This window comes from Schistosoma haematobium, chromosome ZW (assembly GCF_000699445.3).
Source record: "Schistosoma haematobium chromosome ZW, whole genome shotgun sequence".
NCBI classification, from domain to species: domain Eukaryota; kingdom Metazoa; phylum Platyhelminthes; class Trematoda; order Strigeidida; family Schistosomatidae; genus Schistosoma; species Schistosoma haematobium.
The window spans coordinates 77,233,040-77,293,987 of record NC_067195.1 but is presented as its reverse complement, the minus strand read 5'-3'; the positions used below and the strand labels follow the sequence as shown (position 1 = coordinate 77,293,987).

General features: G+C 36.6%; 1 protein-coding gene across 2 annotated transcripts; it reads left to right on the top strand.

The window, feature by feature from the left end:
• The first annotated feature begins 890 nt into the window (after positions 1-890).
• Positions 891-11,477, top strand: EIF4G3_1 (Eukaryotic translation initiation factor 4 gamma). Of its 2 annotated transcripts, XM_051212358.1 has the most exons (16): positions 891-1,023; positions 1,066-1,096; positions 1,135-1,149; positions 1,313-1,334; positions 1,367-2,091; positions 2,132-2,164; positions 2,198-2,476; positions 3,899-3,958; positions 3,991-4,068; positions 4,101-4,602; positions 4,636-4,777; positions 5,533-5,731; positions 6,773-6,936; positions 7,484-7,974; positions 8,400-8,516; positions 9,827-11,477. In XM_051212358.1, exons 5-16 carry the CDS (start codon positions 1,447-1,449, stop codon positions 9,964-9,966), a joined length of 2,850 nt encoding a protein of 949 aa, XP_051072536.1. In that variant the 5' UTR covers positions 891-1,023; positions 1,066-1,096; positions 1,135-1,149; positions 1,313-1,334; positions 1,367-1,446; the 3' UTR covers positions 9,967-11,477. The 2 variants fall into 2 exon arrangements, with proteins under 2 accessions (XP_051072536.1, XP_051072537.1); XM_051212359.1 differs by having other exon boundaries at positions 1,135-2,476; positions 3,899-4,068; positions 9,827-10,991.
• Positions 11,478-60,948: the final 49,471 nt, after the last annotated feature.

Here is a 60,948-nt window from a genome sequence, read left to right as displayed (position 1 = left end):
TCTGAATGGTCTCAAACATGGCAGTTGCCGATAAATACTTCCAAGTGTGTTGTGATGCATATCGGTCATCAAGGCACAGATACATACACGATGAATAACACTGAGCTACCTGTCGTCCAGACATATAATGACTTATATGTTATCGTTAGTCAAAACTTAAAGACCACTGCACACTGTCATGCAATAGCCTCCAAAGGTTTTAGAACCTTATGGTCAATACGTAGAGCTTTTAGTCATGTCGACGCTGAAACGTTTTTGACTTTGTATACAGTGTTCGTTCGCCCTAAACTTGAGTACTGCATACAAGCGGCTAGCTCCTGCTTAAAAAAAGACAGTGAGCTTCTGGAAAAGGTTCAGAGAACGGCGACTAAGCTGATTCCCGGAATAGCGAAGCTTCCGTGTGAAGTTCGACTGGCCAAGTTGAACCTTTTCCCGTTGTCATATCGCAGAACTAGATACGACTTGATTACAGTTTTCAAATTACTTAGTGCCAAATTTGCACCTGATATTCCCTCATTTTCCTTGTCTTCCAAAACAGAGAATTTACGAGGACACTCCAAAAAAGTTCATAAGCCGAGAACAAATTACTTGTCAGCTGACTATTGACTTTCCCATCGAATCACCAACGAGTGGAATTCACTACCTCAGCACGTGTTTGAGGTTCCATCCGTCGACTCTTTCAAAAGAAAGTTGGATCAACTGAGAGACCACCATTGCCAGGACTAACATAGGCCATCGAGCCTCCTGTCCTTCCCAAACTGAAACTGAAACTGGAGTTGGTCCTCGAAATTATGCAAAATATCAACCTTTAGGCTTATTCTTAGCGGTATTATGTATATTTACAAGTGCGAAATCCACTAGATTTTAAGGTGTTGTTTTTGTTTTACCGTACTTATGTCCACGTCTGTGGAGTTCAGTGGTAAGGGTTGGCACACTTATTGACATAATTGCGCATGTTGGCAAGTGTGGTCTCATGAGTGATCAGACATCTCTGCCGTATCCAGGTATATTTAACTTGAATATGTATGTTCATATTACTGCTTATAATTAATTTCACATTCCTAGTAATAACAGGTCAACCGACGCTCAGCACATGGTAAGTCGACATACACTTCTTAACACTCATGCTTTTAGGCAATGTCTTACTATGTAAGTCAATGGGGTGGTTTTATACTTGAATGTATTCGCCATATTCATGTCATAAGACACTTCTAAGTCTGCTCTCTCAGTTCTATGATTGTAGAGAGGTGGTTATGTAGTAGTTTGTTTCTTTCAATTTTTCGTCTAATTTAAATGCCTCTTGTTTTTACAGCCTCAAACAGGTGCACGCTTAGGTAAGCCCACTGACTTAATAACTTTCCTCTAGAAAGTGTAGGCGTACCTGCCCCTAACCCGTTCTATCCTCTCCGCCATCCGGATCAGCTCCCTCGGTTTTTTTGCGGTGGTATGACACAAGCTCCATTTCTTTGCATGTCTGTCTCCGACGTTCAGCCGCACGATCACATGGGTGTCGCTGCGCACACTGACTGTGCTCAGTACCAGCATACTTTTTACAACCCTATTATTCCCGCCATCCAAACAAATCCAAACCAGGCAAGCGGAAACCAACCGCTTAATACTGCGCTACCAAAGCCAGTCCGTGAAAAGAAACCATTAAGTGTGTTTGATCCTGTAACAAAGTCAGAACTCAATCTAGAAGAAGCATCAAGAATCCCTTCTGAATCACGCAAGAAAGAACCATTAATTATACAACCTAAGGCGGATGAATCGCCTCCCATATCTCAAACAAAAGACGAAAGCGAAAAACCTGTCTGCACTGAGTACAAGGATGAGGGTATATCAAGCGTAGAGACAGCGTCACAAGAAGATGCCCCACCTAAAGAAAGTGTGGGTTCAGACGACTTGTGTAATGAGGTCCTTGAGCATGTCAGATCACTAGATGAACGTTTGTCACAAGAAGACGAAACAGAGTGGGAAGGTGCAAAAGAAGAGGAGGCAAAAGAGGAGACGATGGACAGACAAAGATATCCACGTGACTTCATTCTTTCTTGTAAAGCTTCAGGCGTTGTATTGTCGTTAGATAACTATAGGGTAAGAAACCACTTTTCTAATTTTGATGTAATAAATCTAGGATATCATGAATAGCTTTGCAAATATAAAAAGGGTAAGTGCTCTTTAAGTTAATTCTATCTGTTAGACTCGTAATCAATCTAATTATATACACAAAGGCAGAGTTATTCAAATACCCACAACTATTACTATCAAACGTGTTGAAGGTGCTTTCGTCCCGTCAAAACTTGTTAATCACGGAGCCAATAATGTGACAGATAGCTCAAAGGATGTCGCTCGAGAGCTAAATATGATTTTGAACCGTGTTTCGGCCAGCAATTTAGAAGTGACTATCAGTGATATTGAGAAGCTTAACATCGCAACACCCGAAGATCTCAGTCTTTTGGCAAGAACGATTTTCCAAAAAGTAAGTCCAAGTGCTCGTACTAGATGATTAGTTTATTAGTGTAGTTAATTACATGGGAGAGGAGCAGAAGTACTATTGTTTATGTACAAGACTCAGTATTTCCCTATCATGCACCGGATGGCTCTGTGTTGTATTTAGAAACTAACAATACAGATTTCAATACAATGTCTATAGTTTCAACAAGCGTGAAATAATGTGATAGGTGGTGGTTTCCACATAACCTATGCTTAGAACTAAGCACACCACATACGAAAAGTTTTGAATGCCATTCCTGTCCGTAAGTCCTAGTGACTAATCCAAAAGGGTTCCTTGTGCACTTAATTTCCGCTTCATAAAGGTGTGCTCCGTCTATCTGCACCAGCTTGTGTGCCTAGAGTATTTTGGTATATGTACTGACTAAGGATAACTGTAAGGGCACTTACAAATGGGCCGAATAAGTTAGGTAAAAGTACTACAGCATTTGTCAGCGGCTATCAGCAACTATATTTTTGATTTTTCAGCTTATCAGACCAGAAAGTGAATTTGTCCACTCACAGGGTGCTAGTGCATTCCTTGTTAAGTATTTCTTCACTACTTGTGGGGTGTCCCCAAATATTTGAGGAAATGAAAATTGGTTAAGATGGATTTTCGTCACGTGAATTTACAGTATAAATCCTGTTCATATGCGTTAAATGGGTTTTACACTGGGACTCATGTTGATTGACGATTACTCTTAAGCTATGACCAATGATATTTATATATAGCTAGTTATCATGAATGTATCTTGAGTTCTGATGGATCTCGAGCAACACAGCTAACAAGTGAACTCACTATTGTTAGTAATACAGGGAAGAAAAATAGCAGTAGTCTTGTTCGCAGTATGGGTTACAAAATTGTGGTTTAGCCCTTTAACATGCCAGTATTGTATAGTAAACATTGCCAAAGTTTGTCTATTACATTAAAAAAAATACTGAATGTCTTTATGTTCCAAAACTAAAACTGTCTTCAATGCACCAGAAACCAAGTCCCAATCTGGTTTTTTATATGTTTGCTGATGCGAATATGCTTACCTAGATTCAAGTTTTAGTCAAAGTAGGTGCTACAGCAATTTGTCCGTAAAATGATTATCTGTGTTGATACGAGTCAGACGGAAGTTTAACTTAGTGCTCCAGATGGTCCCGCTACAATCCTTGGACCACAATTCTCTAAAATCCCTAAAATCAACTCAGTCTACTGATCGCTTTCAATTTGATTACCTAGTTAATTTCGAAGCTCTAAACCCACTATTACCCTTACTGTTAGTAGATGATAAGCATTGATCTGGTTAGTCTTTCCTACCCATAATTCCAGGGATGAATTTTTGTAAAAACAATACAGTGGTATGTTTTGATCCTCTCACTTTCCTCCTAAATTTTCACGCTGCATACATTTATTGCTTTCCAGGTTATCAGGCAATCAAAATACTGTAAAGTTTTCGCGAATTTATGTAAAAACCTAAAAGGGGTATGTTTAAAAAGTTGCGTAATACCTTTTAGTTGGAAGTACAAGGTTCGGAACGCTTTCCAGTGTTAATTCTACAACAAACACAAGAGCTGTTCAACAAACCATTAGATGTATGTTTAAATAATGTTTGATCATCTTTCAGGTTCTGATAACTGAATTAAATGCCACCATTGATGCTAAAATTGCAGCAGCCAAGGATGAATCAATAAAACGGATGCTTGAAGATGATCGAGAAACAAACATTCAGAAGACAACTGATTCTTACTATGGAAATATAACGTTCATTGCTGAACTCTATCTTGTTGGATGTATTCCAATAAAAACTATGACTGAATGTCTGAAAAAATTGAAAGATTCTTCAGCTCCCGAAGCTTTAACCTCTCTCATAATTCTTCTAAATATATGTGGCAGTAATCTTGAAAAAAATTCTAAGTCTGTTTTGGATCAGTGCTTCAAGCGACTCGAACAGTTAAAAGATTCGAAAAACATTGAGACGCATCAAATTTTCAAAGTACACGAGTTAGTGGAATTACGTTCGCGTGATTGGAAATCTGCTAATATTACCCAACCTCAACCACAAATAGATACTTCCAGACGAAATATAGATGATAAACTAAAGCGGAACTTCATTCAGTTAGATACAAGTAAGCTTCCTTTAAACTAAGTCAAATTTTTAGAACGTAAATCTGTTCAGTCAGTGAATCCCTTAACGCCTTCCAGTTTAGCTGTTACTCCACAATCCTACGATTCTCGAAAACTTGGTCCAACTGTGGCTAATTGGAGTCAAGGTAGTGGTTTACTACGGCCTTCTGAAGATAAGTAAGTTCTTAAAGTAAATTCGGCATATTACAAGAAACAACTCGGTTTCCGTTCATGTGATTATTTATGTTTTACATAAGCAACAAGAGGCTTCATGTAATTTAATTGCATTTATCGTGCTTACTCCTAATGAAATTATACACTTCAATGCACACTATTGTCATGTGTGGTGCATATATATTTGGTGCCCCCTTGTACCAACATTTATGTGTTCAAATAAATAAATAATAAATAAGTACAATATTGTCATATGAAAAGGGTTATTAATGGTATAGTTTAACGTCATCTAGTCTCTCAAAACTATCCAAATTTCAGGCAAATTTCATCATAATAAGCCTCCTAGTATGTATGACTGGATTTTTGATTTGCAGTCAAATTAATTGGAAAAGATTATATTAGCACGTAAATGGCTTTCAAGAGAATGAAACTAAACTTTAGTTGTTTTTAAGTAGGATAAGCGTCTACGATGTAGTAGAAAGTATACTGCTATTCGTCTTATAATTCATAGTCGTACAAAGATTTTAGTTAGTATTTATGGTCCAAACTCAGAGTATCGCCACTAACTTTTCGAGTAACAATTGATAGTAATTTAACGAGGATGCATTTTTGTAAACGTTAAGCTGATATAGTTAATACATTCTCATAGCTTCTCGAGTTCCCATAATGAAAAGTCGGCTATTAGCTTGTACATTAATTTTCTAGATACTTATTATTCACCATTATCAACATTTATCCTTTCTCTGACTTCTGTCAAGCCATTCAAAGCGCATTCAACAGTCAGTACATTCTCGTGAATCATCCCCACGTGTCCCTGTGGGACCCCAGGGTGCGTGGGCTCGTCCTCTGCCGTTAGGAGAAAAGGTAAAAGAAAATGACTATGAATCAATGCTTGAGGAAACGAAGGGTCCTGCTCGTTCAATAGTGGATACGGTTTCAATGCCGGGTGATGATTGTGTACGTCTAAATCTAACTATTATATGTTTTGTGTTAATTTTTCCCTATTTGACACTAGCGCTCAACCGTTCGGTTGCATTTCAAAAACTTAAATCAACCTAAGGATGAAAAGCGAGTGTCTGACGCTTTAACTAGGTTGATTGATACGGGGGATCTGCCTAAGAGGGTTGGAAAATACTGATTACAAACCAATGGTGCGTATGGGCTCCAGTATGCTGAAGGAACAAATTGCATATGAACCAATCGTTGGTCACTGGCTACCATGGGACTGCATCTCCTAACGTTGCTCCACTGCCTTGTGTACTAGACCTTTAAGTCTAAGACTCCGGGTGTTTTACGCCGAGAAAACTACCTACTTTGATCTAGGCACCCGAGCAGTATCACAGCCCACCACAAATCAAGTAAATTGTGTGGCCCAGATGTATTCGGTGCCCCTTTGTACCAATCCTTATGTGTTCAAATAATGTAAATAATGGTGCAAGTTAGCAAAGGTCATTCGAACTTTCTAGATCCATGCTGGGATTCCGTAAAACATCAGCCCATCTGGTTTAAATAGATTCCCAGGATAATTTAAGCGGCGGATGCGCTCAGTCACTTCGTCATTAATCCAGGCACTGATTCAGGTCAATCATGAACCAACATTTTGCATTTGAAAGAAGGGTATCGTAATTATACTGTCTAAGCATTCGAAATATATTTTTTGCACATATTTTCTATAAGGCATTGCATAATTTCCCTTACATTTTACGGCATAAAATCTAAATCGTATTAGTCCATATGCTCGTCTGTATCGTAAGTATACAAGAATTGATTCAGAGTACAAAACCTACGACAGTTCTGCTTGTGTATATTTAATTTGTAGCACTTGATACCAAACTATTCCGCATGCGTGGCTGTACCGATTCAACGAGTAATCGTTTCTCATGTCAACTGATAAAAATCCAAAGAGCACCTTTTTCATCTAGTTTCATTAAACCTAAACTTCTTCCTTTAGCCAAACTTTCTAAACACTTCAAATTGTTTGATTTTTTCCTCTTTAAGCATTGTACTATTGTCAAGTGTGAGCCTGAAAAACGTTCAGCTTTACTCCACAATGTTTTTGAGATTCTAATGGACTGCAACTCAAAAAAGCGAAATGAAGTTGGTCGCTTTTGTGTGGATATGCTTCATAAAGGAATCCTTACAGAAAATAATATTATTACATCGTAAGTTTGTATATTGCTATTGAAATCGAACTCATCTTCGTGAGCGTGTGTCACACGAAGGGCTACTTTTATAACAGCTGTTCTGTGCTTTTAAATGTAACGTTCATATTAAATTGAGTAAGGAAACTTTCGAAATATGTGATTAAACACGTGCAAAGTACGTAGTAGAAGTTTTCTGTGGAAACGCTTCAATTTTATATGCGAATATCATGTATACACATCCCATAACAACATCTGCGTAAATGCACGTTCATTTGTCAAAGCTGCATCATACAACCAACTTTTTATTTTGTTTCTTTAAAGTACCACTGATTTTCTCTCTCGAACTGTTACAACTGAAGCTACTTATTACCTATTAATAGTTTTAATTGTCTTAAGAAACGTCTTTTAAAACAAATTCCTATCATGACTAACCAATAATATGCAGTTCTGTAGTGTCAGCCTATTATGAGCAGTTAATTTAGGGCGAACATCACATCCATCCTGCTTTATGTAAGTTATGCAATTTATTATCATTTATAATCTCATTTAAATGTAAATTTTTCAGATGTGAAAACTTCTTCAAATTATGCGATAGTGATTGGCTTTCGGATTATCCACAGGGTTGGCTCTACGTTGCAGAAATCCTTCATCATCTTGTACGTGGCGAATCCGATTATATGACTACTCTTCTGCGGTCAGTTGAGTCTATCCGGTCTGATGACAGGGCTGCTGAATTGGTGGCAGACTGTATTAAACTAAGCAAAGCATCTACAAGTGTTGAGCAACTTGTAAAAAAAATTCAGGCCTGTGGCTTTATGTGGGACAAACTTGGTGTTACGGGAAGCAAAACATGGGACTTTGCTTATCAGCGGTCCATAGAGTTCACCATAATTGGAGTTCATAGTTTCGAATCTGGAAAACTCAATGAACTTAATGAACTAACTACGAAACCTTCGTCCCCTGATAAAATTTCCAGTTATTTTAATACACTATCTCAACGTAACCTGTCTAAATGGTTTATGCAATCGATCATGCCAATTTTGCTAAAATCTCCAGGTTTGTCAGTTTTCAGTGTCATCGGTTGATTTTCAAACATTATACTGAATTTTCCTGTTGCGGTTTAGACGTGGGTTTATGGCATCATATTGAAAAAAATAAGCTCTGTATGTTAGATTAAGCTTGTTGAATCTAAATGTACTATAGTTAACCTCAGAATTGTCCATGTAAATACTTCGTCAAAATAGATTCATATTTGAATATTTCAGAGTGTTTGCAATTCTAGGGAATTTAGAAATTAGCTCTCTGCAAACAATCTTCATTTCTTAAAAAAGATAACTCATTCTTGTCTGTATTTGTATGTGATTTCAGATGGTGCACACAACATACTTAGATTGTAATCAGCTTTTAAGATAGTCTTTTTATGTCTTTATGTGTTGGTTTATTTTATGTGTATTGATGGTCATTATTTTTTACTTGTACAGATCAATCAAAAACGAAAATAGATTCGTTTGTGATGTCCCTCGGTATTTTGGTTGACCACAAGCCTGATAGAGAGCTTCACATTTTAAGTGGTTTTCAAGATCCGTCATCAAATCAAGGTAAATTAAATTTTATTCTCTTAGTGTTGCATCATTACTTACTTGCTTACGCCTGTTACTCCCAATGGAGCATAGGCCGCTGACCAGCATTCTCCAACCCACTCTTTCCTGGGCCTTCTTTTCTAGTTCCATCCAATTCTTGTTCATTTTTCTCATGTCTATCTCCATTTCCTGGCGTAATGTGTTCTCTCCCTCTTTTCCTTTGACCTTGAGGATTCCATGTGAGAGCTTGTCTTGTGACGCAGTTGGGTGCTTTCCTCAATGTGTGTCCTATCCACTTCCAGCGCTTCTTCCTGATTTCTTCCTCCACTAGGATCTGGTTTGTTCTCTCCCACAGTACGTTGTTGCTAATAGTGTCCGGCGTAGACAATTGTTAATAAACACCTGTATTTTCTGGATGATGGTTTTCGTAGTTCTCCAGGTTTCTGCCCCATATAGTAGAACTGTCTTGACATTTGTATTGAAAATCCTGACCTTGGTGTTGGTTGACAGACAGTTGTTTTGAGTTCCAGATGTTCCTCAGTTGTAAATATGCTGCTCTTGCTTTGCCGATCCGCGCCTTCACATCTGCATCAGATCCACCCTGTTCATCAATGATGCTGCCCAAATACGTAAAGGTTTTTACATCTTCCAAATCTTCTCCGTCAATTGTGATTGGATTGTTTCATGCTGTGTTGTATCGGAGAATCCTGCTTTTCCCTTTGTGTATATTGAGACCTACTGCTGCTGAGGCTGCTGCCACACTGTTCGTCTTCTCCTGCATCTGTTGTTGCGTTTGGGATAGAAGGGCCAGATCATCTGCGAAGTCTAGATCATCCAACTGCATCTTAGATGTCCATTGTATCCCGCGCTTCCCTTCAGACGTTGACGTCTTCATGATCCAGTCGATCACCAGGAGAAAGAGAAAGGGTGGGAGTAAGCGACCTTGCCTAACACCGGTCTTCACTTCGAACGACTTTGTCAACTGTCCTCCATGCACGATTTTGCAGTGTAATCCATCATATGAGTTCTGTATGATATTGACTATCTTCTGAGGCACGCCGTAGTGTCGAAGAAGTTTCCATAGTGTTGTTCTGTCCACGCTGTGTTGCATCATTACTGCACCACTAAATTTTTGGAATATATTAGTCACTAATATTCACCTCTAGAATTAGAATTACAGGTCAGTAGTATAATTGCATATTGTCTAATGATTTTTATATACATCCCGAGATTGCATTCCAAAATATTGCTTTCACAGAAGTTGACGTTCAGTCTTGGCGTACATATGTGCATCGTGAATTTAATTTTGTTTTTATTGTATTTTGTAGTTTTTGTCGGGTCATGGCTTACTTCGCTCGTTGAGAAGAAAGTGATATCGGCAGACGCTTTATCACAATGGAAAAAAAGTGATAATGATGGTTCTGTAGCCAAAATTCTCTCTGGTATACCTGAATTACGGAACTTATAGTGTTTATTTTATCTTTTGATAATTTTTTTATAAGAGCAGATTTTTATCTAAATTGCTCACATAGGACGATGCCTAGTTATTGTTGAAGTGATTAAAATAATTCAAAGCAATTATAAGTTATCTTATCAGTTGAACTGAATATAAACATAATCACTGACTCGATTCACACCGTAATTAACGTAATGCTGTACAATATTAGATATTAACTGAGACATGCAACGTAAGCGTGTTGTTGTTATAGAAACCAAATAAAAATTTATGAATAGCTTTTGTTTCCAGCCTTATCATAAACATGTCAATTTTAATCTTCTTATACTTCCCTTGTTCTCTTTGTACACAACTATTTTTAACACTAATACTGCCGCAGTGGAATTCATAATTATAGTACATTCTATTAGTTTTGTTGATTTTTTCTTGAAATGCACATGTATTTCTATCGGTTATTGATAATTTGTGATTGCCTTGATCAATTTTAATAACTTCGTCCTTGATTACTGTGAACAAGATAAATCCTTGAGCACGTTTTAACTATGCTTTCACCTGTATTGTCTATCTTATTTGCTGTGCGATTTAATGACAGCCACTTCTACTAATGTATAAAATGCCAGTAGAAGATACACACATATATATAAACCCTTTATTTTTTTGTATTTAAATTGTCCTGTTTCACTTGTTTATATCCCTCTTCTGATAGTTATCATTCTTTGCACAATATTAAATCCGGGCTTCTGAATAGCGTGATTTACTGTGAATATTCTTTCCTAATTGTAAACTTTGGCCATAAGACTTTGTGTGCTGTAATTTAGTATTGGGTTTTCGGTTCTTCCAATTATTCTATTGCGTGGTTGTTTTCCATGTGTTTTGCCTACTTGTAAGGTGTTTTCTTGTGTGTAGATTTTTCAATCTCTTTCAAACATCCAATTCATACCATTAATTAAAAACATATTGACTACCGTACTAACTCAAACGCACTTTGTATAAAAAAATGTACCTTTAAATTATGAAATGTGTTTACCTTGGTTTTACATCTTGTTACCGATGTCCAACAGTGTGAATTTCTGGCTTTGCGTAATTGAGTACAAAGAAAATAGGTAAAGGTCGTACTTTTACTTTATTTTCCCTCTCTTTAAACTTTAATGCTTAGAGATCCCAATTTAGATGTGTGAATGTAGGTACCAACATGTCTGTTATAAAGTCACAGATCTCATTTGATATGTGTGAGGGCTGTGATACTGCTCGGGTGTTCAAACTGAAGCAGGTGATTGTTTTAGGGGGACACACCTGGAGCCTTCGACCTGAAGGTCTGATCCACAAGGCAGTGGAGCAACGTAAGGAGATGCACTCCCATGGTAGCCGGTGACCAACGATTGGTTCACACGCGATTTGCTTTTTCAGGATACTGGAGCCCATGTGCACCAATAGTTTGGAATCAGGGTTATTTCCCAACTCCTCTAGGTGGACTCACCATGTCCACCAACCCGGTTGAAGCGCCGGACATTCGCTTTTCGTCCTCTCAATTTCGTAAACAACACTCCCGCCACGAGAAGGCAGTAAGTAGGACTTCCCTGGCAGAGGCTATGTGAGAGCATTTGGAGAGGGAGAGCGGACTCCCCACTCTCGGTCGTACCAGGGCGTTTGGAAGCAAAGTCATTGTCTACGCTTGCTGAATGCTATTGTTCCAAAAAATCAGTATGTGTCCGACATTAGTTGTGACAAGGTCTTATTTATTGAAAAACGCTTGATCATGTTTGATCTCCATGGATATTTCAATCCAGAGGAATCATTGAATATTGCATTCCAAATAACATTGTTAGGTTAAAATTTCACTGCACAAATGTCTTGTTTTATGTGTGAACTCCAAACAATTTTTAGATATGATTAGCAAACGTGACAGTTTTCGCTAATCGTCTATTAATTCTAAGCATCCATTGCTAGCTTACGTGGCATAGGCATGGATTTATCACCTAATCACATTTCGTTGCGGATAAAGTGACTAATCACTGAACATCCTTTTTGATAGGCGGTTCGATGCTTTGCATTTTCTACTCGTACCGGATATTTCGATTGTCTCAGGAGTGATGAGGTTTAAATTATAACGAATGCTGTTATATAAGTAGTTGCAAACCTGTTGTCAAGAGCTCGGTGGTACCTAATCAAATATACTAGACAGTACATTTTGATGTTGGTGAGGAGAGTTTGCTTATAAATCGAATATCAGAGTTGTACTCATATGTTTGAAACTGATTGTTAAGATTATTTGCATTAAGATCAGTACTCACGTATTTCTCCTGATGATCTTATAAACGATGCTATTATCATCAATATTACTAGATGGTAAGCTTAGAAGCAGTTAAACACTGAAGGACTAAATCAAATGACCAACTGTTCACCAGAAATTCCTCAAACTTACGTTACCTTGATATATGTAAAAGTTCTCGTTAGTTAGTTAGTTGGTATTCTGTGAAATCTGTCAAGGTGGATGTAGTACATGATTCATTTGTTCGTCTCTATATATTGTCGTTCTTCGCTATATTTAAGCAGTCTATTCCTAGTCAAACAAATTATTTGCATCCTTTCGACCAGAATTTCTGCGTTGCTAAACCGTCTTGTCGTGTCCGGTATTTCAACACATTGGTAAAATGCACCAAAATAAGTATAAGATAAACAAAAAGAAAACGAGGTTATAGATAGCAAGGAAAAGATGGTGTGTATAATTAAAGACAGTTGGACGATAGTATTATTTTATTGAGAAAATAGTTCAATTTCGGAAAATATGTTTGAAAATATTGCATTTAAATATCTTCATCTCCCTTTTCGTTATGTAAAACATCGCAATAGGACCGCTTCTGGCTGGTATTCTTGGTCGTATCTGATAACGTTCAAAGTCAATGCGCTGCATTATCCCTAATAATCCAATCGGGAGTCCAACCTTCGTACTTCACGTCCGCGACGCAGAGTAGCCGGGTGTAATCTGCCTAGGTCAGGTTCCATAAGCAAAGCGCGATCGCCCCTTACCGACGCGTTGTATACCTGATCTTGTGCAGCTAGACTAACGACAACAATGTCGAAGAAAGTCCATGCTGGCATAGGCTGTTCTAGCGTTCATTAATCATAAGTTAATTCTATCGGTTACATCAACACCAGCTCTTACACAGTTGCCCAATACACAAAATTTCTATCTGCTCATTCAGCAAATTTCTGGCAGTCCTTGTAAGTGGTATGCACTTGGTAGGTGCATAGCACATATCAGTCAGCTACAATGTAGGGCCAGGCACATATATGCATCGGTCCAAGTTGCCACACCTCGTTAGCTCAACATGATGAACACCGAATTCATAGAAGTAGTTACTTCAATGGCAATAAAAAAACATTTCATATGATACAGGGAATTAATTCATAGAAAGAAAGGCATAAAGTAAATTTGATCTCGCTGTTTAAGGGAGGATAAATAGTGCATACATCTATGCCATTGTGATCGATTCTGAGCCATGTCACCAAGAGTCTCCAACGATTGGTTACGTCAGTCACGCTGACGCCAACCAAGTAGTCTGCACCTACCAACTGGGTTCAGACCAGAATTTAATGTCTTCAAGCACTGGTGCCACGTTATTCCCAGTAGTGGGTCTAGAATCAAACAACGAAAATGAAGATAGTGGTCATCCTTGTCGGACATCACTTAAGGTTGCAAAATCAGATGACAGTTCGTCGTAAGCTCTGACTCGACTGGTAGTGTTCGAGTGAAGGGCCTTCACAAGGTTTATGCACTTATGAGGTACACAGACACTGCCACAGAACCTCTCGGTCTAATACTGCTTTTAAGTCGAGAAAATATCACCGTCGGACGCCGATAAGTATGCCTGTGTTCTAAGATCTGACGAATCGTGTATATGTGGTCGGTGTAACCGTGACCAGGTCTGAAGTCAGTCTGATTTTCTCGTGTTTGCAATTCATAAGTCTTTGTTAGGCGTCAAATAATTATTGAGGCTAGTATTTTAGATGCTATATTATTTAGACTAATCCCTCTATGGTTATCACAGGATGATTTTGATCCTTCTATATTGGGACAACCAATAATTGAGAGCAGTCAGATGGGTCACATCTAGTTCCCCGATTTCAGCTAAAGTATTAGTCAACCCAATCTCTAAAACTGGACCACCATCCTTAAAGACATTTGGATCAGCTGCTCTTCCTCGTTTCAGATTAGCTATAGCTTTGTGAACATCAATTAGAGTCGTTGGAACTTCTTCAATGTTCCATTCAGGCTTTTTGGGAATGGTGGGTAGTCAGAGTAGATAAATGCTAGCCGAACTGCTCCTTAAAGTGTTCCGCCCATCAGGTTGAGAGCAGATAAGTGTCGTCTTTTTCCGAGATAGTCTCACACTTGAGTTTTTAGTTCTAGTTTCTTTTATTAGTCTGAAGCTCTGTCTTTTGTTGCCTTCAGCTGCCGCCTTTTCTATCTCTTTTGCTTTAGATGCCCATCACTGCTCACGGTCGTTCCTAAGACCTTGGTTAACTTATATCTGATTCGATTTCGCTCTTCATTGCATTCAGAGCCTGATGAGATGAGTTTACGAGAATCCATCAGTACCACATACTTAGAAGAGATCCGTTGGTTTAAACCACTAATAGGTGTCACTGCTGTTTCCACAGCTGTTTGTATGTCTTACCAAGCAACATCTGGGTCAGCCTCGTTTTCAGAACTATCTAAGTGTGACCTCAGTTGTTACTGGAACCTACTTTTGGTTTTCTCATTACTCAATTCAATTCTGATGAGTCTTTTTGGTGTCGCTTTCCTGCGCCCAGTGAGGCTCAAGCAGATGTGTGTCCGTATTAGTGCATGGTCGGAGTTCGCGCAAAATGAGCAACAATCTCCTATCGACCCTCTCCAACGATGACTGATGATAATATGGTATATTTGAGTCGATCGTTGGTTTAGTGCAGAAGGTCGCCATGTTAGACGACGTTTCTCCCTATGCTTAAAATTAATGTTCGCTAAAAATAAACTGTTGCTTAAGTACAGTTACAGCAGTCGATCACCATTATCTGTTCACTGAACCGGAATACCAAAATACCCACCTAAATGTTTTTCTGTTTGGCTTAAGCTACCTACCTAGGCATTAAAGTCACCTGCTACTTGTGCTATGTCTGAACGTTCAGCTTTCTGAACTTCTTCAGAAAGCTTTCTGCAAAAGTCGTATTTAACTTCATCCGAGCTGCAGTCAGTGGAAGCGTAGTCAGAAACGATGAAAAGGCAACGACATGTGTCCCTGTTCTTTCGAGTTCTTATGGAGCCGTCAAGCCGAATAGCACATAAACGACTGTTAACGGGGATCCACTCTAACAGTGCTTGTCATGCCCTTGTACTTAATGCTATGCCTACACCTGCCAGTCCACGAGAACTAGCCATTATGTCACCAGATACACGGAGGGTGTATTCCGTCGGCTCTCCGTTTTGGTGAGATGAGGTCAAGTGAATGAGCACACTAGGATCCTGTGTGCGTGTTGCGAAGACACAGCATACATCAATGGCACAAAATTCTAGGGTTTTAGCCAAGGGGGCCTGCCGACCGATTTGACATAGGGTGCGTACGTTGAACGCTCCAATGTATAGTTTGGAGCGAGGTTTCATTAGACCTGGGACTGTGTTTTGCTCACTAGAATTGTTGGTTTTGGCGATACTTGAGGAGGAAACCAAATGAGGAATCTTAGTGTTGAAAGTCGATGTAGAGGGAATAATAGGAATTGAAGAGGGAGGTTGATTATGAAAACGGTGATCTTAAGTGCTTTCCGAGGTATGAGGGTGGTTATCACTTCTCGGTTGCACACATAGTGGGATGGTTCTAGATGTACTTGGGAAGGAAACTTAGTAGATGGTCAGTTACACGACGTTTTTGTGAGTAATTTTCGTGTTAGCTTCGTACTTGTTGAGACCTTACCGCCGGGGACGGATATCTTCTAATCTCACCACTCCTCGTAAATCTTAAAGCTTGGCTATCCTCGTACAATAAGACCCTGCCATCTACGTATTCAAGATCAAAAAGTACAGGTAACAGAAACTAATCCTCATTATCCGCTCTCGTCAGAGCTGTTTCCAGGATACCAACGACAGTAAAAGTCGAAGAAGTATGGTGAGATTGTGTAACTCCGTCCAGCTACTTTACTGAAGTGGAACATCAGAGACAAGATTGTATATGTCCTCACTCTCTCTGAGGTGTATGTCTACATAGCATTCGGGATGTTAATTAACCTCAGGTACACCATCAACACAACCCCAAGTGACGCTCCTGTCCAATGGAAACAAAGGCGGCTCAGTTATAAGGAAAACAATTTTTGGCCTACAATATGTATGGTGATGCTCTATAGTTTTAATAAGTGTAGATATGGTCGGTGCATCCGAGACCGGTAAAACTCATCTGCTATCCTTGAATCTGTTCTTCACTGGTTTCGGACGATGTGAGTGGAATGACGATAGCCAATAGTATGGATGCGATATGAAGTATATCTGTCCCCTGTAGTTGCTAGATATGTGATGTAGCCTCTTTTTAAAGATAGAAACTGGTTTGACACCATCCTAGAAATGCATAAGGTAATTCGTCAGAAACTGATAATTATTCTTCTACAGTCTAGTTCCTTGAAGCTCCTCGTAGGTGGATCAGTCATCACAGGCCATGGCGAACAAACAGTCTGGTCTATGTCATCAGTACAGCAGACCAGCTGTTTTCCTCAATGAACTCTGCCCATCATGCAGGACGTCAAAGTGTACTGCTAATTGACGTTCTTTTACACATTGCTCCACTCAAACTAGACTTGCTGCTGGAGGCTCGGATGAGTTGGAAGAGCTTATGGCAGTTGTCAGATTCAACTACTGCTTCCAAATCTTTTGGAACCTCCGACCAACAGGCTTCCAGGTCCGTAATTAGGGATCTAATTTCATCGTTGAACATTTTTCCAACTTGCTATGCTAGTCGTTAGGTAACGTCGTGTTAAATAATGGTTTAACATGAGTAATATTTGTCTTAACTGTATTCAACAAAGCTTCTCAGTCGACTTATCTGCGTGGTACCCTGAGTTTTATAATAATGCTCGGTGTTATCACTGTACACCAATAATGCTCTCGTGATCAATTTCTAGGCTTTTGTCTATGAAGTGAAATCAAAATATCGAAGGGATTTCGCTGACTTCCTGATTGAAGTAGGTTTGTAGCTTATTGATTCTCACAACTTATCTACATCAAATCTGAAATTGAATGATAGATTAACTTCATCATTTATGATTTCTTCATTCTGTTGTAATTTTCACCGGTTTAAACTCATTTGTTATTGCTTCTTAAAACATTAAGGAATGGCTGTTACCAAGCTTACATTTTTTCTGTTTACGTAGTTTGAGTCTTACAGAGTTTGAGTAGAACTATACCTTCAGATTTAAATTTAATGATCACGAAAATCATATTTTTTGACGTTATCAATAAGTGAGTGTTATAATACCCCATGGTTACATCATTTGTATGTGTATTATGATTGACTTACATGTTAGTATATTTTCAATGACGACATGTTAACGTTTCAAGAGTATGCTTTGGTATAAACGTACGAAAGGGAAGTGGAAGTCATTAAATTTGCCTTAAAATAATATTGGTGTTTGTATTTGATTATCCACCTGAAGCACACAGCAAGACAGCTCGAGATGTCAGCAAATCTCAAATAAATTATTTTATATCATAGTTGTGTCCATTAAATACATAACTGTCGTCTACTTGTACGTTTACTTAAGATATTAATATTCTTTTAACACAGTTGTTTGAATTGATGCAATGCTCATTCATATTGTTCAGAGTAACAGGTTATCTTAAATGTCTAACATTTATGAACCATTCGTATTAGGAAACCCCATGGCCAATTAAACAATGTAAACGGGTGTATGTAAAAAACTTTAAGTTATTCTTAATGCCACGCTTGAATTTGAACGATAATCTTCGAAATATATTACTGGTAAACAGTAAAAGGGATTGCAATCATTGAGCTAAACTCTTCTACCACCCGATATGTATCAATATGCAAACACTGAAGCCGGTTACTCTTAATGTATGATTTTACGTGAAGTTGGCTGAGTCAAACTTACTACTATATTTATCGCGAGTATTATTTGTCTACACAAAAAATTAAGATATTTAACGTTAATGAGTTGCTGAAAATTATCATAAAATAAGAATCTGTTATAACAGGTATAAATAAAGGATCTTGAGATGGTGGAGAAGATTTGTAGCTCAGGTTGATGATTTTGGTGGAGTTTTGTTCTCTGAGCTGGATGGTTTGGTCGTGGAGCTTTCATCGTTCTTCTGAACGACATCATCAGCACAAACTTCAGATAGAAGTGAAGTGTTTGAATTTCTCCATATGTGTCTCAAAGCTTGTTCTGTGCACTTCGACGTTGATTGGTTCTTATTGACCTTAAACCAAAACAAAGAAGTAAACAACGACAAATTTAAGGTCAATAAGAACCAATTAACGTCGAGGTGCACAGAACAAGCTTTGAGACACATATGGAGAAATTCAAACACTTCACTTCTATCTGAAGTTTGTGCTGATGATGTCGTTCAGAAGAACGATGAAAGCTCCACGACCAAACCATCCAGCTCAGAGAACAAAACTCCACCAAAGTAAAGGATCGTTGGTTATTCGATGGATCTAATTTTGGTCGTTGACGACTTATTGATTAACTGACAAGTTGTCGTTTGGATATTTTAGATGATTGTTAAAATCTTTTAATTCTGTAAGCAAATAATTAGTTCGAATACTGTAACGAATATAAGTTCCTTCAAGACTGGTATATATACCATGTTGAAAAATTCAGAAAAAAAACAAGTCCATAAGTTTCTCTCGAATGCTTCAGGTCATAAATTGGGATTTAATTTTTGTGTTTTTTCAATGAATACGGTTCTCAAACCAAGAGCTGTTTTTCTTGGACTTTGGATATCTTATATATTCCCAAATTATTACAACAAAACCGAAAATGAACTTATTTTATGTACATTTAGTTATGCTACATGACGTGATTTTTCTAATTCCCAATCATCTTATTGTTATAGCACTTTTCTACAGATCTTCAAAATTCATCTCAGTCAGATGTAGATGTGAAGCGTTATGAGTCGTTAAGAATGATGAATATTCCATGTTACATGACTGGGATTTATCATGAAACTTATCGACACTTTCGTCTAGTTAACTTGTAAAACACTCATTACAAGGATTGTTTGAAATAATACACACTACATCTTGGTGAGGTGATAAGACCATATAATTTGTGTATACCCTATTTTTACATTGTATTATAGATAATTCAATACAATATTATATGAAAATGAGTGATAAAACAACGCCAATTGTTTAATGTAAACTGTAAAAAACTTTGATGAAATCCATGAAATATTGAGGTCTGTATACGGAAATATTTCAGTGAAGAAACAACTATTTTCACGTGGATCAAGAGTTTCAATGAGGGTTATGAAAAGTACAGGTGATCCAAAGCTAAAATAACTATCGGTATAGGGTTGTGGAGATTATTAAGTTTTTGATTGAGATTATGAACTGATTAATGTTAAGCTACCATTGAAAACCTAGAAACATTGGACGGCCATTTTATCCTATTGTGGGACTCCTCAACTCCGTCTGTAGCTCTTCTAGAGTTACTGCCGGTCCCAAGCCCGGGTAAAGGAGGAGGGTTGGGCATGGGGTTAGCGTCCCCATCCCGTAGAAAACTAACTCGCTAAAAAAACGCTTACCAGAAAAAATAATTCAAACCATTTTAACTCTGCCCTGAGAGTTAGAAGGTCTTCACTTAGAAGAATTATGACGCTTCATGGTGAAAGCCGAGTTCGTTCGGAAGCCACGAGGCCGATGCCCCTTCTAACAACCAGAGCAAAAATTTTTATAGGTACATGGAACGTTAGAACAATGTGGGAAACCGGGAAGACCAGTCAACTTGCAACGGAAATGAGGAGATACAACTTAGCAGTACTGGGAATCAGCGAAACCCACTGGACCCAAGCTGGACAGAAAAGGCTAGCTACGGGAGAGATGCTGCTATACTCCGGTCACGAAGAGGAAAATGCTCCACACACTCAGGGAGTTGCTCTAATGCTGTCCAAAGTAGCACGAAATGCACTTGTAGGATGGGAATCCCACGGATCCAGAATCATCAAAGCATCATTCAAAACAAAGAAGGAGGGGATCTTAATGAATATTATCCAATGTTATGCACCCACCAATGGTAGCAACGACGACATTAAAGATCAATTCTACGAGCGGCTGCAGTCAATCATAGAGAAATGCTCAAGAAAGGACCTCACCATTCTGATGGGAGATCTAAATGCCAAGGTCGGAATAGACAACACTGGATATGAAGATATTATGGGACGACATGGACTGGGAGAGAGGAACGAAAATGGAGAAAGATTTGCAAATTTGTGTGCATTCAACAAATTAGTCATAGGAGGCACAATATTTCCACACAAACGTATACACAAGGCTACATGGATCTCACCGGACCACACTACAGAGAACCAGATAGACCATATTTGCATCAAAAAAATTCCGAAGGACAATGGAAGATGTGAGAACCAGGAGAGGTGCTGACGTAGCTTCAGATCACCACCTAGTTGTAGCCAATTTAAAACTGAAGCTAAAAAAGAACTGGACAAGTAGACAAACAGCAATACAAAGGTTCAATACAGCCTTCCTTCGAGATACTGACAAACTCAATGAATTCAAGATAGCTCTCAACAACAGATTCCAAGCCTTTCAAGATCTACTGAAGGAAGAAGAAACTACCATGGAGGACAACTGGAAAGGCATCAAAGAAACATTGACTTCAACGTGTCAAGAGGTTCTGGGCCTAAAGAAACACCATCATAAGGAATGGATCTCTATAGAAACACTGGACAAGATCAAAGAAAGGAAGAACAAGAAGACAGCAATTAACAACAGCCAAACACGAGCAGAGAAAGTCCAAGCACAAGCTGAATACATAGAAGCAAACAAGCAAGTGAAGAGGAGCATTAGAGCCGACAGGAAGAAATACGTGGAAGAATTAGCAACGACGGCAGAAAAAGCTGCTAGAGAAGGAAATATGAAACAGCTTCACAATACAACGAAGAAAGTAGCAGGGAAATACAGTAAACCAGAGAGACCGGTCAAAGACAAAGAAGGCAAGCCAATCACCGAAATTCAACAACAGCGTAACAGATGGGTAGAATACTTCGAGGAACTCCTGAATAGGCCGGCTCCAATGAATCCACCAGACATCGAAGCAGCACACATAGATCTTCCTATAGATGTCAATCCACCAACTACGGAAGAAATTAGAATGGCCGTCAGACAAATCAAGAACGGGAAAGCAGCAGGACCCGACAACATACCAGCTGAAGCACTGAAATCAGACATCGAAACAACCACAAGCATGCTGTATCTTCTATTCAAAAAGATTTGGGAGGAGGAACAAGTGCCGATGGACTGGAAAGAAGGACACCTCGTCAAGATTCCAAAGAAAGGAGATCTGAGCAAATGTGAAAACTACAGAGGCATTACACTACTGTCAATACCAAGGAAAGTCTTTAACAGAGTGTTGCTGAACCGGATGAAGGATGCAGTAGACGCCCAACTTCGAGATCAACAAGCTGGATTCCGTAAGGATCGGTCGTGCACAGACCAAATTGCAACACTACGGATCATCGTCGAACAATCAGTTGAGTGGAACTCATCACTATACATCAACTTCATTGATTATGAAAAGGCATTCGACAGTGTAGATAGGAGGACATTATGGAAACTTCTTCGACACTACGGAGTTCCTGAGAAGATTGTCAATATTATCCGGAACTCATACGACGGACTACAGTGCAAAGTAGTGCATGGAGGACAGCTGACAGATGCATTCCAAGTAAGGACCGGAGTCAGACAAGGCTGTTTACTCTCTCCCTTCCTCTTTCTTCTGGTGGTCGACTGGATTATGAAGACCTCGACATCTGAAGGAAAACACGGAATACAATGGACAGCTCAGAATCAATTAGACGATTTGGACTTCGCAGATGACCTAGCCCTCCTATCACGTACACACGAACAGATGCAGATAAAGACAGCCAGTGTAGCAGCAGTCTCTGCATCAGTAGGCCTCAGCATACACAAGGGGAAAACTAAGGTCCTCAAATTCAAAGCGGAGAACAGCAATCCAATCACATTTGATGGCGAAACTCTGGAAGATGTAGAATCCTTCACATATCTGGGAAGCATCGTCGATAGACATGGAGGATCAGATGCAGACGTAAAGGCGAGGATTGGCAAAGCAAGGGCCGCATTCCTACAATTGAAGAACATATGGAACTCAAAACAACTTTCAACCAATATCAAAGTGAGAATCTTCAATACGAACGTCAAGGCAATTCTACTGTATGGAGCTGAAACTTGGAGAACTACAACAACCACAATCAAGAAGGTGCAAGTATTTATATATGGTTGTCTACGCAAGATACTCAACATCCATTGGCCGGATACCATCAGCAATAGCCTTCTGTGGGAGAGAACAAACCAACTTCCAGCTGAAAAGGAAATTAGGAAAAGACGATGGAAATGGATAGGACATACATTACGCAAATCGTCAAACTGCATCACGAGGCAAGCTCTAACTTGGAATCCTGAAGGGAAGCGGAAAAGAGGAAGGCCAAAGAACACGTTACGTCGGATAATAGAAGCAGATATGAAAAGGATGAATTACAACTGGAAGGAGCTGGAAAGGATTGCCCAGGACAGGGTTGGATGGAGAATGCTGGTGAGCGACCTATGCTCCTTCACGAGGAGTAACAGGTGTAAGTAAAGTAAGTAAGTGGGACTCCTCAACATTGTGCATCCACAATCCCGCAAGTGGGGTCTAAACTCAGGGCCTTCAGTCTCGCGCGCGAACGCTTAACCTCTAGATTTTCAATGATGGTCTAACATCAATTACTTCATGATCTCAATCAAAAACCTGATAATCTTCACAACCCTATACTGACAATTACCATTTGCTCACTAGTGACTAGCTTCGTGAGGGAATTCTCAGAGTTCTAGTGAGAAGCCGTGACCAGTAGAGCTAGTCCGTGTCGAGTTAATTTCAGTCCAGCAAAAGTTGAATCAAAATATGACTAGGGATATCTATAAAAGCAAAATCTATAAAGATATTTTTTGGCTAATAATGTTTAATTTCATCGAATTATATGGAGTTGTTTAAACTTGTAAGTAGTACATTGTGTTAGTTGAAAACAACAAAAATATTATTACACCTAACTGTATTCGAATACTTAATGCCAGTTCACAATTGATTGATCACTGGGTGGTGATCGATGTCACGCGGGTCTAGTCCTTATTAGTGCAGATCGAATGCTATCGATCATGTTGCAATGTGGCCACCAGTCTAGGTGACTCGATATTGCGGGCACTATGAGTTGAGATTTAGATGGTGGTTGGAGATAGTCAACAGGAAACCCTGTACTCGGGTTTCGTGCTACTTGACACTCGTCAGCAAGCATTCGATCTGCACTAATAAGGACTAGACAAGCATGACATTGATCACCACCCAGTGATCAATCAATTGTGATTACATCTCAGTCCTACAGGAGGTTAGTCACGACTCGGATAGCTCAGTGGTAACGTTCCTGACTGTGAAGCTGGGTGACACGAGATCGAATCGGCCAGGGAGCACCAGTTCCCTCAAGATTACAGGTACACCTTGCTGACGAGTGTCAAGTAGCACGAAACCCGAGTCCAGGGTTTCCTGTTGACTATCTCCAATCACCATTTAATGCCAGTTCTTTATGAGAAAGTGTAATAATTATTAATGTACAAATCAAGACTTCTCAAACTAGATAGCCTCATATAAGAAATCTTAAAATATTTTTTACCTGTTATTGAAGAGATATAAACACTAAATACATAGATTTATATCTGTAGAAGTAAATCATAGATAATTGTTGATTTCCAAAATTCGCTTAGATTCCTGTTTTGAATGACAGTTCTGAAAGTATCTAAACATAAAACAAGGATTAGTTAATCAATATTTAATCGATTCTAGTGTTATTCTTTTTTTTTAAATTCTGTACTGACATTGACTTGTTTTTCTTGAATAGAATGTACTTGAGTATATATCGGTGATTTCTGTTATATCCCGACGAGAATAATGAATGATAACTGTTGGAATCTATTTCTGGACTATTACTATACATATATTTTTATTGTATAGTTGTTAAGTAACTGAAATATTCATATTCATGTTCCTCTTATTATAAGCTTTATTTTGACCTGCAGGCTATTATAATGCGATTTACCATTCTTGAGTTATGCTCAATTTATCAATTACTACCTCCCACATTCACAGCCATATTTGGTTAGTTCTTGTACAAGTGTTATTACCCATTTATGGTACGATGTGGTTTGTTTTGTCTGGATATAAACACAGTATATTTGAAATATATGATTCATATCGTAGAGGCTGAGATTGGTGTTCTGGACTTAATAAGCAGGACTAGGCGGGAAAAAGGACCGGTAAAGACTCTAGACTGCTCGTACGTGTTTTATACATCATTGGTCCGGTTGACAAATCACTGTTCTCTATTAATTAATAGTTGAAATCATAAAACGATTAAAGCTAGACCACCATGTAAAACCTGGAACTACTGGAAGGCCGTTTCATCCTAGTATAGGACTCCTAGGCAATAATGACAGACGGTGGCTCAATATCGTGGATGGGTTGAAGTTAGACACTAAGAGCACTGGATGCCGTCTCGGAGTTAAGCGTTCGCCCTCGGGACCTAAGCTTCTAGGTTCGAGTCCCGCATGTGAGGTCGTGGGTGTGCACTGCTAAGGAGTCTTAGTCTTGTTAAATATTAACTCTTTACAGTTATAGGCCAGGTGTTGTTTTCTAATATCCACTGCGATAACATAAGAATAGCGAGAAGAATCAATTGTATTTGTTATTAATTCATATATTATATATACAAACCTATTCCTACTATCATATTCATCCACTTGTTCAGATTAACATGTCTATAAGGTAATTTTTATTGACAGGATTCACTGTTTGTACTATTTGTAATAATGATGTCGAATTAGTAGTCATGGTTATACTTTAATAATAATGAGAAATATATGAACCTAATGAAAAGTGGAATTGTAATAGTATTAGATTTGCATTTAAATTACGAGGTAGATCTAATGTCCATCTTGAATAAATAAAGTCTACAGAACTATCGAAATGAAATAATCAAATAAACATACAAATAATTACATGTATGTAAAAATATACATAATTATGAGTCAATTAAATAACCAATAGAATGAAAGTGACACATTTGATTGTCACATGATAATCTGGTTTGATATGGAGTTCAAGGTCCTATGGTTAAGTTGTACTTGTGATTGTACCGAAATATGACGCTTCTAAGAGATTGCTTTAAATAAATCCGTACCTTCAAAGGTTCTATCTACTCGAAGCAGAAGTAAGAGATAAAAAATTCGTTTTAGTTTTCTGGTTTTCAATGGTACTCAAAGTATTAGAGAATGATGATAAATCAGTTGATGAGGTTGTGAAACTACATCGACTCAAATAGTTGGTGCACAGATTACTACAGTACGCGATTCTGACTATTTGCTGAAGACGGATGGAAGAGAATTATGGGCGGCCAAACCAAAATGTGGTATCAGTGCTTGAAGTCACTAACGCCTTGTATGAGCCATATTGGTAGATGCAGACTACTTGGTTGGCGTCAGCGTGACTATCGTAACCAATGGTTGGAGAATCTTGGTAACATGACTCAAAATCGATCACAATGGCGTAGGTATATACATTCATTGTCTCCCCTTAAACTATGAGATTAAAATTACTTAATACCTTTCTTTCTGCAAAATAATTCCCCGTATCATATCCTCATATGAAATGTATTTTTACTACCATTGAATTCAGTACTTCGGTGAGACTATAATTTATGGACAACCTTTGAGTGACTTTGAAAAGACCTTAAGAATGTCCATACATATACTACGGCCAAATCAGGGTTATAGTTAGGGTTAAGAATTAAATTTAAGGTTTTCATCACAAACTGACATCAATTCTAATGTCAAAAGTTTATTTAACCAAATGAATGAATAAATTTTGTGCCAAAATTCAAGTCTTGTTATCTTATACCTGATTGGTTCGTCTATAAATTTTATTCTATATTATAGTTTACATTTAAGTAATAATGAAAACATACATTCATAGATTATTAATTATTAACTGACTATTTTAATTACTTACTTACTTACGCCTGTTACTCCTCGTGAAGGAACATAGGCCGCTCACCAGTATTCGCCATCCAACCCTGTCCTGGGCAACCCTTTCCAGCTCCTTCCAGTTGTTATTCATCCTTTTCATATCTGCTTCTATTATCCGACGCAATGTGTTCTTTGGCCTTCCTCTTTTTCGCTTCCCTTCAGGATTCCAAGTTAGAGCTTGCCTCGTGATGCAGTTTGACGATTTGCATAGTGTATGTCCTATCCATTTCCATTGTCTTTTCCTAATTTCTTCTTCATCTGGAAGCTGGTTTGTCCTCACAGAAGGATGTTGCTGATGGCATCCAGCCAATGAATATTGAGTATCTTGCGTAGACAACCATATATAAATACTTGCACCTTCTTGATTGTGGTTGTTGTAGTTCTCCAAGTTTCAGCTCCATACAGTAGAACTGCCTTGACGTTCGTATTGAAGATTTTCATTTTAATATTGGTTGAAAGTTGTTTTGAGTTCCATATGCCCTTCAATTGTAGGAATGCGGCCCTTGCTTTGCCAATCCTCGCCTTTACGTCTGCATCTGATCCTCCTTGTTCATCGATTATACTTCCCAGGTATGTGAAGGACTATACATCTTCCAGAGTTTCGCCATCAAGTGTGATTGGATTGCTGTTCTCCGCTTTGAATTTGAGGACCTTAGTTTTCCCCTTGTGTATGCTGAGGCCTACTGATGCAGAGACTGCTGCTTCCCTGGCTGTCTTTATCTGCATTTGTTCATGTGCATGCGATAGGAGGGCTAGGTCATCTGCGAAGTCCAAATCGTCTAATTGATTCTGAGCTGTCCATTGTATTCCGTGTTTTCCTTCAGATGTCGAGGTCTTCATAATCCAGTCGACCGCTAGAAGAAAGAGGAAGGGAGAGAGTAAACAGCCTTGTCTGACTCCGGTCCTTACTTAGAGACTATTTTAATACAGTTAGGAAATTAGTTAGGATAGTGTAATATGAATTAATTTGGGTTTTCGTCGATTTTCATCAGTTGCTTAAAACTATAATTGTCTAACATAATATAAACTAGCTAACACTTATGACTGGAAAAATTGAAATGACAGTGGTTACTAGGATAAATATAGTCAACTATCTACCTAATTGAATTCAATCTTCAATGATAAACCAAGAAGTTTATTAAATAATTTCTCAAGTAAGAACAAATTTACAATGAATAACTACATGGAAATAAAGAATTATTGAAGATTAAATTATATGTTAACCAAGTATACCATTTCAGTCAGTCAGCTACAACATAGGCCCACGCACATATATCCATCGGTCCAAGTTGCCATACCGCATTAGCACAACAAGATGAACACTGGACTCATAGAAGTGGTTAAGTCAACGGTAGTAATATATAAAAAAAGATTGCATATAAGGATATAATACAGGAAGAAAGATTTAATACGTAGAAAGAAAGATATAAAGCAATTTTAATCTCTTAATTTAAGGAAATAGAGAGATTGTATACACGTACGCCATTGTGGTCGATTCTCAAACATGTCACACAGAGTCTCCAGCCATTTAGTTACGATAGTCACGCAGACCCCAACCAAGTAGTCTGCATCTACCGACATGGCTCATACCAGAAGTTAATGACTTCAAGGACTGATGCCATGTTTTGGTTTGTCTGCCCGTAACTTTCTTCCAGCCATCTCCAACACCAGTTAGCATTGCGCGTCGTGTTAATCGGTGTTCAGACATACGCAACACGTGGCCCGACCATCTCAGTCGATGAAAATTTACAACCTCATCAACTGATTTCCTATCATCCCCTAATGCCCTGCATCTAACTTCACTATGCCATTTAATGATAAGATAATTATAAATATATCATATTCCTAAAGTTATTAAGAATATCATTAATTGAAGTCTAATTTTAAATGCTAAAATTTCATGTAATAGTCATTTAATTGGAGATAGGATGTTTTGAAGCTTTCTGGAAGTATATACACAAGGTTATGTTTTAAAAAAATTCAACTCTTAATAAGTTACTGTTTAGATGGTCGCACAATTTCGTGGATTGGTTGATTTTAGACATTAACACCGTTGGATGCCGGCCAACTCAGTAGTCTAGAGGTTGAGCGTTTGCACGCGAGACTGAATAACCTGGCTTCGAAGCCCGTTCTCGGTATCGTGAATGCGCACTGTTGAGGCGTCCCACAATAGAACGAAACAACCGTCCAGTACTTCCAGGTTTCCAACGGTAATCTTACATCCGTTGTTTCATGATCTTAATCAAAAACTCAATAGCTTTCTATTGTAAATGAAGTGGATTCATGATGTAACTTGATCATTAATCAGTAACATTAGTGGGTGATATCAACTCTATTCTTATTGAATGAATGAAAAAAAATCCACACCCTTCATAATATCTCATTTTAATTAAGGGAAAACTTTCTAAGAGCTAATCACTAATAAGCTTATGATGATTATAAGAACTTGATGTTTATGAAAATTATCCAATTTATATCATAGACTAACTTTATCTGAACAACCATTGAAAACACAGCTTACTTACTTATTTACGTCTGTTACTCCCAATGGAGCATAGGCCACCGACCAGCATTTTCTAACCCGCTCTGTCCTGGGCCTTCCTTCCACTTGGGGCTACTACCGGTCCCAAACCCAGATAAAGGAGGAGAGTTGGGTATGGGGTCAGCGACCCATTCCCGTAGACAATTAACTCGCTAAAAATAAGCCAACCAGAAAAAAATAATTCAAATCACTTAAAATCTGCCCTGGGAGTTAGAAGGTCTTCATTTAGAAGAGTTATGACGCCTCATGGTGAAATCCGGGTTCCTTAGGAAGTCACGAGGCTGATGCCCCTTTTGCTAACCAGAGCAACAATTAATTTAGGTACATGATATGCTCATACAATGTGGGAGACCAGGAGAGTCTTCCAAATTGCTGCAGGAATGAAAAGATACAACCTGGAGGTGCTTGGAATCAGTGAAACACATTAGATGCACATTGGACAATCACCATTGATTGATCACTGGGTGGTGATCGATGTCATGCGGGTCTAGTCCTTATTAGTGCAGATCGAATGCTATCGATCATGTTGCAATGTGGCCACCAGTCTAGGTGACTCGATATTGCGGGCACTATGAGTTGAGATTTAGATGGTGGTTGGAGATAGTCAACAGGAAACCCTGTACTCGGGTTTCGTGCTACTTGACACTCGTCAGCAAGGTGTACCTGTAATCTTGAGGGAACTGGTGCTCCCTGGCCGATTCGATCTCGTGTCACCCAGCTTCACAGTCAGAGACATTACCACTGAGCTATCCGAGCCGCGACTGACCTCCTGCAGATTGGACAACAACGACTAGCTTCAGGGGAGCTGTTGAAAACAGAGCAGTAAACAATAAATAAACAAACAAATCGCCATGTGAAATGGTAGAAGAAAATCGATGATATGATAAAAAATTGTCATCCAGGTATTTACTAAAAAGGCAAACTGAACGAAGAAACACTTTTTTACAAGATATTTGATCATAATTCCAAGATGTTTAAAGAAATCAAGCTTTAATTGTTAACTTATTGGTTAAATGAATGAATTGATCGGATTTATATTATGGTGTATCATACTTTTGGAATGATTTCTAGTTTGATATAAAATCCCATTTATATACACATTTTATCATGTCGTCACTATGTATATAATTCTATATCATACAATATAATATGAAGGGATCAACATTTATCTGAAATTTGTTTAAATAACTCGACTAATGATTAGAAAAACAAAATAACTATCCATACACACTGAGATCATGAATTTATTGATGTTAGACTACCACTGAAAACCTGGAAGTACTGGATGACCATTTCGTCCTGATATGGGACTCCTCAACAGTGTGTATTCTCCATTACGCTCATGGGATTCGATTCATTATCTCAACGTCGACAACCCTATACTGATAATTACCATGTGCTCACTAGTGATTAACTTCATGGGGGAATTTTCGGAATTCTAATAAGAAGCCGTGACTAGTTGAGCTAATCCATGTCAGATAGAAACAGGTATCTATCTCAGTACAATAGAAGATGGTCGCACAATTTCGTGGATTGGTTAAAGTTAGACACTAGTATCCTTGAATGCCGGCTCAATGGTCTATAGGTTAAACGTTCACGTGCGTGACCTAAGTTCCTAGGTTCGAGTCCTGCATTTGGGGTCGTGGATGTACACTACTGAGGAATCCTATACTAGGATGAAATGACCATCCACCGACGTCAGGTTTTCAATGATAGTCTAACATCAATCGATTCATGATCTCAATCAATAATGTAACAATCTTTACAACCCCATACTGTTTATACATACTGTCAATTCTTTAGTTCATTTAATAAAATAAAGCGTGTATAATAATTAATAATTTTTTTTTAATAATCAATACAATTATTATTGACATAATCTTATGATTCGTTTATTCACTTACTCATTAATAGAAAATGTAATCTGTGATAAATTCAATAATAAATTATTCTTCTCGATACTTATTTATTGATTATTATTATTATTATTTAGATTATATATATCTATCTGTATATATACGATTACTGATCGATCAAGTTCATTCAGAATTCAGAATAAAAACAACATGATATCGATTACAATTCATTGAGCAATTAGTTCTTCAATATTATTGATTTCAGACCTTAAGTCATATTGATTAATTGATTGATTGATTGATTGATTGATTGATTGATTGATTGATTAGAAAGAATCAGGATGAAACATTTTTTCTTCCATGTTGGTAAATGACCATATAGAAGTAACTTAGAACAGTTGTCGGTGAATGATGGAAAATTGAATTCTAAAGACTTAAGGTATTGGTAGCTTTTATTATAGATTGATATCAACCGGTGTATCTTTAAACACTGGGGAGTTATTTTTTTTCATACTCAGTATGGAATGTCTTAGTTGTGTACAAACATCAATCTATCATGGTGTAAATCCAGGATCTTCTAGTTTAAAGGGATAAATTCTAACCTTTAAATCATTGAGTTGCAATTCAACAGACCACAACTCTAACTCCAGCCAATTCACGATATTTTTTGATACTCACTGGTGAATGATTACTTCAGTTTTTATTTTTTTTAAATCCACTACTCACAACTTTTAATTTGAACTTCTAGAAGTTTTGTTCGTAAGTATATAATTATTGATTGGTTGAATGATTTGTGAGAATATCGTAGTACTTTACAGAGTTAGATCATATTACAATTGATTGATCACTGGGTGGTGATCGATGTCATGCGGGTCTAGTCCTTATTAGTGCAGATCGAATGCTATCGATCATGTTGCAATGTGGCCACCAGTCTAGGTGACTCGACACTGCGGGCAATATATATTGAGACCAGATGGTGGTTGGAGATAGTCGACAGGAAACCCTGAACCCGGGTTTTGTGCTACTTGGCACTCGTCACTGCACTAATAAGGACTAGACACGCACGACATTGATCGCCACTCAGTGATCAATCAATTTTGATTACATCTCAGTCCTATAGGAGGTCGATCGTGACTCAGATAGCTCAGTGGTAACGTCTCTGACTGTGAAGCTGGGTGACACGAGATCGAATCGGCCAGGGAGCACCAGTTCCCTCAAGATTACAGGTACACCTTGCTGACGAGTGTCAAGTAGCACGAAACCTTGGTTCAGGGTTTCCTGTCGACTACCTCCAACCACCATCTGATCTCAAGAGTTAGATCATTTACTTCTTATGTAAATAAGTTACACACTCTTATTGTCTTTCATATTATTATGAACTTTTCCTGTCGGTACAATCTATATAACTAATAAATATCATTTGACGGGGGTAGAGCAACTAAATTGTGCTAAGATAGTGAAGATTTGGAGCTCGAGAGGATGGTTATGGTGGAGTAAGGTTCTATGAGTTCGGCGGTGTAATCGTGAAACATTTACTGTTCTTTTAAGCAACATCAGTACCTTAATTGTAAGGTCTAAATGTTAGGGAGAAATAACGTCTTTGTAGTCATATCATGGTAGAATATTTTGAAACTTACGTGAGAACCGGATGATACATCAAGTAACTTTAACTTACTATGTTTTTCTGATTATTGTGTTTAATCACTAAAAATAGGAATAAATCTCATTAGCCTTGATAAACTGGTAGCTGATGTAATCTCTGTACGGTTTGAAATAACTCACTGTATTTTCGCTAAATAGCACCACCTGCCAGTAGATGAGTATAGTGAACATCGGTCTTTTTTTGCTTTACTTGATAGTTTTGGAAAACGGTCTTCGAACATAAGGAAAATATGTACCTTACTAGTATTTGGTCGCAAATATCTTCAAAGCATTGTTCGCCTATGATGAAACACCCAAGTAAGCAATGTTGAGATAAAAATGACAAGTCCATTGATGAAGTTGTAAATCTTTATCAATCGAGATGGCTGAAATGTGTATTACAAATGACCAATTGGTATCTTCCGCAGTACCCAATGCTGTCAGTAGTAGAAATGAGCTGGAAGAAACCTAAGAGCGTCCTAATCAAAACTGTTGGTTTAGATTGAATTGATAAGTGTAGACTACCATATTGATGCCCATAGTATGGGTTAAGAACTGGGAATAAGATTATTCGAAATCGGCAACATAGTTTTCATTGAGTAAATTCATTGCTTCTCTTTGAACGATGCTATCTAATAATTGGTTCCTTCGTATTATCATTGATACTACTATTATTCCAATTTCTTTGCCATTCGGTTTAATTTAATATCTCTTTACTGATTTTATGATATAGAAACTTGGGCTGTTGCATATCTTTAATTGGCCCTACATTCATTATTACAGGATGATCGGTTAAAAATTTGGATATATTTATTGATACAAACTGATATTTATAAAACCCTTGTCATTCACATCATTTAGTCAGATAAGATAGTTAAGAATGATCATTGGGTTAAGAGAATTGTTAAGATCTTACGAGAACTGCTCAATAAGATCATCTCGTAGGGTGCGGGATCGTGGATGCGCACTGCTCAGGAGTCCCATACTAGGGCGAAACGGCCGTCCAGTGTTTCCAGGTTTTCCCTGGTGGTCTAGCTTCAATTGACTCATTATTTCAATCAAAAAGATTATCAGAAGCCTGAAAAAGTCTGAGAGGTTTTTGTCTAGTAAGGATACCCTTTGAAAACTTCTAGAAAGTTAACGGGTTGTATTAAATTCCAATTACATGATTACTTGTTCTGTTACTTAATTTATCGCGTTTTCAGAAATTTCCAAAGTTTAAAGGTTATCAATACATTTGTAAATAGTATCATCTTTTGAATATCAATAAGCTTTGAAGTAACATTTATATTTTTGCTTTACACTTTTTCTCACGATTCGAGGCCCAGGTCTAAGAGTATCTGCGGAATCCTTGCACTACACACTTTGGTTTTATTCAAAACATCTCAAACCTCCTCATTACTGCAAACTTCAGTCATAGTTTGGATCCATGTAAGAGACTGTGATTGCGTTTTTCTGAAAAGCTCAAGTATTCCCTCCGGATTGTAAAAACTCATAGTGATTTATTTGATGCATAATTTTCAAAGTATTGTTATTTCTTCTATCGAGGCTTCTTTTTTTAATTACATATTTAAAATAAGAGACAAAATCTCAATAAATTCACTTGGTATTGTTTACTTGAATCTTCTCATTGATATTTAGGACTACAGTTGATCAGTCTCTTATTAGCATATGTGAATCCTGTACGGACTTCCTCGATATCGCCTTAAGCCACAACCATTATAAGCAAACATGGAGAGTGGATAGCAGTGGGATCCAGGACACGCATTTCATCCTATTTGGGACTCGCCAGATGGATGTACCTGCATGTCGGAGTTGATACTGTTCACTCTTGGACGTTAACCCAGTACCACTTACTTCAAATGCCATCAAGTTATTTACTCAGCTACTGAGTTCTGATAACCACTAGCTTGTGCAATGTGGTGAAGTTTTAAATTCATTTTGTATTGTTTGTTTGAAACTTCCCATCGATGTTTAGAATTGCAACATATCAGTTTACCTCATGAATAATATTCAACTGATCATCATTTATCATGTCTTTTGATTAGCATAATAAATATTAAACCGATTATTTTTTTAATGATTCAGAAGATTAGAATTTGTGAAAACACAAAGAGTGGATGCACCTGTACCATTGCAAACCATTTTGAGCCATGTCATTCAAGGTCTCTAACCACCCGTTGCTATCATCTCACGGATCCCAACAAGGTAGTCTACATCTACCAACACGGCTCAGTCCACTTGTCAGTGACTTCATGGATTTGTGCCATGTTTTGATCTGGCCGTCCCTAGATTTCTTCCAACCCACTCCTACATCGTGAAACATCGCTCGTCGGGGCAGTCGGTGGTTGGGAATACGTAACACGTGTCCCGGTCATCTCAACTGATGAAGTTTCACTACTTCATCAATTGATTCGCCATCCTTACCTAGTACCCGTTTCCTAACAACTGCATTACTTACTCAGTGGTCCCAGGATGTACAAGTAATGGTTCGAAGATACCTATGATCGAATACTAGTAACCTACGAATATCATCTACTCTTACCGGCCATGTTTAACTGCCATAAAGTAGGACGGAACGAACTGCTGCGCAGTAAACCCGTCCTTTGGTTGATAGACGGATATCTCACCTACTCCATAAATGACGCAAGTTGGCAAAAGCTAGTCGAGCCTTCTGTATCCGTGCTGAGATTTCGTCACACACCAGACCATAAGGGCTGATGAGACTCCCAAGATAAATGAAGCGGTCAACACGCTCAACCACTTCACTCCCTATATGTGCATCCCATGCGTATTGCCTCGATATTGCCTTAATTCACAAGCATCTTATTAGTTTTTAAGTGAAAAACTACTTTACATGCAACAGAGTTTGATTAATAATTAGTTGGATGAAATGACTTCTGGTTAATGAAACTTCTTCAACCAATTAGTTTTGCTGATAAATCATCAAAATACGAGAAAGGAAAGCTTGATATACGAATTGGAAATAACAAAAACAAGACACTACATTGTATGATTTATAATCAAATGTAAAAACATGGATTAACAATGATCAGTTGACCATTTTACCTTCAATTAATTTAGCTATACTCTTGTGAAATTAGAATCATATATGAAAGATTTTAATACTGACCAAAAATAAAATACCTACGATAGATTAATAGATATTTCATACACATAGTTCCCTTTAAAAAGAGCAAGAACAAAGATTCTAGTAGAATAGCATGAATTCATTTTATTTCATTTGGTTATCGTCAGCTGCTTACAACCTGTGATATTTGAAAATCATAGTTACATAATGGGTTTAAAATAACTTACATGGAAGGGTTTACTTGGAGGTTATATTGAAGACATATTCGTATAGTATAGTATAGTATAGTATAGTATAGACGTGAGAAACAAGAGAGGAGCCGACATATCTTCAGGTCACCACTTGGTGCTTATAAAGATGAAAATGAAGCCAAAGAAGCACTGGACAACTGGGTAAACAGCATTACAGAAGTTCAATACAACATTTCTTCGAGATAGTAAGTATTAAGTACGTAAGTAAGTAATATTTTAGTTTTAACATGAGTCTCATTTATGATTTTCTCTTCGTTTTTCTCACACTTTTCATAAAATAAGTTGATTTAATCTCGTTATCAAGTTGTTAAATTTTTATTCATTTTAAAGTAATAGGAAATACTTTATGTTATTCACAAGTGTTTGTGAATTGTTCTTGTTCACATTCAGGATCATAATTGATCAATCTTTTTCTGTAATTTGAACAGTAAATCTGTCACAAGTTTTAATATATCTGAATCATGACTAGTGATTGATATCCACACTTCAATGTAAGTGTATCCAGATGATGAGTTACAGATAAAAAGAAACAGGCTTCATTGATTTAACTATTAGCTACAATCCGAGTATATTAATACAGCCGTATATTATCATAAATTTTAAATATGTATACAATGGATATATAAACAACAATTCAATTTCTTAGTATAGGGTTGTGGAGATTAGCAAGTTTTTGATTGAGATCATGACCAGTGGAGCTAATCCGTGTCAGATAGAAACAAGTATCTTCCTCACTACAATAGAAGATGGTCTCTCAATTCCATGGATTGGTTGCCTGCCGGCTCAGTGGTCTAGAGGTTGTGTTCGCGCGCGAGACCGAAGGTCCTGGGTTCGAATCCGGTGAACGGGATCGTGGTTGCGCTGCTGAGGAGTCCCACGATAGGACGAAACAGCCGTCCAGTGCTTCCAGGTTTTTAATAGTGATCTAACACCAATCGGTTTATGATCTCAATAAAAAATTGCATTTCCATACTGATCATGTTTTTCTGAACAGATGAATTCCATTTATGCTCAGAAATTGTTATCAGCTCAACTATATACAACTATAAGTAAAGTTACGTTTGTTTTAACAAAGTAGTTTTATCTATTAAGCATATTATTTTAATCACATGTTTCTACAAACAGAATGAAAAAAATAAACGCCTACAATCTATTACAATGCTAATGTTGTAAAGTTCAGATGTATTCACTATAACAGTTGGTTTATTTTCATTCTTATGTGTTTATCTAGAATATATATATACCATGAGTCAATTGAAGCTAGATCACCATGGAAAACCTGGAAGCACTGGACGGCCATTTCGTCCTATTGTCGGGCTCTTCAGCACTGCGCATCCACTACCTTGCCTCGCGAGAATCGAACCCAGGACCTATCAAACTCGCGATATATATATATATATATATATATATATATATATATATATAATCTATTTAAACTGAATACTCAGAATCTATAAAGTTCATTGAATAGTATCGGATAACGTTAATATTAGGCCATTTAAATATTGTACTCATATAACGTGGAAGAATAAAGTGTTAATCTGAAGGAAACAGTATATTTAATATACAAGGATAGATCAAAGAAAGACTCTTAAGCTGGTTTTTAGAATAAATGGAAACAATATCTTACGTAAGTGATACATTATTAGGAAATAGTATGAATTCTTAACTTTGCATCTTTAACTAGCGAAACTTATTCTGTTATAAGTTTTCGATCTTCTTTTGGTTTGTTTAGTTAGATTGTGCCCCAGAACACATAGTAGAATATGTGAATTTTAGACTAGTTTCTAAATGATGTCTTTCATAAAGATAACAGAAAATTATTTCCATTCATTCTATCAAGTAAACCCAACTGCGTCACAAGGCAAGCCCTCACATCGAATCCTCAAGGCAAAAGGAGGGGAGGAAGACCAAAGAACACGTTACGTCGAGAAATGCAGACAGACATGAGAATAATGAACAACAATTAGACAGAAGTGGAAAGGAAGGCCCAGGACAGAGTGGGTTGTAGAATGCTGGTCAGCGGTCTATGCTCCGTTGGGTTTGGCTAAGCAATGGCAGCACTCCCATAACTGAAGAACATGTAGACATATGGAACAAATGTCTGCGAGTCAACGCCAACGACAGAATTTTCAATGTCAATGTCAAAACAGTTCAGTTGTACGAAGTTGAAATATGGAGAACTACAACAACCGTCATCAATAATGTACAGATATTTATGAATAGATGTCCACACAATATACCCAATATCCGTCGACCGGTTGCTACTAGCAACAGGGTACTGTATGAGAGAAAAAGCCAGCTTCCAAATGAAGAGGAAGTTATGAAAAGATGTTGGAGGTGGATAGAATGAAAATCATGGAGTTGACCAAAATGCACCATAACGAAATCCTCAACTTGGAACCCTGAATGGAAACAGAAAAATGGACTAAAAAGTAACATATTGTATTAAAAATTAGAGGGAGATATTAAAAGGAAGAATAGGACTTAGGACAAACTGTAAAGGAGAGTTCAGGATGAAGCAGTCTATGCTCCATATATATATATATATATATATATATATATATGAATGATATTCATATTCATCATGGAAGTTTCCTACTTAAATTATTTCTCTCAGAAACCGTTACATCACCCCCATTATCAACTCGATGGCATATTTTCTCCGTCACTGCAATATTTAATCAATCATTTTTTGTAAAAACAAAGAAAACAATGGAAGAAACTTTATGAGTTATTGAGTAAATTATAGACTTTAAAAAAGAAAGAAAGAAAAAATATCTCTTTTTTCGATGATCTCATATCTTTATATCTATCCAATCACATGTTATATTACTTACATAAAGCATACGCCTTTCAAACATATTTCCGAACACACATACCCAGTTGATCTGTCAATAATTGTTCTTGAGCAAGAAAAAAACAACTTTGATCTCAGAACCATTTAAACCGAAATTACATTCTTTTTTGTTGTTGTTGCTGTTCTTGTTGTTGAAAGAATGTGGAAGTAAATGAAATTACAAATCGATATTATGTAAAATATCAACAATTTTATCATGAATTCAAACTATTCATTGGTTAATCTTTATTATTGTATCCTGTATATTCATGTATATGATTGAATAGATTAATACTATAAAACTCAGTAGACATTTAAGTAGATCGGTATTAGATTAAAGTAAGATTGCTTTTTTTATTAAAGAAAAAAACGTATTAAATCGTAAACATTTAAAACATTTTTATATGTTTAATTCACTTGGTATTGATGTTTAGGACTGTAATTGATCAGTCTCTTATTAGCATATGTAAACCCTGTGAGGATTGTCTCTAGATTGCCTTAATTTCTAAGCATTATAAGTAAAGATGGATAGTGGCTAACATTAGAATCTAGGTGACGTGTTTTGTCTTATTTGGGACTCATCAACTAGATGGACCTGGATCCCACAATTGACGTTCACGTCAATGGTTATCAGGACTCAGTAACTAAATGGATAATGTGATGGTGTTTGAAGTTAACGTTACTGAGTTCGAGTCCCAGTGTGAACATCAGCTCCAAGATGCAGGTACATCAAGCTGACGAGTCCTAAATAGAACAAAACGCGCGTCCTGTATTCCACTGCTAACCACTATCCATTTCATATGTTTTTAGTCTTATTACATTTCATTGTTAACTGATGTTTGAATTACGTTAAATAACACATCAAGTTGTCAATTGAGACCAATTAGTGAGTAGACGATTTTTACAAAAGTTCTTCTTCTTATTAGTCGATAATTGTAAGAAAAAAAGTAGAATAGTACTAGTACATATTCTTTTAGATTTAACCTACTTTCAACCCATTTCAACTGATATGTATATATGTTTAGTGTAGACGAACCAATTGAATTTGTAACGCACATATAGTTACACTTTTATATTTGACCAATTTCAACTATTGGACCATTCAATGTTGTTGTTGTTTTTTTAAAAAAAAAGTGTTTTAACATTCATTTTAATTATAGCACAATAAATTTACCATGGTAACAATAATGATCTTCATAATCAAGTCAAATGATTTATCTCTTAAATATTAAATAATAATGTTCAATGTACAATACTTAAATGAATGACTTAATGATTGGTTAACGGACAAACAGTTAAAAGTATAAATAGATAGATGGATATACAGACATGTCATTAATTTCCATCGAGATATTAACTATCTATCATTATTATTATTATTACTGTTCTTGTTGCTTGGTGAATTTTCAACAAACTATGAACATATTTCTTTATGATCAATTAAAATCAATAAAAGGAAATCGAATAATGATAAATGGAATATGGAATTGTTATTATTATCAGAAGAGGTTTTGTGGAGATTACAGTAGTTTCAATCATTGAGATCATGAGTCAATTGAAACTAGATCATCATGGAAAACATAGAAGTACTGGACGGCCATTTCGTCCTATTGTGGGATTTTTCAACAGTACATATCCATGAACCCGCCTCGCAGGATTCGAGCCCAGGATGTATCAGTCTTGCGCCAGGCTCTTAACCACTATATCATTGAGCTGGCATCCAACGGTGTTATTATTATCAAATGAGTATTAATGATAAATGAAGAAATATCAAAGAAAATTATCATAGTTCTGTAATTAGAATATTTTCAATGGAAATGAAAAAAAAGAAGCAGGAATTTCATGGATCTCAATAAACAACATAGATCATCATTGATTAGAATGAATTCTATTGGAGAGACTAATTTTATTTTTATTTTTTTTTAAAGAAAAAGATTTTGTCAGATGGATCTTTCAAACAACATTAAACAAATGAATAATTTGTAGTCTGAAAAAAAACAATGGTCAGGTTAAGGGTAAAACGTATCGTTTAAAGCGTTGCTATGCAAAGGTCTGATAAAGAAAGTGAACAGATCGATATTGGTTCATTTAATGTAAATTGGTTATAATGCCAATATAAACCAATCGTTTGCAATTATTTATCAGATCAGTGATTTTTTTGGGTCAAATCTTGTCAGAATTAAAATTCTTCAAACGGCTGAAGTAGTAACCATTCAGATTAAGAAATTGAAGTTATGCGTACAAAAGAAATATCTTCAACTGCTTCTTCTACCCTGGTCAACCTCAAGACCAACGAACCAATAGTAATCTTAGGTAATGAATGACCTAATTTGACTATTGTACTTACAACATTTCATAGTCAAATGTAGTTGTAGCTGTTATCTTTATTCACAATATTTTTGTATTATTATTATTATTGCTATTATTATTATTGGTTAAACATCATTATTAACCTCCCAAATACATGGTTCATTTACTTCTCATTCATCCAACCTTATTATGTCCTACTAATAACTTTTACCCGACCATTGTTGCTACCCTGACGTGGTGGTCGGGCTTGCCTATCGTGAGGAAGCAACCGAGCTGTACTGGCTGGAACAACCGCTCCTCAAGGTCCTACCATGTCAGACAGGTCGGTTGAAGAGCGGTAAGACTAAAAGCAACAAACCTATGGCCCGAAGGCGAAGTCGTACTACTGACTGTACAGAGGTGTGACAGCAGTAAGGTGTTTCTTTCAGACAATCAACATGACAGCGATGCTGCCTTCCCACAAGGAGGGGTGAGGTTAGAAAAGGTCGACATTAAAAATGCACACCTCGCCTTATCTCAAAGATATCCGTCTCCGGCGGTAAGGTCTCAACAAGTACGGAGCTAACACAAAAATTACCCATAAAAAGGTCGTGTGTGACCAATCTCAAGCAGTTGTCCCTTGGGCACTGCGGTCACGCTCTCAGGTCACTAAGACCACCTCTAATCCAATTTCCTTGTCAGGTACATCTAGAAGAACCCTTCCACGGTGTGGGCAACCGGGAAGTGATAACCGCCCTCATACCTCTAACAGCACTCCAGACTGACTGACTGAATAATTTTTACACAATATTAAACATTTGACCGAATTGTAATTGAACTATTAATTCTCTCTCACCCTTATCTGATCCATATTTATTCTGATCATGGATCTTAAATTTTCACTTAACATATAAGCTGATTCAAGTTAACATTCTATATGAGTTAATATCAACATGAACAATTTTATCCTATTCTATTTGACAATCCTACAATTCACATGCTTTACCCTTAACCTGGTTACTATTTGGATTAATAGTTTGGATATATGAATTGTAGAACTTGAAGAGAATTTATTGAAAAGAATATTCTTTATTCAAATATTAGTCTTTTAATAAGATGGAGGATTTTTAAAAGAATAATTTGTAATTGATTTCTGAAACTATTTATGAATGTTCTGGAATCCAACAGTTTTCATCAACGATTTAAATTGCTCACGGTTTGTGTAGTTTAACAGATTTTATAATAGTTTTCTATTGAATAATAGAGGTTTTGTTTGTTTAAGAGCTTTTTAATTCAATCAGCAAATTAATTCTTATTAGGAACTAAGGCTTCAGATATAACACTCAATTCAATGTACACTCCTTGAAGATTGGGATATATCTCATTCCATGTATCGTACATACTTATTTTATTGATGATAAATTACTCATTTTAAACTGTTATATATCGGGATTAAAAGTTGTCCGTTGGTATTTATGAGAGTTAACCGTTTTATTTGTAATTATTTTTTATAACTGCTCAGTGGTCTGATGGTTAAGCGCTTGAGCGCGAGTTTGATAGATCCTAGGTTCGAATCTTGCGAGACGGGATCGTGGATGTGCACTTCTGAGGAGTCCCGTAGTAGGACGAAACGGTCGTCCAGTGCTTCCCAGTTTTTTTTTTATAATATAAATGTGCACATTTTTACTGATACTAATGCTTTCTTTTATAACGCCTTCATGATACACGTCGTTCAGTATGATATTTTTGTTAAATGTAGATTTGTGAGATTCGTTCGGAAAGTCATGATCAGTAGAGTTCAGTCATATAAGGTTTCAGCTATGTATTACACTTTTGGAGATGAATGATAATTATACAATATCATGAATTGACTGAAGTTTGAAATTGTTGGGGACGTTAGATTTTCAGAACTCACTTGGGAAAGGGCCTAATTTTGTAGTTTTATTAAGAAAAATTGAATTTCCTTGTTTTCGCGCCAAAGGCGCTCTTGTCACCTTCATGTCGTATTTCCCACTGTGAAATATCTTAAATGCTACTGGTCCGTTGCGTCTTTTAGTATGCTGTTTTTTAACTCTCCCCAAGGACGGTTTTGCACTGTATATATATGTTTTAAATTGTGTTTGTTGTAATAGCTCGTTTCTGGCTGTTTACAGAATATACTTTCCCATTCCAAGCTTGGACTTCTCCCTCTAGTTAGCGGGGCTGGGACGCATCAAATAGCTAGCTTACTGGTCTTGGTCACTGAGTCTTTGTTCTTGTTCGAAGATCAAGTGAACTCTTGTTAGCTTCAAACCTAACAGAAATATGAACTGTTGAGTTGTGATACAGTGATCTAGAAATAATGTATACCAGTTGTGAAGCATACTGGTTTCAGGTTTAATAATTAGGATTACTGTAAATGTACACTGTTGAGCAGTTCTGCAAAAGAACAAATAACTTGAAGAGAGAAAAGATGAAGGAATAAGCAGAATAACAAAGATTCATTTGATCTCATTAGGTTCTCATCAGTTGTTTATAACTCATAATATTTTAAAAACTCGATTTATGTCATTCTTAAATGCTGTTTATTTATATTCAACTACTTAGTTGCGTAATCAATTAATTATTTTAATTCTTGTGACGGTCGATATTTTGTATAATTCTTATACTTCGTATACTGCTCGTCCTGATAATCGCTACTAGATAACGCCCAACAGTGTATAGATCAGAAGACGAATACAAAGCGTTGATTACGTTTATTATCGCATCATACACAGATCACTAAAACCACAGGCACATAAAACAAAAATGATATGCAAGTGCCGAAGAGCAGGATTAAATGTACATATATATACAAAGGAAAATAAATGCATCATCGAATCATTAAAGCGAGTAACACTGAAGTTAGCAGAATGAGTATATGTGTAGGCGGTAAGTAGTGCTCAAGCATACATGTTCATACAAGCGCAACAATAATAATAGTACAATGGTATAGATAATTTGTTGTTGTTGTTATACAAATGACTCTATCTATTAAATAAGTTATTAAAAAGGGCTTAACTAAATTAAATGTGAACAAACTTAAGTGTATGTGAGCTGCTGTAATAAAACGATCACCTAATACTGTCCGATGATCCAGGTTCTTTTCTCAGATATTAGATCTCTTTGTAACACTCATTATATATCTTCAATATGATTGCACTACTATGATGACGCATAGTCGATTCTATTGTTATAAGTGTGTGAATTCTCTGATAATTCTGATTTTAAAATATAATAGGTTAAAAGCAGACTAAGAGGACCTGACGAAATCACATAAATTCATGTTATTCTGCTCAGTTTATTGTTCCTTCTCTTTTTAAGATATTAGAAGCATTAATATCAGAAGGGTCCAAGCTTGATATTAATTTTAATAGTTGAGATCATGAGTCAATTGAAACTAGACCACCATGGAAAACCTGTAAGTACTGGACCTCCGTTTCGTTCTACTGTGGGATTCCTCAGTAGTGCTCATCCACGATCCCGTCTCGCGAGGTTCGAATCCAGGACCTATGAGTCTCGAGCACGAACGCTTAACCATTAGACCACTGAGCCCGCCTGCATCCAGCGGTCTTGATGTCTAACCTCAACTAATCCACGAGATTGAGCGACACATCCGTCATTGTTTTCAGTGAGCTGTTATCTCACAACAGACCCGGTTTAACTCCACTGATCACTGCTTCTCATTAGAACTCCAGGAAATACCTGTTGGAGACCGTCACTAGTGAGCATATGTTGATTGTACTTACATTTAATAATAAAAGGAATTAAAGACAATGTGAAATAACGCGAGTGTAAGATTAAGACAATCTGATGATTGAAATAAGAAGTTGATCATTTAATGTTTCAAACAGATTACATAATATAACTGAGTAACGAGCACTCATGAAAACTGAATTATTGACATAAAAGTTATTTCAGTGAACAGATATCAGAACAAAATAATTGAGAATCTACTGATAAAGCAATTTCTTTCCTATAAAATAACCTATATTATGTACAGAATGTGTGGCGAGACTATAATTTATGAACGAACTAATCGGGTATATGATAACAAGTCTCAAATTTTGACACGAAATTCATTCATCGATTTGGCTAAATAGAATTTTGGCATTATAACTGATGTCAGTTCGTAATGAAAACCTTAAATCTAATTCCTAACCTTAACCATCAACTGCAAATCATAATTTTAATTCCTGATGCTGGTTTATAACCCTATTTTGGTTTTAGTTATTAGGTGAACACACTCAGGGTCAGTTTAGTGTCGCTCAAAGGTCGTCCATAAATTGTAGTTTTACCGAATGTGTAATACTAAGTGCAAATGGATAATATCATCTAGAAATGTAATTGATTGAAGACAATGTAGATTTCATAGATCATTCAATAATCGATGACGTTATGACTTGGTTTACTAAGGTTGTCTACAATACTTTCAATGTTTAATAATTTTCAATAGGTGTATGTTGAATATTTCATTTCAAGCTTCTTAAACCATCTATAATTGACTACTGTGAAAATGTTCGTGTACCTCAGGTCAACATACTACATACAAACATTGTGGAGATGATGATTTGAAATGAAATTTTGACGGAAAATTACGCTCGAATTATTTAGGACTCAATTATAAAATTAAGTTCTGAAATGATTGACATTGTTGACAGTTTGATATTCATTAGATGTGATAGGCAAAGTGCCAACTTATTACCGATTTGATTGATAATCGATAGTTTTTAAAACGGGCTTACATTGCAGTGTGATGTATGTTTATGGTTTTTTCCATCTGAGTTCGTTCACTCCAGTAGTAGTACTGTTGATTCCAACAATAGAAATAGTTGAATTTATGTAATATATAACAGTTCGTTCTGTTCTACTTTATGGCTGCGAAACGTGGCCATTAAGAGCAAAGATACTCGTAAGCTACTAGTATTTGATCACAAATGTCTTAAAAATATTGCTCGCATCTGCTGGGATCACCGGGTAAGTAATAGTGAGGTTAGACACAGGTTATTAGTGAATAATGGTAAATCAGTTGATAAGGCTGCGAATCTGCATCGACTCAGGTGGTTGGGCCACATGTTACTTATACCTGAACACTGATTATCATGACGCGTAATGCTGACTAGTGTTGGAGACGGTTGGAAGAAAGTTAGGGGAGGCCAAACCAAAACATGGCATCAGTGATTGAAGTCACTAACTTCTAGTCTAAGCCATGTTGGGAGCTGCAACCTACTCGTTTTGGGTATGCGTGACTATCGTAACTAAATGGCTGGAGACTCTTGGTGACGTGGCTCAGAATCGATCACAATGGCATATGTGTATACACTCTCTCTCTTTGCTTAAATTAAGAAATTAAAATTGCTTCATATCTTTCTTTCTACGTATTAAATCTTTCTTCCTGTATTATATCCTTATATGCAATCTTTTTTTATATATTACTACCGTTGACTTAACCACTCCTATGAGTCCAGTGTTCATCTTGTTGTGCTAATGCGGTATGGCAACTTGGACCGATAGATATATGTGCGTGGTCCTACGTTGTAGCTGACTGCCTGACTGACATAACATCTGTAGAATAAATGGTACTGGTATGTCTGCTTATCAATTAGCTATTTATCATGCTAATATGATGTCTGTTCCAATAGTTTTTTGAATATATCTCAAAGAAGAATTATAGAACGATAACCGAGTTTCTTCAACTTTCAAAAACAGTTACAAATAAACTAGCTAACAGCTTTCTACATCAGGGATAATTAAATGTAAATTGTAACTCACTTAAAACAAATCTACCTAGAGAGTCGAATAAAGAAGTTTACTTTTAAATGAATTCTATGGAACTGGAATTTGTGTAGCTCATATAAAAGGATAATCCGTTTAATATTTATTATGCTAATCAAAAGACATGATAAATGATGATCAGTTGAATATTATTCGTGAGGTAAACTGATATGTTGCAGTTTTAAATATCGATGGGAAGTTTCAAACAAACAATACAAAATGAATTTAAAACTTCACCACATTGCACAAGCTAGTGGTTATCAGAACTCAGTAGCTGAGTAAATAACTTGATGGCATTTGAAGTAAGTGGTACTGGGTTGGAGTCACAGAGTGAACATCATCAACTCTGACATGCAGGTACATCCATCTGGCGAGTCCCAAATAGGATGAAATGTGTGTTCTGGATCCCACTGCTAGCCACTCTTTATATTCGCTTATAATGGTTGTGGCTTAAGGCGATATCGAGGAAGTCCGTACAGGATTCACATATGCTAATAAGAGACTGATGAATTGTACTTCTGAATATCAATGGGAAGATTCAATTAAAGAGTACCAAGTGAATTTAAAACTGAGTATGTTGAAACAACTGATGTGTTTATGAACTTTTGTCTACATTTGATCGAATAGTTTCACAGTATTTGGGCGCCGAATTGATATGAGACATTAAAGAAGAAGGATGCATTTGTGAAATTTAAGCGAATGAATTTGAAGAAATCCAAAGTTTTGCCTGGAAATCGTCATCATCATCATCATCATCATCATCATCATCATCATCATCATCATCATCATCATTACTACGCAGTTCTATGGCTCTAATTTCTCCTAAGCTGTGCATAGTTGCTTGGTCTGGTCTGTTTTATCTTATTTCTTCAGGGTTTCGTACTTTTTTGTAATAATACTCAATAATGTTTGATTCTTCATTCATCTAATCTCTTGATATTCATTTTGATAGTTTGTAAAGTTATGAAGATATTTTTTTATTTAGAAAAAATTTTGGGAAATCTAGAAAATTTTTCGAAAAAAAGCTGACAAAGGCTCTGAAAACACTGAGAAGCAGCTTATCCAATCAGCGTTCTGTAGAAGTTTTGCCAAATTTTGTCAAATTTCTGATAGGATGATTACTTATACTGTTACTATATTTAGTAGGATTCTAGAATTTTCCGGAACCTCAAGGACAATTAAAGTAATATAAAAACACTAGATTTTTTGTACATACATGAACTTTTGGAGTAAAGCGTTTCTTCGGTTTTTCGTGCCTTTTCTCTCATGTTCAATTTGTTATGTAGATCTAGCCTATATGTTACCAGAAGAGCTTAAGAATCGAATCTAGCGTTCAATTAGAAAACCTATCAACAAAAAGAACAACTGATATTGATGAAAAAGATTGGAAATCGTGTAAATTAATAAAGTGTTTCACTTAGGAGTATTCGGTGATGCATGCGCAAAATTCCATATATAATTACATATGTGGCAATTTAAATCTTTATAGTAGAAAACTATATTAGTTGCAATCCAATCAAGTTTCTAATTTCAATCAGCTCATAATATAGCGTAATTGTCATTTAACATCACTGGCTTTATTGATGAAGAGATCATTTATCTTCAGTCTTTAGTCTTCAGTAATAAAGTTAGTAGGTTGATGAACCTGTTTTAATCCTAACAGATTGCCTCCCAGTGAAATTCCGGATTCTCCTTGAAAATATTCACTGATGGGGCTGATACCACTTGTTCAGGTAAGGCGTTCCAGTCATTGACTACTCGATGAGAAAAACGGGATCCCATTTTAAGTTTATTAGATCGTGATTTGTGAAACTTCTTGCTATGACCTCGTAGATTATTAGTGCTATAGGGAGCAAAAAGATAGAGCATATTAACGCCCAAATCATAATTAAAGATATGAAATGTCAGTATAAGGTCACCTCATATCCTACGATACGACAAGGGGAAAAGGTTTAGGCGTTTTAAGTGCTCATCTTAAGGGAGTTTAGAAAGACATTTCACTAATTTTGTTCCCACACGCTCAAGTGACTTGGTATCCCTTATCAGACATGGGCTAGCTGCTTGGGTACAGTACTTCAAGTGTGGTTTTACATAGGTAGGATATAAAATTCGAAACATTTCCTCATCAAAGCATTTGAATGCTCGGCAAAGTGACCATAACGCACGATAAACTTTGACAGTAGCTACGTTGCAATGCGTAGTTGTTTTCAAGTCATGACTTATTATTACTCCTAAGCCTTTATGTTCTTGAACGCGTGGAACAGATTTACCATCAATAGCATAATGGTAACTATTACTGTGTCCGATGTGCATGAACACACTCTTCCTAGAATTAACTTCTAAGCTCCAAACTCAAGCCTATCTAACTAATTCATCTAAATCATCTTGGAGATTAAAATGATCAGCCTCACTTCTTATTGTTCTTATTGATTACTTCATCATAGTTATTGTTATTAACACAATTTTACATATTTTTTTAAAGATCATCTACACAATAATTTATAAGGTTACATAATAATATCATTTTTAATAGTTGAATTCATGAGTCAGTTAAATCTAGACCATCATAAAAAACTTGGAAGTATTGGACATCCGTTTCGTCCTAGTATGAGACTCCTCAACAATGCACATCTACGACGAAACGGCCATCTACTGCTGATAATCTAGCTTCAATTGACTCATGAATTCAACTATTATATTACCATAATACCTATAAAAACCCTTCTCTGATATTATTTTTTTATGAATAGATTGAATAAAAAGAAAAGATTGTCATTAAACTTCAATAAGAATGTTACACTGTTATCCTCCAAGAGTAGGTCAATTTGATTTTTGTTGACTATGATAATGATATTTAGATTCGTATTTTGTTTTGTTGGCCTAATTTTAGTACTAGTGACCTTGAACGGATTGTTGAATGATGTACGTAATTAATAATAATAATAATGATTTTATTAACTATAAAACCGGCTAACTTTTGTGTCTACAGTTTATCTTTATGCCAAATAAATTAGGGTCACATATATTCTTAATTGCTTTGTACTTCCTAATCATGTGATCAGTGAGAGAATTGTAATCTACAGGGCAGTTAGATGAGCTGAATGACATGATAATGTATGTTGAAAAAAAATAATGGAACAACAGGAAAATGTTAAACTAAGAATATCAGAAAGGGATTTTGTGAAGATTTTAGAAATTTCACTAGTCGAAATCATGAGTCAATTGAAGCTAGACCACCATGAAAAATCTGGAAGCATTAGATGACCGTTTCATTCTAGTGTGGGACTCCTCAACAGTACGCATTCACGATCTCGTACCCCGTGAGGTTCGAACCCAGGACATTAACATTGTTGGATGCCGGTTCAGTGGTCTAATGGTTAATCGTTCGCGCTCGCGATTCATAGGTCCTGGGTTTGGATCTTGCGGGGGGGGGTCGCGGATGCACACTACTGAGGAGTCCCATACTGGGACGAAACGGCCGCCCAGTGCTTCCAGATTCTTCATGGTGGACTAGTTTCAATTGACTCACGATTTTAACTAGTGAAAATAAGAATAGATAAGATGTGAATCAAATAGACGGTATGTTAGGTGTATATAGGTGATTGATAATATAGCTTAGTATTTGTTTGTTAGGGTTCGTTGACACGCATTAACAAAATATATTTGCAGTATTAAAAAACTCATTTCAACACCTACAGAATTACAAATTGATCAAAGTTAGATAATCATTGAAAATTAAGAAGCACTGAACAGCCATTTCGTCTTGGTATGGGACTCTTTGTTGACAATGTGGATAGGAGAACATTATGGAATCTTTTTCAACATAGTGGAGTGAGTAGCTGAAAAGATCATCGATATCATATAGGATTCATATGGCGGACTAAACTGCAAAGTCGTGGATGGAGGACAGTTGACAGACGCATTCAAAGTGAGGATGGGAGTCATTCTTCGACCGATTGACTGGATTATGAAGACCTTCACACCTGAGGGGGAGCATAGAATACAATGGATAAGGTGGATGCAACTAGATGATTTGGACTTTGCAGGTGACGTAGCCCTTCTATACCATACACACTAACAAATGCAGGTGAATACAGCCAGTATAGCAGCAGCCTCTATATCAGTTGGCCTCAAAATACATAAGATAAAATGCAGGATCCTGAAATGCAACTCGGAGAACACCGAAACAGTCACACTTGACGGAGAAATTCTAGAAGATGTGGAATCTTTCACGAACCTTGGAAGTATCATCGATGGACGTGGAGGATCGGATTCAGACATAAAGTCGAAGATTGGCAAAGCAAGGATAGAATTCCTACAGTTGAAGAACATATGGAATTCAAAACAACTTTCAACAAATATCAAGGTGAGAATCTTTAATACGAACGTCAAGACAGTTCTATTGTACGAAGATGAAACGCAGAGAACTACTACAACCATCGTCAAAAAAGTGAAAGCATTTATAAACAATTGTCTACTCAAGATGCTCAATGTCCATTTTTGACCGGATACTGTCAAAAACAGCCTACTATGAAGGAAATGAACCAGCTTCTAGCTGAGGAGGAAATTAGGAAAAGACTTTGGCAGTAGATAGGATGAAGATTGTGGAAATCATCAAACTGCATCACGAGACAATTGCTAACTTGGAATTCTGAAGGGAAACGAAAAAGAGGAAGACCGAAGAACACTGCGTCGGGAACTGCGAGCAAACATGAAAATTACAAAAATATTGGTTTCTAGAGACTTTTCAAACTAGCATAATAAAACAACCAGTTACATCGTGATTTCACAATGATTCTCTATGTGATATTAATCCGTGGTGGAAAATAGCTTGGAATATTTAAACAGGGATGGACGGGGTCTAGGAGTAGGATATTGGACGTAAATTTCGTCCCATTTTGGAATCGTCAGCTGGATATACTTGTAACCCAGAGTTAATGTTCACTCCGAGACTCGAGCTCAGTACCGTTCGCTTCAAAAACTATTGTATTATCTATTTAGCTACTGAGTCTGTAATGTTTGTTAACTTTTGTAGTGAATGTCTTGGATGTACTCTTTTGAGGAGTTTCATGTTTGGAAAAAAAACTGTCCAATTCCCATGGTTTTCAATGACTATCCAAGTAAAGTCAGCCTGTAATGTAACCTATAAAATGGGTGTTAGTGATCTTATTAATCATAGTCTTGCAAATATTTAAATCCGGCTTGTGAGTATAAGGAATATAAAAACTGGATGTCTTAATTTTATTTTAATGATTTCAAAATAGTCAATAGGTTCCTCGTAATCTAGACCATCTCGGATTTCCGTTCATTTTAGTGGAAGCGTACCCGGTTATTTCACTCTAATGAATGAGTAACAGACAGCAATAATAATAAATTTCAGGACAGTAGAATTGATCATTAGACAGATGTTATATTGAAATGGTGGAGAAGATTTGTAGCTCAGGTAGATGATTTTGATGGATTTTTGTTCTTTGAGCTGGATGGTTTGGTCGTGGAGCTTACGCACAAACATAGGAACAAAAATCAAACCAATGGGGGATACAACCAAAACAAGGAAGTAAACAATGACAGGTTTAAAGTTAACAAGAACCAATCAACATCGAGGTGTACAGAACAAGCTGTGAACCATATGTGGAGAAATTCGATCATTCCACTTCTACCTGAAGTTTGTGCCGATGATGTCGTTCAGAAGAACGATGAAAGCTACACGACCAAACCATCCAGCTCAGAGAACAAAACTCCACCAAAAGTATGTTATATTATTATGTATTTATGATTTTTTAAAATGTGCTATAGAGACTTTTCACTTAGTAACTCGTCTTATCTTGTAAATGACCACAATAAGTGTTTAGCTAACAGTTGTTTCTGATAAAATTTGCTTCCATTTTACGCAAAATCTTCACAAAACCATCATAACCAGCATAAAACTTATACGGCCAGATAAATTGATCCGTAAAATTGTTTTAAAAAATATATACTACTATTCAGTAGCTCAAATTGTTTTACATATTTTTTGAAAATTCAGAATGGAAAGACTGATGTTCTGATACTTACAAATTGCTTTCAGTATACATAATTTTATGATACGCTAATTATCATCTATCAAACGACTTATCCTCTGCGTAATATTTGAAAAGTCATTATCCTATGTTGTATAGACATTGACTTCTGTTCAATGACAGATTGTCAATGTGTATTTGCAATATTTAAAGAATTGATCCTTGTGATTCAATGCGAATTATCCAATTATAGTGTTTCTGACCATGACACTGATATCAATCCCTGTAGACGGTATCAGTTTACATTAGATTAAAAATTTGTCTTTGTGTATAGTTTCAAACAACATGAAACTCATGCCAAACAGCTTCATACTGATTGACTCCAAATATGAAAACGTATAACATGTCATGTGTATGCTTTCTTAACACTATTGTGAAATAATTTAGTGATCATTGATTTAGTTAAATATCTAGTAGTGTTTTTTTAGTTAACTCAATTATACCCCAGTCACTAAAAGTTCTATAACATTAAATCTTCTCCATGTTTAACAAACTTAGCGGTCCATTTCCGCCTTTCGGTTAAGAGTATAAACTGGGGAGAAGAAACTTGAAGATAACTAGGAAATTGGGATCATACGAAAAGACCCGATTGGAAATTAGAGGAAAATACCCTACTACGTATTACATCTAGACTTCACAGATCATCTGGCTTTTCTATCACACATGTAAAAACAAATACAGGAGAAGACGACCAGTGTGTCAGGAGCATCAGCAGCAGTAAGCCTCAATATACACAAAGGGAAAAGCAAGATTCTCCGATACAACACGACATACAGCAATCGAAACACAGTTGACGGAGAAGATTTGGAAGATGTAAAGTCCTTTACATATCTGGGCAGCATCATTGATGAGCACAGTGGATATGATGCAGATGTGAGGGCACGGATCAGAAAAGCGAGAACAACATATCTACAATTGAAGAATATCTGGAACTCAAAACAACTGTCAACCAACACCAAGTTCAGAATTTTCAATACAAATGTCAAAACAGTTCTACTATATGTGGTGGAAACTTGGACAACTACGAAAGTCATCATCCAGAAGATACAGGTGTTTATTAACAATTGTATACGCAAAATACTTCAGATCCATTGGCCGGACACTATTAGCAACAACATACTGTGGGAGAGAACGAACCAGATTCCAACGGAGGAAGAAATCAGGAAGAATCACTGTAAGTGGATAGGACACACATTGAGGAAAGCACCCAACTGTGTCACAAAGTCATCCCTCACATGGAACCTTCAATGTCGAAGGAGAAGAGTAAGACTAAAGAACACATTACGTTAAGAAATGGAGACGGATACGAGAAGAATGAACAAAAATTGGATAAAACTAGAAAGGAAAGCCCAAGACAGAGTGGGTTGTAGAATCGTGGTCGGCGGTCCCTGCTCCTTTGGGTTTAACAGGCATAAGTGAGTAATTTCTATATACATTAAATAAAATACCAATAACAGTTTGTCATAAAACGTAGCTGCTAGTAATGATGTCTAAGTTTATAAAGATCAATATTGTGAAGAATTTATTAACATTTTGATTGTCAACTCTTTGACAACTGATTAACTTAACCGATAATCAGATCCTTTTACAAATATTAAGTAATTAATGTTAATAAATCAATGAATTTACAACTATAATCGTAACCGTCGAACTTCTACAGACAATAAACAAATTAATATATCAATATAGGGTAATGAAGTACTGAAAACATACAAAGTGGACAAAGTTAATGCCGGTTATTTTGAATATTAAAAAACCTTTGATTGTTCACTTTTTTAATGATTAATGTAATGCATTGCATAGGATAGGACTATGATGTACAGGTAATATTATTATAAACAAATCAATTAAAAGGTTTCTATAGAGATAAACAGATGAATCAACATAACTTACATTACAAACTGAATTTGTTCATAATCAGAGAGGCGTTGTGTGCATATTTTAGTAATTTCATAGTTGGATTCATGAGTCAATTGAAGCTAGGCCACCATGGCAAACCTGGAAGCACTGGACGGCCGTTTTGAACCCAAGACCTATCGCCCCCACGCACGAATGCTTAACCTCTAGACCACTGAGCCGGCATCCAACGGTCTAAATGTTCGAACCTCGCGAGATGCGATCGTGGATGCGCACTGATGAGGAGCCCCATACTGGGACGAAACGGTCGTCCAGTGCTTCCAGGTTTTTTTTATCTTGGTCTAGCTTAAATTACTGATGATTTAAACTTATTTAGAAAACTACTAAAAACCGGTAAGCTCTAAACAGCTCTTTTGATAGTATGGGACTCTTCATTATAAAACATCCAAGATCCTACTGACGACTGAACCCAGAACCTTCAATTTTGACCAATGGAGTAAAACCACAATTGATGTTAGGCTGTTAATCACCAAGGGCAATTGAAGATGGTTGTGAAATATTGATAGAACTAGAAAGGAAGACCCAGGACAGATTGGTTTAGAGAATGGTGATCGGCGGTCTATGCTCCTCCACTGGAATTAATAGGTGTAAGTAAATAGTAAAACTTAATTATCTCCACAATCCTATACTTACAAAACAGTAATTGTCTTGTTATTAAAATTTATCGAATTTTTCACAGATTAAATAAAATCTACAGTGAGATTATAATTTATGGATGACCTTTAAGTGACGCTAAATTGTCCTTTGGAATATCCACCTACTAACCATAACTAAATGAGGGTTATAAACCTGTGTGAGGACTTCGAATTATGATTTACAGTTGATGGTTAAAGTTAGGAATTAGATATAGGATTTTCATCACGAACTGACATCGGCTAAAATGTCAAAACTCTATTTATCCAAATGGGTAAATGAATTTTCCGCCAAAATTCAAGACCTGTTATCCTAAATCTGATTAGTTCGTCCATAAATTAAAGCCTTGCTATACTAACATTTTCAGTAAGAAAAGTATTATGACCATGGTAAAATATGATCATATTGAACCTATTGCCTTTTAAATTAAGTGTTAAACCTGAGTTGATGAATTACTAACAACTCAACTATGCACAAATAACCGATCTTTACTTCATTTTAGCCAGTGCTTTTCACTTCGGAAATGATTATTCCGTTAGTGGTATTTAAACAAAACTGACTGCTTGGTTAAGAATTGTGCTGTTTATTGACTTTTGTTGGGGATGTTAAATCCCCAGAACTCACTTAGGAAAGGACCTAATTTTGTAATTTTATTCTGAAAATTTGAATTTCTTTGTTTTTGCGCCAAAAGCGCTCTTTCACCTTCATGTCGTATTTCCCACTTGGGAGAATCTTAAACGCTATTGGTCCGTTGTATCTTTTAGTATGCTATTTTGTAACGCTTCCCAAGGACGGTTTTGTGCTGTATATATACGTTTTGATTTGTGTCTGTGCTTCTGGCTTTTTGCGGAGTATACTTCCTCATTTGGACTTCGACTTCTCTCTCTAGTTAGGGGGGGGGCTGGGAAGCAATAATATAGCTAGTTTATTGGTCTTTGCTCACAAGTCTTTGTTCTGTTTGTAGACTAAGTGAACTCGTAATCGCTTCAAAACCTAGCAACTTTCATTCATCTATAGGTATCCATGCAATGTAACGATGGTATAAATGTGTAGAAAGTTTATATTTTTTTATAGCCAATATGATCTGGACTATATGAACAAGAAAACTGATTAATATATATTGGGATGATATAAAGAGGAGATTTATCCTTGATACTTCTTGTTATGTCCCGATAAGAATAATGAATGGTAATTTTTTTGGGATCTATTTATGGACCAATACTGTGCGTATATTTTTATCGTAGAATTGTTAATTCACTAAACTACTCATATTCATGTCTCTCTTATCATAAGCTTTATTTTAACCTATGAATTGTGATTATACAATTTTCCATTCTTAAATTATTCCCTATCTATTGACCACTACCTCCCACATTCACAGCCACATTTGGCCAAATCTTGTACAATTGTTATTTTCTATTTTATGGTACGTTATGGTCTGCTTGACTGGTATATAAACAGAGTATGTTTGAAATACATGATTCATATTGCAGAGGCTGAGACTTGTGTTCTGGACTTAGCTGGCTGAGCTAGGCGGAAAGCAGGTCCAATCATGACTCTAGGCTTCTCGCACGTGTTTTACGCGTCATTGATTCGATCGACAAGTCACTGAACATTAATCGACGGTCACAAGTTATAACACTTCTCTAAATGAGATATATGATATCGCAACAATTCTAAGTTTTAATGAATAAACACTTTTCTTTTAATTCCTGTTATTCTACTGTAAATGTAATCGACTAGTGGCTTTTATTGAATTCACATAGGATTTGTTCGTAAAGATGATGCTTTTGAATGCATAAAATAGATATTAATAGCTCGCAACACTGTGCAATTCTCAAATTTATTTATTTATTTTAACACATAGATATTGGTACAAGGAGGTACCAAATAGATATGCGCCACACAAATCTCATTTGATATGTGTGAGGTCTGCAATATTGCCCAGGTACCCAAACCAAAGCAGGTGGTTTTCTTAGGGGGCCACACCCGGAGCCTTCTACCTGAATGTCTGATCCACAAGTCAGTGAAGCATCGTAAGGAGATCCAGTCCTATGGTAGCTGGTGAACAACGATTGGTTCATACGCCATTTGTTCCTTCAGGATACTGAAGTCCATGTGCACCATTGGTTTGTAATCAGGGTTTTTCAACTCCCCTAGATGGACTCTCTATGTCCACCAACCCAGTTAAAGCGAATTCTCAAATAGTAATTTGAATTTTACTTACAATGGTTGCCTTCAAAATCGTTTGGTCGACAGATATATACCATGATGAAGTAGTGTAGTATACAATAGCTGTTAATATAAAATGAAGAAACGTGGAATAGTCGCATTTCAATTGTTTTGAACGGTAATATTCTTTAATGATCGAGAAGAATGAGGTCATGGTAAGCTTTGATGTCGTTTCTTTATGCACCAGTATTTCCATTGATAAATGTTTAGAATTCATTAGTGGTTTACTAGAGAACGACAATACTCTTTCTGACAGATGTCCTTTGAGCATCAGTCTAATCATGAGATCCTTAAAGCTTTGCTTAAATTCAACTCTATATACTTTTAACGGGATGTTATACAGACAAACTAACGGTGTAGCAATGGGATCTCCCGTGTCCCGGATTGTAACCAACCTTTTTATGGCACACACAGAATCAAATATCTTCGCCCACGACATTATACCACGAATTTGGCTTAGATATGTAGATGATACATTTGTTGTAATAAAAAAAAAGACTCATCCAAGATATTTTTCAAAACGGATGAATACACTTTCATCTTACATCAAATTCACGAATAAAAATGAACATGGTGAGCTACCATTCTTAGATTGTTTAGTGAAAAGAAATCTAAATGGAATTCTAAATCTATCCATCTACCGAAAGCCTACACACTCTAATCTCTATATTGACTTCGATTCAGCACATCTCTTCAATGCTAAGATCTCACTAGCCTTGAATCTTTTTAGAAAAACTAACAAGATCATAACATCGGAGGAGGACAAACGAAAAGAACAAAAGAATATAATTAGTATCTTACAATTTATTAATTTTCCTATGAAGATTATCATAAGTATATTAAAACAAGATGGCTTAGTGCATTATAATAATAATTCGAATGAAATGTCATGGATTGGTACTGTAGTTCTACCATACCGTCATGGCACAACAGAAGAACTCCAAAGAATGTTAAAACAACACAGAATTAAAGTATATTATAAAATAACGAACACAATTCGAAATACTTTAGTTCGTTTAAAAGAAAAAAGCCCTTTGATGTCCACACAGAACTGCGTCTACAAATTAGGTTGCATCGATTGTGATGCCTTCTTTATTAGAGAGTCATCTCGCTAAATCTTGACTCGTGCCAAAGAACACATTTAGGTACACAAAGAAACCTCCTAACAATCCCATTGTTAAGTTTGTTTTACATTGTTCCTGTAATTTAATTACTGTAACGGTTATCCACAGTTTTATGCATTTGTTTAAACGCAACAGTTTCCATATTGTTTGCTCTTGGTTCGAGTTTCGGTTGTTCATAAACTGTTATCAAATTTAGACACAGCTATCGGCTGTCTTTGTACTGTCGTATGTTATAATCATTCTTTATGTTACTCTTACAGGAAGCCTTTGCTATTTTCATTCTTGAACGACGCGTTTAAACGCCTAGACACCTCACAAGTTGAGGTTTGTAACTAAATTTTGTGTATTATTTAATAAAGAACCGCTTTTGTAGACAAATCGTTGTTTTAGAACTTCGATTTTGCGCGTATCTCAATCGGGGTTACTTGGACGCTTCGATAGAATTAACACTCATAGAATTGGATAAACTTCAAATTAAATCGGCAATAGCAGTTCATGCCATTTTCAACGACCGCCAAATCGATTTCAAAAATATCAAAATATTGTAAACAGCGTTTAGCGTTTTTTAGCGAGTTAGTTTTCGACGGGATTGTATCCAGTCAACACCTTAAGGGAAGCAAGGGATGCAGTGGACAGCTAGGATGCAGCTGGATGATCCAGACTGCGTCTTCTGTCGCACACGACCAGTGTAGAAGCAGCCTCAACAGAAGTAGGTCTCAATATACACAAAGGGAAAAGCAAGGTCCTCCGATACAACACAGCATGCACCAATCCAATCACAATTGACGAGGAAGATTTGGAAGATGTAAAAGCATTTACATATTTGGGCAGCATCATTGATGAACACGTTGGGTCTGACGCAGATGTGAAGGTGTGGATCGGCAGATCAAGAGCAGCATATTTATAACTGAAGAACATCTGGAACTCAAAACAACTCTCTGTCAACCAACACCAAAGTCAGAATTTTCAATACAAATGTCAAGACAGTTCTACTGTATGGGCTGGAAACTTGGAGAACAATGAAAGCCATCATCCAGAAGGTACAACTATTTATCAACAGTTGTCTACACAAAGTACTTTGGATCCGTTAACCAGACACTATCAGCAACAACCTATCGTGGGATAGAACAAACCAGATTCCAATGGAGGAAGAAATCAGGAAGAAGCATTAGTAGTGGATAAGACATACATTGAAGAAATCAACGAACTGTGTCACAAGGCAAGCCATCAATTGGAATCCGCAAATCTGAATAAAGGAGAATAAGAAAACCAAAGAACACATTACGTCGAGAAATGGAGACAGATGTGAGAAGAATAAATAACATTTGTACAATATTAGGAAGGCAGACACAGGACAGAGTGTGTTGGAGAATGCTGGTCGGCGGCGTATGCTCCATTGGAAGTAACAGGTGTAAGTAAAATAAGTAAGTAATTGCAGAAAGACTTTTCCGATCACAAAGAAAGGAGAGTAGCTGAAGCTCTCTTTATAATGCTTAATCCTACTTGTCTCAATAGAAAAGAAGGCCTTACCATACATCCTACTTGGTCTATCTATCCAAGCTACCACGTCTGATTCTATTTACATTTCATACTATTATCGTATATGCAAATTAAACTCTACCCTTTCTGACCATAAATGTCACACAACTTTTCATCCTTAAACAGTACACACATACATACACACAAATTTACATACATATCACTTATGAATCACTTTGACCGAAATGACATGACATTAACTTGTTCAGATCTGTCTTTGATTGACCACATATTATTCTTATCGTTCCGTTGTACTGTTTAAACTTGGATTAATTTTAATTTCAACTGTTGAAATCATGAGTCAATTGAAGCTAGACCACCATGGAAAGCCCGAAAGCATTGGACGGACACTTTGTCCCAGTATGGGACTCCTCAGCAGTGCGCATCCACGATCCCTCCACCTGCGAGGTTCAAACTTACGACCTATCAGTGCTCAACCATTGTTTTATTTTCTGAAGAAGTGACTTGCACTAAGTCACGAAACGTCAGAAAATCTGATGTTTCTACTCATCGGGATGTTACAAACATATTATTTATTTACAGTAATATTATTTGGTTACTTATAATTTGTAAGTAGTATATTTCACTTGAGAACATTTTGATGAGAAATGATCACAATAAATGACATATTTAGTCGGTTAATTTACCAAGTTTAAATTTATTTACTTAAACTTCAATCTTTTTTCTCGGTTTTGGTAATTACATTTCATAATTAAGGTGCAGATTCTGTTTCGTTACTTTGAAACATATTAAATTATAGACCTTCCTCTTGTAGTTAACATGAAAACTAATACACATACGGATTATTTCATTTACGTCCAAATAACAGACATTTCAACTCG

Excerpts from the sequence above, each read along its gene's own strand:
- EIF4G3_1 (XM_051212358.1), top strand. The coding sequence starts at position 1,447 with ATGACACAAGCTCCATTTCTTTGCATGTCTGTCTCCGACGTTCAGCCG. Across the intron at positions 2,477-3,898 it reads CAAGAACGATTTTCCAAAAA|GTTATCAGGCAATCAAAATA; the intron begins GTAAGTCCAAGT and ends ATTGCTTTCCAG. Across the intron at positions 4,778-5,532 it reads CTACGGCCTTCTGAAGATAA|CCATTCAAAGCGCATTCAAC; the intron begins GTAAGTTCTTAA and ends ACTTCTGTCAAG.